This window comes from Oncorhynchus kisutch, linkage group LG4 (assembly GCF_002021735.2).
Source record: "Oncorhynchus kisutch isolate 150728-3 linkage group LG4, Okis_V2, whole genome shotgun sequence".
Classification (NCBI taxonomy): Eukaryota; Metazoa; Chordata; class Actinopteri; order Salmoniformes; family Salmonidae; genus Oncorhynchus; species Oncorhynchus kisutch.
This window is the reverse complement of record NC_034177.2, coordinates 58,038,788-58,110,876: the sequence shown is the minus strand read 5'-3', so window position 1 is coordinate 58,110,876 and position 72,089 is coordinate 58,038,788. Positions and strand designations below refer to the sequence as shown.

The window sequence follows — 72,089 nt, the reverse complement described above, 5'->3', positions numbered from 1 at the left end:
TGTTCCCAGAACTTGCATGTAGTTCCCAGAACTATGTAAGTTATACCTGAATACCTAATATGAATACTACCTGAATACCTAAAGACAACGTTGCCGACAGGGTCTCTCTACCCCCGCCACAGTTGTAGCAGCTCCAGTCTCTCCCTACAGAGGTGCCTTGTGCTCCTCGCCCTCTGCCTCTTACCTCTACCTCTACCTCCTCCTCGACCTCGTCCTTGACCTCCACGGTATCCTCTTCCTCCTCCTCCTCCTCCTCCAGCAGAAAACAACAACTGTGCAGCTTGTTGTTTAGCACCAGTCTTGGATGTCTTCGACTTGATCTGTCTTTCTGCATGGGTGTTGTGAGGTTTGACATCAGCGAGGTTCTTTGTCTCCCACCCAATGCATGTAGTGGTCTTCCTTGGCATGGCACAGCAGGCTGACATACGGTTCTTGTTCAGGGGTCAGACCAGGATACTGGAGGAAGCTCTTCTCCATTCGTTCCTGATAGTCCTCAAAGCTCTCATCGGCCTTCATCATGATGGAATGTATTTTCTGCCTATCTGTGTCCTTTGGATATGTTGTCTTTACATGATCAAACACAGAAGTAAGTTGGTCAGCACGGTTGGCACTGACTGCATCACTGTTCCGGTCTCCCTTACGCTGGTTCCACGTGAACTTCAAACCACCGTATTCCCTCAATTTCACGGGTGGTCTGGTTATCCATGGCAATGATTGCTCTCACCTCTTCTTCAAACTTCACAGCATCTTTCGCGGGGTCATTCCATGCTGTCCAATCTTCTGTCTGACACAGTACCCCTTTACCAAATGTCTTTGCCATCACTTTACTGGGTCCCTTTGTTGACAAATCTGGGTCTTCATATCTACTTGTACTTTTCCCCACGATTACTTTTAATTATACATTATCAATTTGCATTACTCTAGTCATAAAGCAATCATTCTGGGAACTAATTTCCCTTTTCCCGTAAATTAGTCGATCATGCAAAAATCATTCCACTCAATCACTTACTATTCTCTAAATCCTAAAATGGTGTTCCCAGAACTGACATATAGCTCCCAGAACTATGTAAGTATTCCCTGAAAACCTACAGACAACGTTGACGATGGGGTCTCTCTACCCCCACCTAGTACCCTTTTGGGACTCTGGATCCTATTCTAAGCTTCTCAAACCAGTTTTTTTTAAGTTGACCTTACTGAAATTCACTTGTCAGTCTTTCCAGGTTTCGCAGATGATGTGTTTTCTCCAGGGCAGCCCACAGTGAGTATCTGGTCTGAGTGCGTCCTCGTCGTCTTTGGTCAGACGGGAATTTCCCTTGGTGATGAATGCTGCACTTTTATCCCAGATGTGTCATCAAATGTGACTGATCTTGCTCACTACATTCACACTGTTGCAAAGCCTCATTCCGGGAAATCAGAGTGGGTGTTTACTGGTTGGCTGAATGGAGCTTGGGGCTCCTAGATAGCTGGAATCTTTTGCTTAATGTGTTTGATCGTTTTGCTTTCTTGTTGTAAGGCCATTTGTACTTCCATGGCAACTCGAGTCTCAGCAACTATCCTGTTCAATGCTACTCAAGAATGTGATACTGATAACTTGTCTCCCCAGGAACTCCCCTTTCCCTATATAATGGATGATTATATACAAGCATGAGTTAGTATCCATGTTTGATTAAGGACCTGAAGGTTTAAAGATAAGTTGTTAAAAAACAGCATCCTTACAATGTAAAGAGTAATGGAAAAAGAATCAAATATGAAGATGGATTTTTGCCTTTTGTTATGGCTCGTCTGTAAGAATCAGTATTTACTAAACACACTCCTGATGAGAGACTGAATGTGTGTTAAGAATTAAAATACATGTTATCACATATGGTGATAAAAGGAGGGAGTGTAGTGGAAATATTTAGTGTCCTCTCTGTCTCTGCAAATGTGTGGTTAGTGTGCCTTGAATTCTAAATAACTCACAGTGTCACCAGTACATGTAGCGTATTGTTTCTCGTTCTTGTGTTAGGATGTTCTGTGACTTTGCTCTCAGGGAAGGGACTGGTAGAAGAACAGAAAGAATGGATCACAGAGTTTCTAGGCATTGGACCAAAGTAACAATGTATAAAAGGTCATGATCAGCCTATTGCACCCTGAGAGCAGAGATGCCTAGTTTTTGCAAGAATATAAAGAGTCTTGAATGGAGAGCATCCCTTCAGAGCTTATAACAGACTTTTGCTTTGAGTATTACGTTTGTTGTAACCTCTCCAGCTGTGATAGTAAAGATCTGTTCATTTAACTTTGGTAATTTCCATGACACTAGCAATAGGCTGGTGCTAAATATCAAAATAACAAAAAGCATCATTTTGGGGGCAAATCACTCGCTCAATGCTAAACCTCATTTAGATCTATTATTGAATAATGTGGCTATTGAGCAAGTTGAGGAGACTGCTGGTTGTAACCCTAGATAGCAAGCTCTCATGGTCAAAACATATAGACTCAATAGTTGCTAAAAATGGGAAGAGCTCGGTCCATAATAGGGCATGGCACACAAGCTTGGCACGCCTGTATTTGTCACGCCCTGATCTGTTTCACCTGTTCTTGTGATTGTCTCCACCCCTCCAGGTGTCGCTTATTTTCCCCAGTGTATTTATCCCTGTGTTTACTGTGTCTCTGTGCCAGTTTATCTTGTATGTCAGTCAAGTCAACCAGCGTGTTTTTCCCATACTCCTTTTGCTATTCTCTTCTTGATAGTGTTCCTGGTTTTGACCGCTGCCTGACTCTGGACTACTTTCCCGCCTGCCTGATCATCCTGCCTAACCTGACCTTGACCTTCAGCCTGCCCTCTGGTACCTTTTGGACTCTGAAATGGTTTTGACCCTTTTGCCTGTCCGCGACCATTCTATTGCCTTACCCTATTGGATTAATAAATATTGTAAGACTCCAACCATCTGCCTCCTGTGTCTGCATCTGGGTCTCGCCTTGTGTCATGATAGTATTTGGGGAGTTTCTCCCTTTATTCTCCGCAGATCCTCTCAAGCTCTGCATGGTTTGATGGGGAGAGTAGCTGCACAGGTATTTTCAGGTCTCTCCAGAGACGTTCGATCGGGTTCAAGTCCGGGCTCTGGCTGGGCCACTCAAAGACATTCAGAGACTTGTCCCGAAGCCATCCCTGTGTTGTCTTGGGTGTGCTTAGGGTCATTGTCCTGTTGTAAGATGAACCATCGCCCCAGTTTGAGGTCATGAGCGCTCTGGAGCATCTTTCCCTCGATCCTGACTAGACTCCCATTCCCTGTCGCTGAAAAACATCCCCACAGCATGATGCTGACACCACCATGCTTCACCGTAGGGATGGTGCCAGGTTTCCTCCAGACGTAACACTTGGCATTCAGGCAAAATAGTTCAATCTTGGTTTCATCAGACCAGAGAATCTAGTTTCTCATGGGCTGAGAGTCCTTTGGGTGCCTTTTGGCAAATTTCAAGCGGGCTGTCATGTTGCTTTTACTGAGGAGTTGCTTCCGCCTGGCCACTCTACCATAAAGGCCTGATTGGTGGAGTGATTCAGAGATGGTTGTCCTTCTGGAGAGTTCTCCCATCTCTGGAGCTCTGTCAGATTGACCAGAGTGGGTTTTTGGAGTGGGTTTTTGGTCACTTCCCTGACCAAGGCCCTTCTCCCCTGATTGCTCAGTTTTGCCAGGTGGTCAGCTCTAGGAAGAGTCTTGGTGGGTCCAAACTTCTTCCATTTAAGAATGATGGAGGTCACTGTGTTCTTGGGGACCTTCAATGCTGCAGACATTTTTTGGTACCCTTCCCCAGATCTGTGCCTGGGGAACACACACACACACTACATTACCAAAATTATGTGAACTTGGTAATGTGTGTTGCAACTGAAGACAGACAATTTTTATGCGTTACGCGCTTCAGCACTCGATGGTCCCGTTCTGTGAGCCGTTGTTGCTCCTAAACAATTCCATATCAAAATAACAGCACTTACAGTTGAGCGGGTCAGCTCTAGCAGGGAAGAAAGTTGCCGAACCTATGACGGTGCCACATTGAAAATCACTGAACTCTTCAGTAAGGCCATTCTACTGCCAATGTTTGTCTATGGTGATTGCATGGCTGTGTGTTCGATTTTATACACCTGTCAGAAACAGGTGTGGCTGAAATAGCCAAATCCACTAATTTTAAGGAGTGTTCACATACTTTTAAATATATATATTTGTATATATTATACAGTACCAGTCAAAAGTTTGGACACACCTACTCATTGCAGGGGTTTTCTTTATTTTTACAATTCTCTACATTGTAGAATAATAGTAAAGACCACAAAACTATGAAATAACACAAATGGAATCATGTAGTAACCAAAAAAGTGCTAAACAAAATATATTTTATATTTGAGATTCTTCAAGCAGCCACCCTTTGCCTTGATGACAGCTTTGCACACTCTTGGTATTCTCTGAACCAGCTTCATGAGGTTGTCACCTGGAATGATTTCAATTAACAGGTTAATTTGTTAATTAAAAGTTAATTTGTGGAATTTCTTTCCTTCTTAATGCATTTTAGCCAATCACTTGTGTTGTGACAAGGTAGGGGTGGTATACAGAATATAGCCCTATTTGGTAAAAGACCAAGTCCATATTATGGCAAGAACAGCTGAAATAAGCTTTACTTTAAGACATGAAGGTCAGTCAATCCGGAATATTCAACAACTTTGAAACTTCAAAAACCATCAAGCGCTATGATTAAACTGGCTCTCATGAGGACCGCCACAGGAAAGGAAGACCCAGAGTTACCTCTGCTGCAGAGGATGAGTTCATTACAGTTACCAGCCTCAGAAATTGCAGCCCAAATAAATGTTTCAGAGTTCAAGTAACAGACTCATCAAAACATCAACTGTTCAGAGGAGACTGCGTGAATCAGTTCTTCATGGTCAAATTGCTGCAAAGAAACCACAACTAAAGGACACCAATAAGAAGAAGAGACTTTGTTGGACCAAGAAACATGAGCAATGGACATTAGACCGGTAAAATTTGTCCTTTGGTCTGATGAGTCCAAATTTGAGATCTTTGGTTCTAACCACTGTGTCTTTGTGAGATGCAGAGTAGGTGAACGGATTATCTTTGCATGTGTGGTTCCCACCATGAAGCATGGAGGAGGTGGTGTGATGGTGTGGGGGTGCTTTGCTGGTGACACTGTCTGTGATTTATTTAGAATTCAAGGCACACTTAACCAGAATGGCTACCACAGCATTCTGCAGTGATATGCCATCCCATCTGGTTTGCACTTAGTGGGACTATCATTTGTTTTTCAACAGGACAATGACTCAACACACCTCCAGGCAGTGTAAGGGCTATTTGACCAAGGAGATTGATGGAGTGCTGCATCAGATGACCTGGCCTCCACAATCACCTGACCTCAACCCAATTGAGATGGTTTGGGATGAGTTGAACCGCAGAGTGAAGGAAAAGCAGCCAACAAGTGCTCAGCATATGTGGGAACTCCTTCAAGACTGTTGGAAAAGCATTCCAGGTGAAGCTGGTTGAGAGAATGCCAAGAGTGTACAAAGCTGTTGTCAAGGGAAAGGGTGACTACTTTTAAGAATCTACATTATTTAAAGAAGGATTTGTTTAACACTTTTTTTGTTTACTACATGATTCCCTATGTGTTATTTTATAGTTTTGATGTCTTCACTATTAATATATAATGTAGAAAATTGTAACAAAAAATAAAGAAAAACCCTTGAATGAGTATGTGTGTCCAAACTTTTGACTGGTACTGTATATATATTTATTTATATTCTGAAAAAGAAAACAATACTGGCGTAAATCAAAAATACAAAAAAATGTGTTGAACTTGCCTTTCCTCACTATACGAACCTGGCCAAGATTTCAACGTTACATGAGTGGTTTGGAAAACTCAATCACTAAATAATGGTCAAACGTTTTAGATAGAAGCATCGCAATTTACTCCGATTTTAGAGTATAATCATGCAAACTCAAACTACATGCACGGCTATTTGTTTCGTGGAAGATTTTGCTTGTCTTGTTTAAAGAGTGATAGAACAAAATAACCCATAAAGATAGAAGAAGAAGCAGCAGCCTCCACAGATCATGAGTGGTCTTGCTGATATAAGCACACTAACAATATAACCCAGTGACTCAAAGCTTCAATGAAGTCTTCACTTTATAACAGTATAACTCGATGACTCAAAGATCCAATTAAGTCTTCACTTTATAACAGTATAACTCGATGACTCAAAGATCCAATTAAGTCTTCACTTTATTCATATATATGAACTATGCACAGCATGCAGAACATTTCATTGCAAAAGACGAGAGCGATAGAGAAGAGAGAGGAGGACAGATGAATAAAGAGAGAGAAACAAAAAGAAGATACAGGGAGAAATATAGAGACAAATAGATAGAGAACAAGAGAAATAGAGGGAGAGAAAGATAGAGGAATAGAGAGAATAAAAGAGTGTGAGTGCTCGAGCCAGGACTTCTGACATTATCTCCCTCCTCCATGTCACCGGGGTGTCTCCCTCATCATTAATTATTAACTCAGTACTTTGTGGTAATACATAATTCACCATCAATTATTCATGCTAATGTGTGTGTAGTTGACTTAATTGTGTTATTGATTATCAAAAGTAATTTCCTGAAAATCCTCAAGGACTCAAATTGAATCAGCCTAAATCCTGGTCTCTGTGTACTCTCTCTTCCTGCGATTAAGTTTTCTCAATCTGATTGGTTTATGTCTTATTAGCCGATCTGGTGAAAGACAACACAGAAAAGAGGTTTAATATATTTTTTAAAGGCTAAATTAATAAATCAACTATCACTGATGAACCATGAAGGAGCCTCGTGGTTTAAAGGCCCATAGTTTTGTAAATATACATTTTAGTATTAATAAATAGCATGTATCATGTTTAATGGGCTATTGTAACCTGGCGATGCGTCTCGAGCGAGAGAGAGAGAGAGAGAGAGAGAGAGAGAGAGAGAGAGAGAGAGAGAGAGAGAGAGAGAGGAGGTTATGAGTGGTGTTCTCTAGTTTCTCCAGCTTTAAGGGAAACTGATGAATAATGGATAGGAGCAGATGGCCGTGGCGGTAGGCAACAGGAGAGACTACATCTTTAATTGTTTTAGAGAACATGTCACAACAGGACTAAAGTGATCCAGGGTCGGCTAACGCTAGTAATGCCACAGACGTGCTAACAGACTGCTATTAGCAAAAGCCCTGATATCAACACCACTGTTGTGTCATCATATCTGTTAGCCTACCCTGTTAGCGTAGCCAAGGGACCACAGAGCAACATTAGCTTCAACTGTGGCACTTTAACATCGATGTGAAAGCAAATACGTTGATTCATGTACACTGCCACTGTCAGTTAAACGAGACATAAATAAATCAGTAGTTAGCGTTCTCTCTGGCCGCTGGCTTAAAAACCTGAACACGGATGACCATGACTCCAGTGAAAACTATAGAAGTGTCAATATTTCACATTGTGTTTTTACATGTGTTTAAAAAAAAGAGGAACATAACATGTTACATTGTCTGGTGACTTTCTGTAACACAATACCCTAATACACAGGGGAGAGCGTGTAGCCAAGATGAGAGAGAATGGGAAATGCCTCAGATTCACATTATTAGCCAGGGTGGTAGTCTCCATCACACACAGTTTATTCAGAGTCCATGTAGAGTCCATGAGCTACGTACAGTACGTGTGCTTATAAGGGGACCGCAACGGCCCCACGATATTCAGCAATATTCACCCACAATAAATAAATCACAATCATACAATATCTTGATAGCTGAATCCATAGAGTATGATATCTGGGTAGCCACTCCTCTCTCTCCCTGCTCCAGTAGTAATAGGACTAGGTCCATAGTTGTGCTTTAGGAGGAGTAGGTAGAGGGAGAGTAGTTGTAACAGGAGGCACATTCACACCACAGGAGTTTTAAGACCCAGTCCTTCCGTCTGTACATCCACACTGTCTGCACGTCTGTCTCCTCTGGGCGGCGACACAGACACACTCACTTTTTCTCCAGTGGTTCCTTGGGGCAGAGGGGGTGTTTGTCAGACCCGGTACCCTGAGTCGGGGTCTTGGAGCCTGGGCTGGGAGCCTCGTCTCTGGAGCCTCTCCCCACGGCTCCAGAGACTCCCAACACTGATCCAGATACTACTCCCAGGGCAGGGCCCATCCCGGGCCTCGTCAACCCAGCACCAGACACCCCAAGCACCGACATGCCTCCTACTCCAGTCCCATGCCCGTGGCCGGCCCCCAGCAGGTTGGCTGACTGTAGCACGGCCTCGGAGTGCTCCCGGGCCTTCATCCTCAGGGCCGCCACACTGGCCGTACGGTTGCCCTGACAACCATAGGGGGGCAAGAAGGACAGGCCCATGGGGTCAGGAACACAGCATGAGCACAGACCACCTCCTGGTAAGACACACACACACAGGGTCAGGATATTGTTTTATAGTAGAGTATGTCCATCATCACTACCCTCCTTCTCTAACTATCAAGTGTGTTAGTCATGTTAACTGTTAGCTGTGCTAACTTACCCTTCATTGTGGCAACATGTGACAGAGCCTGGGCATAGGTGGCTGAGTTCAGGAGGGTTCCTGGTAGACAGGAGGGGAAGAACGGACCACCAGGACCCACCGCTCGGTTTATACTGGAGGGAGAAAGAGGAGGGAGGTTAGTTTAAAATGACTCCGAGAGGAGATAAGAGATTATGGTTATCCTGCAACTGTAGGAAAGTGAAGAGGAGTAGGGAGGGGAAGAGGAGTGAGAGGGAGGGGAAGAGGAGTGGGTTAGCATTTGTGGTGACTTAATCACATTTGGAAGGTCCGAAGTAAACAACAAGCAAATAGGGGCTGGTCTGAGACTTCAGCACAGACAGCTGTACACTCAGCACCCTGCTTTTCAGCACCACATAACAGTGGACAGCGGCTGTATTGTTACTGGCCACTGGGAGAGAGGGATTTAAGCACAGTGGACTGTTGCTAAATCAGGATCCCAAATGGGAGACATTCAGCATCACATGACAATGGACTGCTTCAACATCACTGGCCAATGGGAAAAGAAGAGGCCTAACTCTGTAGGGGAAGCCTCCCCACAAACTCTATGCTAGACTATACAGCCAACCCTGTCTTCATGCACCTATGTCCTTGTCCCTGTTCTCTTACCTCTGCTGCATCTCCAAAGGTTCCTTTTGTTTCCTGCTCTGATCCACAGGAGACTGGGAGTTCAGACTCCTGGACGGAGGAGTGCCTCCCTCGTTCATCTGCTCCTTCCCTCCGTCAGGGTCTGTACTCCCTCTCTCTGTCTTTCTCCACTTGGCCCTGCGATTCTGGAACCACACCTAAACAGGAGAGGAGAGGAAGTAAAAAACTCACTATTGCGCCATGCAATCTCTCTCCCGTGTACAATCTAAAGTAGTCCAATAAATACCTGCTTTTGTGATGTATATTGACATGTTACAAACCCAGACCAGCATCTTTGTAGTTATGCACACAGGAGCAGAAGTTAAGATTCAGTTGGTCAGAAAACAGACAGATTTTATGAACCATGTCTCATTACCGAAATATGGACAGGGTCTATTGTGTCTTGTCATCAAATCCATCAAAAGGATATGTAATTTTTGGATCATGATAATATAAAGATAAAGATGTCGCTGTGTGTGTGTGTGTGTGTGTGTGTGTGTGTGTGTGTGTGTGTGTGTGTGTGTGTGTGTGTGTGTGTGTGTGTGTGTGTGTGTGTGTGTGTGTGTGTCAGACCGAAGCTCCCTGCCTGAGTGACTTTGCACTGCGACTTCTCCCAAACTTCACCCACCCATAGTCTCCAGCCCGCCACATACTGCCAACTTCTATATCCTAATTGAAAGAAGGTCATTGCCTATAACAACATTTAATTGAGCAATTTTTCATTCTCATATTTTAATGACTTCCCACTGACAGTCAGGGCGCTTTAGAGAGAGAGCTGTGATGAAGTCGTTTATTCCCCTATTTAGTGATTGTTTGACAACATCAGATTCGATTAAGACTGCACTCCCACACGCATTAATCATGATGTGTGTGAATGGAATGGGGTGGAGCAACTGTGCGGGACAGAACAGTCACCATTGTGCAAAAGCCTAGGTACAAGGACGTCAACAACCAAAAAAACGAATCCCATTCAGTCAATGTACGAAAAAAGGACAACAGTTTAGTTTAGTGTCAGGACAACAATACCGCCGCTTGTTGTGATTGTGAGGCAGGCTATCTCACCCCTGCACCTTACAGCTAAAGAGTCGTGATCCCGTCTCTCTGAATGGCTGGTAATTGCTACATTAATCTCCATTTGGCACCTGCTTTAAGGAGGGGGAAACCCATTGACACGATACAATAAAGACGGGCCAACAACACTACAACAGAAAGGACATTTATTTTCTAATAATAATGTAAGTTTAATATCCCTGCATGCTGCAGCCGATTCATGTTCAGATTTAATAATAGGAATGCTGTAATCGGATTAGACCGGAATAATTTGTTTACAATCCCTAATTTACAGCTCGGGATTCCATTATCCCGCGCGCTGTCGGCTTTAAGCAATAGTAAGATGACCCAGGGGAAGCAAAGCCTAACTATTATATTTCCTACAATTAGATCTGCGCTCACAACAAAACCCAAAAGCAAATCTGGAATGCAGGAAATTACATACAGGACACACTGAATTGAATTACAACTGGCCAAGTTTATAACCGCACATAATATGGAGGGCAGGGCAGTTATAAATTGCCCCCAAAATAATAATAACAATGTAAAGGGGTGGGTGTGTGTGAGCGCGTATTTAATGCTGTTTTAACATTTGTATCTACTGCCCTCTTTAAAAGCATCCCTTTTTCTTTTTTCTTCTTCTTCTGAGCTGCGGAAATGGACGCACATGTATGATGTGTTTTTTTTAATGTACCTTTGTTTTGAGACGCGGACAAATTAGTGAAGAACATTATCACTGGTTAATTATGAATGACCGATTAATCAACCTGATCTAATATTCACCATTATGTTGATGTTATTAAAGAGCATCGGGAGAATGACAGAGTGCCTTAATTTACCCTCCTCTCTCTGGTCAAACGTGCTCTCAGAGCCCACTGCCTCATTCCGGTGTGTGCGTGAGCGTGCGTGTTCACCTGGACACGCGCCTCCGTCAGGTTGATCTTCATGGCCAGTTCCTCCCGCGTGAAAACATCCGGGTAGTGAGTCTGCGCGAAAACAGCTTCCAAAGCTTCCAACTGAGAACGAGAGAAATGTGAGATTAAGAGTTTTAAAGTGTTGTGAGTTTATTTATTCACGACACTACACCCAATGGTATATTTATGTGGGTGTGTTGGTTTTCGAACGAAATATACAAAAGATGCCTGTTTTGATAAGTGCCCTAGCCTACTTTCAGAAGCGATAGGCCTATATATTGGCCTGTGAATAGCGTAACTAGGCAACAAAATGCTATTAACTAGAATAAGTGCAAGTAATACGGAAGTGATAGGCTACATTTTATTATTACGGCGGAAATAATGAGAAGCATCATTATAATAATCGTTAATAATAATTAACAATATTATGGAAATATGTGGCCTACATTTGTATAAACTAGCTAGCCTAATGCATGGTTTTGCTCACATAAGATTAAATTCGTTATAACCAATGTACAGAGTGATATTTTTAAGCAGTCCAGAGTTTTATAATTGATTGCTACCTGTTGTAGAGTAAATGTTGTCCTATTTCTACGTTGTTTTCTCCGCAGAAAGCCGTCATCAAAATCACCTGCTGAGGCATGGTTGGCAAACCCGTTGGTGTTCACTGAAACATAAATCATCGAAGACATTTTTCAATAAAAACACTTGTTTAGAGAAATAAATTGAATACATTTGTGTTTGTTTTCAGTCTAAACCTGACATAGAAACACTTTGCAACGAACACATCGAAACGAAGGGATCAAGCAGGAGTTCATTTTTTCGGATGTCAGTAAATAGGATGGCCCATTGAAACGGACTATAATCTGCTTGTATATTCCTCTTATTAGAGCCATGAAACATTGATGTCCCGGTCTGAGAGGCATGACACCCAACATCTGTGGCCGCAGACGGGACAACACACCCGCCTCAGCCCCGGGGCTAACACACACACACACACACACACAAACACACACACACACACACACACACACAAACACACACACACACACACACACATTTTAAACTAGGGTGGGTTCATAAAACGAACAAAAATACGCTATTAAAACATGCTTTTTCAAAAACAAGTATAATCTTAAAAGGCAAGCAAAAACTCGCGCAACCGCTTAAAACATTTATGGAACATGCAGTAATATATTTATATATATATATATATATATATATATAAATACTATACAACTGTTAACTTGATATAGCTGTGATATATATATATATAGTATCACAGCTATATCAAGTTAACAGTTGTATAGTATTTTACACGAAATGATGCTAACACATAAATACACACATACTTTATTTACCACAATTAAAAAAGTGGATACAAATATGTTATTCAGATGTTTACAGTTTTCATGAGTCATAACCCTTAAACCACTCTTCTTACAGCAAATTCCGAGGTAGCGTCAGGCTGCAAATATTTGAACTCAATTGCAAGGAAATAGAAGTTATAGGATGTAGCCTACATTTATTATTTCCAAATCAAAACTGTCAACACATACTAGCCCATCTACGGAGAAGCGGTCCCAAAAGTTGCAGTATTAGGCTATGGTCTACTTACACGTATTAGTCCGACAGCATTCTCCATCCAGCTGAGGGGGACAATGAAAGTAAAACATGATGGTTTTATGGGCTTTGTTTATCTATGGAACTGTGTACGAAAGCCCGATGTCACTGAGAAATCTGAAAAGAAATCAAATAATTTCAGTCGCAAATCAGAGAATAACGAGTCAAGATGTGTCCAAGCGGTCTGCATCAATATTTGACAGTGTAACGGGCCAAAATACAACCATTGTAAGCCTAATCAGTGTAATTATTACAATGTTCATATTAATGACAAAATAGAAGAAGAAAAAAACTCCGCAAAACTCCCTACTCTTCCCCCGAAATTAACGAACAATAAGTAGTTTGCGTAACAAACCAAATTACTAGGCTATAAAACACTGGAATAAAACATGAAATAGCATGCAATGTGCTCACACCAAAGTTATTAGCGGAGATTAATCCTCATCAAAATTGTCCATAAGGATGGGACCGGGCAAAGAAAAGAGACACATCAGAAATAATGCTTAGATGTCTCTTGCAAAAAAATGTAATAAATGATAGTAAATTGTATGAAACATGTAGCCTGTCTATGATATAATATTCCATCTGTCTGTCATACCTGCTGTGTATTTGTCTTGTGCTGGTCCAGGGCGCGAGGAGGAGAGGATGCTGAGGACGCGAAGAGTTTCCTGTATGTCTGAGGGACCGGCAAATCCACTTTAACAGTCACTATCTCTCTCTACAACCTCTCTTACTCACTCCCCTCTTTCCCTCACACCATCCCTATCTGAGTGTATCTACTCTGCCTTTCTCTCTCTCTGGGAGTGTCCAGATGTCTTCGGTGAGTTGAGGCTTTCAGCTCTTGCTGCCTTTAGAATCTCACGCTTAATTGGTTCTAATCGGATTACCGCGGCTTTGTCTTCTCACTGTGAGTGGGACCTCTTTCCCTCCCTCCCTCACTCTCTCTCCGTGTGTGTGAGAGAAACATCAACTCTCCCAGGTATCTGAGAATTCAAATATTTTCCCCTGCAGATTATTCCGCTGTTATGTCAGTGGTTATTCCCTGACCATAAACACACACACACACACACACACACACACACACACACACACACACACACACACACACACACACACACACACACACACACACACTTTATTTGGTTGCTTCTATATTAAAAATCTAAGATGACTTCTGTTGGGTTTGAGATTGACTGCCAGGCCGTTAATTGCTCCTTAGGTGGGTTACCGGGTCCACTTTACAACGGGCTGCGCATATCATAACATTCACAATGGCCAGAATTTTGATTTTCTTCACAGCAAGGGGTCCCACGATTTATATCGCTTCCACGGATAAACGATATACCACGGGACCATTTCAATTAGTTTTAACGCGCATCTGGGACATCACAGCACAGACGCTGGAGTCTCCATGGAGAGACGAAATGAGGCTCCAAACTGCACCTGAAATTTGAAAGAGGAGGGTGGGATTGGATCAACGCACATAAGGTGGAGAAGCCGGTCTAATGGCAGGTAATTGGGTCTGTAATATCGTTACAGTCGGGTAATGGGCAGTTACGGCCCATGCGCTATTAAGTGCATCCCCTGTGTGCAGCATTTATTATATTAAAAGGGGGAATAATAATGATATTTTGGTTATTAAATGCATGTAATTAATTTATGCACTGCTGAAAATAAAGTTGTTATTACGACGAAAGGGAAGGAGAAATTGAAATCAAGTGTATTACTCTTAGAATTGTTTTTTCTAATAGTATAGAGATATTTAATCTATGTGTGTGTCAGTAACGACCCTCTTTATCATGTGAAGTCTGTCAGTGTAAACTGCATCTTTCTCCCAGTCACTCACTTACAGTAGGGCTCAAGCACAACAATAGCGTTATCTGGCAAAGAGTACGCTATTTAGCCCCTCTGAACATCATTTGCGAACTGAGTGCCAAACGATTTTTCATGTAGAATCGCGTGGAAAAAATGTCGGCAGTCAGATGTCAAGGCCTACAGCAAGCAGGTGGTCCCTAAAACACAGCGTGCTAGATGATTGGCGGCTGAAGAATGCTAGAACCACGTTCATTGTGATGTGCGCAAGCCAAGGATACTGCGAGTTTCCCTGCGTTTAAGCCCTTGTTTTACATGCCCAGACTCAGATGAACTCCTGGATACCATTTTAATGTCTCCGGACATTGAACATCTGGACATCTGAAGGAAACTAGTGGTAGTTCTGGCAGCCAATGCTAATTAGCATTAGGGCAAAGACTGGAAGACTATTCCACGTTGTTGTTAACTTGTTCTAGAACCCAGGAGCAAAAAAGTAGACTATCAGAAAATAATTGACTAACTTCATATGAATTTATGGTCATAAATAGAACATATTTAAATCAGAATGATTATTAGCATAACTCTCACTCTCAAAAATAGAAACGCAACAATTTCAAACATTATACTGAGTTAGTTCAAATAGGGAAATCAGTCAGTATCTGGTGTGAACACCATTAGCCTCATGCAGCGCAACACACCTTCGCATAGGGTTGATCAGCTTGTTGATTGTTGATTAATGGCACTTCAATGGGACTCAGGATCTCACCACAGTAGCACTTTGTATTCAAATTGACATAAAAATAAAATGCAACTGTGTTCTTTATCCGCAGCTTATGCCTGCCCATACCATAACCCCACCGCCACCATGGGGAACTCTGTTCAAGGATTACTGCAGACAACATTGGCATCAGCAAACCGCTTGCCCACACAACACCATACTCACGGTCTGTCATCTGCCTGGTACTGTTGAAACCGGGATTAATCCGTGAAGAGCACACTTCTCCACGAGCATGCGCTTGAGCTTCCCTTTCTGGTTACACGTTACCCGTTGTCTGCGGGTGTGAGTCCAGTACTGCCAAATTCTCTAAAATGACATTGAAGCGGCTTATGGTAGAGAAATTAACATTAAATTCTCTGGCAACAGCTCTGGTGGACATTCTTGCAGTCAGCATGCCAATTGCATGCTCCCGCAAAACTTGACATCTGTTGCATTGTGTTGTGTAACAAATGTTGTGATCTGCAGTTTAAAGTGACCTTTTATTGTAATCAGCACAAGGTACCCCTGTGTAATGATCATGCTGTTTAATCAGCGTCTTAAAATGACAAACCTGTCAGAGGGATGAATTTTCTTGGCAAAGGAGAAATGCTCAGTAACAGGGATGTAATCAAATTTGAGCACCAAATTTGAGAGAAATAAGCCATTTGTGCGTATGAAAAACTTCTGGGGTCTTTTATTTCAGTTCATGAAACATGGGACCAACACTTTACATGTTGCATTTACATTTTTTGTTCAGCATAGTAGCGCAAGTCTACATATTGTTTTCGGAATTGGGCCATAGGTTTTTGCCGAGCTTCATTTGGTACACAGGAAAAGCTAAGCTCCAAAAGAAAATCCTAAAGTAAAGTATAATAGTGCATGCTTTTAATTATTTGAGCTCAAAAGAACTAAAGCGGTCAATCTGATTCCATTTTGGACAAATCAATATATTTCTCCCATGTATGCCGACACGGGAAAAAAAAGCTGTGTGTAGTGTTTTTACCGTTGATAGTCAAATGCACTGTTCATAATAACTAATATAGGTTAATAGTGGTTGGGTAAAGTCATTGCTCAGCGGTTGTAAAAGGCAGGTGTGATTTAAGAAAGCCCCTGTGAGCTGCTACTGCTCATGAGTGTCGTAGAAAGGGGGATGAATTGATTTGAAAAGAAAAGCTATTTTGAAAGATAACTTAAGATAAATTATGAATAAATATTTTCAACAGAGTATAAGTATGTGGTTTGAATTATACAATTAGAAAAAAATAGGGATCTCCATAGACTTAGAAACAAATAAATACACTATTCACTAGATTTCATGGATGATTTATTCCTTCATTATGAAATGCAGTCATGTTTTGTGTCTATAAAAGCTGGCATCTACACATTTCTATCTATCTACACAACTGACAGATACAGCAACCTGGACTCGGGTGTAGACAAAACAGAGTAAATGTATATCCGGGACACTGCAATTGGTATGATATGTTATGTTTCCTATTGGTATGTATTCATTTGTGGATGTCCATCATCCATTTCATATGGTATGTTATGAATTACAATTTGTAGGATGTATTAAAGTTGCTAATTAGCTAAAATGCTAAAGTTGTCCGTGATAATATTAGAACACGCAACCTTTGGGCTGCTATTTTTTGTGTTACACGCTCACCCAACTTTAGTTTTGGCCTAAGTTAACCTTCTGTTTTATGTAACCATACCAAACAAAACTAATCACACTAATTTGCTTGTCCCGGATTTACGTTTACTATGTTACGTCTAGCCTATGAGACCATGCTGGGTATAGAGCACAGGCGGCCAGTGGCACCTTAATTGGGGAGGACGGGCTCATACTAATGGCTGGAACTGAATCAAATGTATCAAGCACATCAAAAACATGGTTTCCATGTGGTCGACACCATTCCACTCACTCCATTCCGGCCATTATTATGAGCTGTCCTCCCCTCAGCAGCTTCTTGTGGTATTGAGGTAGATCAGGTTTGATTACGATGTCAGTTATTACAATGTCATAATATTTCACCACAATCTCCCCTTGGTTTTAGAAAATCAAGTTGTTCAACGGCCTTAAAAAACAGGAAAAATCAAGTCGTTACATCTTGGGTCGAAACAAGAGAAGATAGTATAGGAGAGCATTTCAATTGACCTCCCCCCTTGATACTCCCAAGGAAATGTATGAATGAACACATCAACTTTTGTTTCAATATTCATTCTTCCAAGAGCAGCACAAATATTCATTTTTTGAATATTTCAAAATCCGACAACATAGCAATGTATAATACCACAAATATCCATTGTATTACTAATATACACTGAGTGTACAAAACATTGGGGACACCTGCTCTTTCCATGACAGACTGATCAAGTGAAAGCAATGATCCCTTATTGATGTCACCTGTTAAATCCACTTCAAATCAATGTAGATGAATGGGAGGAGACAGGTAAAAAACAATTGTGACATGGATTGTGTGTGTGCCATTCAGAGGGTGGATGGGCAAGACAAAATATTGAAGTGCTTTTGAATGCGGTATGTTAGTAGGTGCCGGGAGCACCAGCAACGCTGCTGGGTTGTTTATGCTCAACAGTTTCCTGTGTGTATCAAGAATGGTCCACCAGCCAAAGGACATCCAGCCAATGGCAGGCCAGTGGTCTAAAATGGGTCACAGATGAAAGAGGACAGAAGAAGGTTGACACGAATTGTGCAGAGCAACAGACGGGCGGGAAACAATTAGTCAACTGACCGTCCAGTACAACATTGGATCCCAAAGACCAATAAAATAATGCACAACTCGTCGTACATTAACACAAATTGGGTAGAACAGCCAACGACCTTATAGAGTTGCGGCTGCAGTGGGCTCAGGAACAAAAACACTGGATACTGGAGAAGTGGAAAACATTGCATTGTCTGATGAATCCGATTCCTGCCATTTAATGCTGATGGGAGGACTAGGGTATGGAGAAAACAACGAGTACATGCATCCATTATGCCACGTGTCAACATTGCACACAATGGGCCCATTGGTAAAAGTGGAGCAACATTTCAGGACATCTGAATCAGGTGTATCCATTTTCAAATAGATTTTTTTCAGCACGATAATGCTCCATGCCACAAGGATAGGCTTGCATCCCTGTGGAATGCTTTCGACACCTTGTAGAGTCCATGTCCCGACAAATTGAGGCTGTTCTGAGGGAAAAAGGATGTGCAACTCAATATTAGGAAGGTGTTCCAAATGTTTTGTACACTCAATGTATATTGTATTTTTCCCTAGAGTCAATCTCTGACTACTATCCTTCAAACAGCACTAAGCATGACATCACTTTCCTATGGTAATGAAGAAACCTAAATAAAAGCACGCATTTCTTAACATTGCAAGGTGGATGGATACTCATTCAAAAGATATGACATTTTAATCAATGTCGATTTTTATTGTGCTTCAAATGCAAGAAAGAATTTATGGAATATTTGTTAAATATTTAAAACATTATTTTAAGGCTACTTGAACGCTGGTGAGTCCTGGTATGTTGACAATATTGGTCTTACAGTGAAAAAAACATTATTTGTGCCAATAGAGCTGAGCAACGGGTTTAATACAGAGCGCTGGTGAGTCCTTACTCCACCCACTCCATTCACTGCAATGCAATTCACAGCATATGAGTTACAATATTGGTCTTACAGTGAAAAAAGTAGGGTCTGTGGAATCGGTATGGTATAATTTCATGGGCATTGAATAATACGGAGTGTTGCTGGCCTTTTACTACACCCATTCCATAGGACACAATGCACATCGGAAGTCTTTTTTTACCCCTCTAAGCCAATATGTAATTTATAGGCCAACAGTGTATTGCGTTGGGACTGTTGGAATGGGTGGAGTAAAAGTGCTGGCTGGGTATGTAGACTCAGTCCCCCCAAGAAATAAAACCCTATTTAGATTTTACAGACCATATTGAGTAATCCATACCCCACTTTTACAGTGGCATTATATTTCTTCTCTATAAGCCAATATGTAACTCATATGCTGTGTATTGCATTGCAGTGAATGGAGTGGGTGGAGTAAGGACTCACCAGCACTCTGTATTAAACTCATTGCTCAGCTCAATAGACCAATTTAAGTTGTGTAGATGAGTAATCCAATTACATATACTTGTATTTTACTAAAAGTGTATTTCTTTACGTATAGCTTTCAACATGCCAGTGTTGGTGTAAACTTTCTAAAGAAATGCTGGTATAAATATACTACATGGCCAAAAGTATGCTGGTCAAACATCTCATTCCAAAATCATGGTCATTAATATGGAGTTGATCCCACCTTTGCTGCTACAACAGCCTCCACTGGAAAGGCTTTCTGCTAGATGTTGGAACATTGCTGCGGGGACTTGCTTCCATTCAGACACAAGAGCATTAGTGAGGTCGTGCACTGATGTTGGGCGATTAGGCCTGGCTCGTGGTCGTCGTTCCAATTCATCCAAAAGGTGTTCGATGGGGTTGAGGTCAGGGTTCTGTGTAGGCCATTCAAGTTCTTCCACACTGATCTCGACAAACCATTTCTGTATGGACTTCGCTTTGTGCACAGGGGTAGCCAAGAAGAACGTGTTCAAACATTCATTCATTCCTTGTGCTGTTGAACTACTAAATGCAAAGTCAATTGTATCGGTATATGTACTTATCTATCGAGTGCAGTTGGGACAGTGGTTGTTTGTGAGTGAATTAATAATGTCTTCCATGTTGTTAGTGTATGCAACATGATGGACTGACTGGTTTAAATGTGTATGATGTGAGAATGTATGTGATTATTTTAATGAAGGTGATGCCAAAGAAAAATGTCCATCCTGGATGGACGATAAAGTTTTATTCTATTCTATTGTCATGCTGAAACAGGAACGGGCTTTCCCCAAACTGTTGCCACAAAGTAAAAAGCACAGAATCTTCTATGTCATTGCATGCTGTAGGATTACGATTTCCCTTCACTGGAACTAAGGGGCCTAGCCTGAACCATGAAAAACAGCCCCAAACCATTATTCCTCCTTCAGCAAACTTTACAGTTGGCACTATATGCATGCGGGCAGGTAGCGTTCTCAGCAAAGTCGCCTCTTCACTGTTGACGTTGAGACTGGTGTTTTGCGGGTACTATTTAATGAAGCTTCCAGTTGAGGACTTGTGAGGCATCGGTTGCTCAAACTAGACACTAATGTACTTGTCCTCTTGCACAGTTGTGCACCGGAGCCTCCCACACTTTCTATTCTGGTTAGGGCCAGTTTGCGCTGTTCTGTGAAGGGAGTAGTACACAGTGTTGTACGAGATCTTCAGTTTCTCGGCAATTTCTCCCATGGAATAGCCTTCATTTCTCAGAACAAGAAGAGACTGACGAGTTTCAGAAGAAAGCTCTTTGTTTCTGGCCTGTAATCGAACCCACAAATGCTGATGTTCCAGATACTCAACTAGTCTAAAGGAGGCCAGTTTTATTGCTTCTTTAAATCAGAACAACAGTTTTCAACTGGGCTAACATAATTGCAAAAAGGTTTTCTAATGATCAATTAGCCTTTTAAAATGTCAAACTTGGATTAGCTAACACAACGGGCCATTGGAACACAGGATTGATGGTTTCTGATAATGGGCCTATGTAGATATTCCATAAAATAAATCAGCCGTTTCCAGCAACAATAGTAATTACACTGTATTTCTATATTATTTTAATGTACAAAAAAATGTTGCTTTTCTTTCAAAAACAAGGACATTTCTAATTGACCCCAAATTTTTTAACGGTAGTGTACGTGTTTGTGAGATATATTAGCGTGTAGCCCAAACTGTTCAGACGCTACAGACAGAAGTTGGCAGATCATCTGTACCGACTTCAAACGAGTCCCAAGACGCTTGTGGGGGTCGTAGAGCACAACATTGTGTTCGTGAGAGTTTCATCTTTCCATATCGGGGTAACAGTTTGTAGGCCGTTCAGACGCTACAGACATTTTCATGAGAAGACTGATATTTTGGAATGTCTCATGGTCTGACAAACACAGCTCTAGCTCTGCCACATTTCACTGCAGATGCGGAAGTGTGACATCGGCGGATTAAGATGTGAAAATCGTCTCTATGGGGTTAAAAATAAAAGTACGTCAAATGATCAAGACATTTTCTTAAAAGGTGGTTGCAATGCTGTGAAAAACCGGTGTACTGCATATTCCCCAAGATTAACATGTCTTTGTAGGGGGACTCTTATTTTGAATTAAAAACATCTACATAATTTCCTGCTGCCACCATAACAGTATTCAATTTCTAGCTACAATGTCAGTTACATGTAAAATGTCTGAATTCAAGTAGATCCCAGGTATAAACAAATAAATATGACATTTTCATTAATAGCACCCCCCCAACCCAACTACTACAGTAACTCAGGTCCCCTTCTCCCTCTCTTTTCTATCTCCTCGCCATCAGTCAAAATGTTTTTTTTTGAGCCTCAAGTTCCTCTCCATCAATCCAGACTTCTCCTCCTCTGCCTCACCCTCACTACAAGTAGTCAGGTGTGAGTCTACTCTCCCCTTCTCCTTACTCCCATTATCTGTAGTCAGGTTTAAGTCTCCACGTCCCCTCCTGCCCCTTTGCCCTGTGGAAGTTACAGATGTTTCGGAGTAGTTCTCTGAAGACAGGGGTCTGGGTGTGGGTCAGTCTGGGGGTGAAGTGGTCCAGGACCTCCTTGGTGCTAGCCTGTCCATCCACAGCTCCCTGGAATGCCACAAAGTTTCTCAGCTCCACCAGGAGTTCATCGTGTTCCGTAGGGGGGGCAGGAGGGCCTGAGGGGATACGGGCACCCCCCTCTTCCTCTTCTCCTTCATCCCCTTCTCTCTGGGGCAGGCTGAGGTGGTTCCTAGCTTTCATGCGGGCCAGTATAGTGGAGGAAGAGAGGGGGGCCGTAGTAGAGGAAGAGCCTCCCACCTCTACCCCTTCTCCACTGAAGTGACCCCCCGGGATGGGTTTCCTAGCGATGGTTTTCTTGATGATGGCAGCGTCCTACACAGATAAAGCAGACACACCGGGTTACAACAGAGAACAGAATAATGAAGAACATGGAGAACAGAGAATATCTGACTATACATTTCAGCAGGGTCATGTTCATTAGGCACCTAACAGAGGTAAACAGACCGAAACATGGAGGGACTACCTGGATGTGTCCAATAAGAAACACAAATTTCCATTTCCATCTGCAGGTTCCATCAAGTTGAATTTAAGACTTTTTAAAGACCTGTTCAATGCCAATTGAAATGCAATTTAATACCAATTGAGGTCTACGTGTGCTACAAACCTGCTAATATTCCCATATTTCTTCACACCGTCACTAATAGAAAAAAATGTGTAGGCTAACCATCTTCTGATGGCATTCACAGTGCTTTAATAAAGATGTGCAATAGACTACTGAGATGGTATTCAAATAACTTTTTTCATCTAGGCAGGAATGCATGACTCAAGATATTTTGATGTGCACTGCAACCTAATCCTGTGATTGTAATGCATTTTAGGTTGACAATTAGTCCATTGTCATATTTTACAGTTAAAATAGGTCTCTATTTTTTGTTCAATAGAGATTCATTTTCCTACATCTTTACGTGCACTAATATCACAGATTAATATATTTGGTATTAATTCACCTGGGTAAGTGGAAAATAAAAAACACATTAGCTAGATCACTACCTCGAAGTATAATTTTCACTGGAAGTAACCATGTTTTAATCTAACAGTAAAGTAATGATTAATTCCCTCCCACAAACGTCGCTGTCATAGCCTAATACCCAGTGAGGCCAATGCGCTCGCAGAGGCCGATGAGCTCGCAATGGACAATGCTAATTTTGCGTGCTCCATATCGCAGATCCATATCTCGGTTGTAAAATAGACAGCTGAGATCAGCAATATACCTGCACAAAGCTGAGAACATCCTCTCTTCAACTCGCTTCCTCTCTTCAACTGTGACGAGTATTACCAGGGCCTTAAACAAACTTTTGTCTATACCAGCCACTGTGGTTGGTAGATTTAAAAAAAATCTAGCAGCAACTTTGATTTGTTTTTGGCATAATTACACAAAGATACAAAGAAATTAGCATGCTTAGTAATGTTTCTAAAACAAGACATTTATTATTAGTAAGAAATAATGTGGTATATTGCTTGATTTAATATAATATTCTGTGACCTGAGGATTTTAACTAAACAAAAAAATCTGACAAAACACTTTAGCTGCCCCTTTAAGGTAACCTTGGTAACAGGGCTGCTGGAGTCATCACATGTTCCCGTGAGAACCTCACTAGTTGAGGCCAACAATGTCTCTTTTTGCTAGCAGCGAGAGCAAACTCAAACATTGAAAAGCAACCTAGCTTGTGAACAAAACAATGTAAATTGCCAAGAAACACGAGGACAAAGTCTCACTTTAGTAGACTTCAGAGTACATTAGACCAACTTTTATGCCTGTGCCCAATAATTCTAAAAACAAATCTTTCAGTGCTCACAGCCCCCCAGACAGGCAGAGTTGCTGTTGCAAGGTGGGATAGCTATAACCTTAGGATTCAGATTTCTTTGTGTATTAGTAGATATGAAACAAAATGGCAGGAATACTTTGAAAACAGCTACTGCAGCATTTATTTTGCTATAAAATCACAATACACTCTTTTTAAAAAATTCAACACTCACACTGTAGAGCCCGGAGAGTTACCACACGCCAACGTGGCTGGTGAATTAGACATTCTTACCCACCAATGCCAAAATGTACCTGCATGTCAGGTGGCGGGTGTTAATTTTATGCCCTGAATATTACACAGGATTGCTGTGTTTTTCTTATAGCTAGAATCAGAACACTTTTTTTTCTCCAAAATAAGTGCAGTGGAAAAGGAAGTTAAAAGTGGATCGCTCATTATCACTGTAGCAGGTCCTGGCGAAACAGGAACATGGGCAGACACTTTCATTAGAGCAATTATTAAGACAAGGCCTTTAATTTAGCTAAATTCATTTTTTTTTTTTTAAATACATTTTAAGGACCAGCAGACACCCTGTGAAAAACATTTTATTTTGTGTGCCCTAATACAAATATGTTGTCTACCTCAGTGGTGTTGAGGTGTGTAGTTACCTTGCATTTGTCCTGAGCTGGGACAACTGTAGCAGGAGGAGCAGACAGCAAAGGATTCTTCTTCTGACCAAACCTCTTCCTGTAGACACACAACCACCCACACACATATTCAAACTACAATACCCATAATCCTCCACTCAATGTGGAAGTCTACAGTGATAGCCTGTGTGTGCGTGTACCTGGCTGGAGCTGGGGCAGGTTGGTTGTAGGGCAGTCTACAGTGTTGTCTGGAGACCTTCAGGGCTTTCAAAGCGTCTTTAGCTACTCTGTTAGCTTCAGCTTCCACCAGGACAAAGTCTGGGTTAGACGCCTCCATGATGGAGTCATGCTGCATCACACTGTGGATACCTAGAGAGGAGAGACCGAGAGAAGAATGTTAAAGATGCACTGTGTAGCTTTACTTTACCCTGTGATTGTAGGACAAAATCATTAACACAAATTGTGGTTTAAACACCACAAACAAAAAAACACACACACAAAAACACTGTTTGGTTCATGCTAGTTCATCTTCTACGGTTTAAACGAAGAGCTTCACCTTCAGTCCAACAAAACCTCACCTGGCAAATAATGCCTCATGTGCAGAGGTACCCGATTTCTTGAAACGCGTAAAGGAAAGTACGATAACACTTTATAATAACTTTCCTGAATAAGCATTAAAGCGACATAACTACCAACAAAAATATATTTCATTACTTGTAAACATGTATTAACATAAAAACATACCTGACTTCTTGAAGAGTTTGGCCAGTACATAGTCGTCGCTCTGTCTCTGGTCCTGTTTCTCCGGCTGCTCCTCGCGCTCCTCTTGTCCTTTGTAGCTCCTCTTCTTCACCAGGTAAGAGATGCGATGACCCTCGACCTTGGCCTGTTTCTGATTCCCGTGTTTGTTTTTAGGTCCTTCTACTGTCGAGTCACAGTGCTTCCTCTTCTCCCGGTGTTTGTAGGGACTGGGGCCGGGTCCTTGAGGCTCTCTGTGTTTGTGTGGACTGTGTTTGTCTCGTTGTTTCTGTGTGCTGGGACTGACGGAGTTAGTGTGTGAATGTTTGTGTGGGTTTGGGCTGGTCACGGGTGAGTCTCTGTGTTTGTGGGTCAGAATGGAGTTTTGGTCTCTGTCTAGGTCTGTGAGTATATGAGCATTGCTTCCCTCCTCCCTAGAATGCTGTGTGTCACATTCTGTCTGGGACTGTCCAATAGGAATATCTGCCTCGCCCTGGTTGGCTTCCTGGCTGTCCGTCAGCCTGTTGTTCTTATTGAGAGAGATGTTACTGCGAAGGGGGGTGGTCCTGTCTCCAGGCCGGGGCGATGGGGAAGGGATGGCTCCACCTCCAGTGGAGCTAACATTGTGATTGGTTACAGAGTGTCTATGGTTAGACCTTGGTCTGACTGGCTTCTTAGGAGCTTGGACATCAGAACCGGTGCCTACACAATGAGTGGAAATAAAAATGAGTGGAAATAAAAAAAGAGTGGAAATAAAAACAGGTGGAACCGTGTGTGTGTGTGTGTGTGTGTACCTGCAAATATAGCGCTGGTCTCAGTGCCCTGCGTCCCGTCAGGGTTAGATAAGGTAAACAGCTCGTAGATGTCGTTGGACTTGAAGAAGCGTCGCTGTTTGGGGTCCTTCAGAATGCGGTTGGTCAGGAAGTGTTTGAAGATTTGCCTGAAGGGAAAAACACCAGAGGTGAATATTAACACAGTCTCTCCTGGTGGTGTTGGGAGGAGAATCTCAATAGTTCCGTTTATCACAGGTGAAGAGCTACTTGAAACGTGGACACAGTAAAAGGTCCAGAAGTAATTGTAGCCCTGTGGTCGGTCAGCTGTTTGTTCACCCGCAAACACAATTGCTAATAACCTATCTGCAATCGCCGACTATATGTGACAAAGTGAAAATCTGAAGCCCCGACCCTAACCCGATAATATAGAAAATGCGCTGTAGGCTACAGTCCGATGGCGGGATGATTTTGAGACAGGTTACTGCTTATAATTTCCAACTTTTTGGTAGGCTATTTGGGAGTAAAAATTTTGCCAACATTTGGTGTATAATTTTACTGCAAGAAATGCTAAATTCTGCAGGAGTTAATATGCGAGAGGTTATAGATTTCAGTGTCCATTTAACCAGTCTGAATAGTACGCTACAGTTCCCTTTGACGTGCCATAGGCCTATTTGACAACCTGTCTTGTGACTGTGGAATTTGTATAGTGCTCTCACAACGACACACATAACATAGCTGGCAGTGCTATCAATATATATTTTTTAACCACTTCACCAAATCTTTCCCAAACATGACTTTTCTGGCCCTCGCTTCTCTTTAACTTCAACTCTCCATTTAACATAAATTGTTACATTTACGTTTTTCCACTGGATGCATTAAACTCAGACATGGTTCTTTCTGCCTAACTAACAAGTGTTCTGTGCCACTAGGGGCTCTAAAACTACTGTTATACGACCAACAAGTACGCTTACAAGTCACTCCCTTGGCCTCTATTTGCAAGAAGTGCCCGTGACACACTCAGTGGAGAAGTGGTCCAATGAAGCAGAGGCTACATTTTACGGGACAAGAAATGTGTTTCGCCAACATCGGCAAGTTTCACCACCCCGTCACCGGCTTCATCAGAAAGTGCACCGATGACGTTGTCCCTACAGTAAAGGTCAGATGTTCTCCCAACCAAAGGCCCTGGGTTAACACTGAGACACATGTTCAACTAAAGGACAGAGTCACACTACACATAGGGCTATTGCAGCCAACGTAGCTAACCGTGAGGCTAAGAAAGTAGCCACGGTCACATGACGAAGTCCCGCTACAACCTCCGTAGAACCCGCAAACATGCAAAAAAGACGATACAGGAATGTACTGGCCTTGCACTGGCCTTAATGCTCAATGCATTGGGCAAGGACGAAAATGCATTATGGATTATAAAGGACAAACCAGCCAACCGTGAGCTACCCAACGATGCCACTCTACCAGATGATCTTCAAACCTTTTATGTACTCTTTATTGACAATACCGCAAGCCTTGCATAATGGCTCCCGCTGTTCCGGATTACTCGCTCTCCGAGGCTGATGTGAGTAAGACCTTTAAACGTGTCAACACTCATAAGGCCACTGAGCAAGACAGAATACCAGGGCGCATCCTCAGGGCAGGAGCAGACCAGCTGGCAGGTGTCGTAACGGACATTTTCAACCTCCCCCTGTTCCAGTCTGTAAATCTCCACATGCCTCAAAATGGCCATCCATCGTTCCTGTTCCCAAGAAATCGAAAGTAACCTGCCACAGTGCCCTGTAGCACTCACATCTGTAATCATGAAATGCTTAGAAAAGGCGGGCCATGACACATCCACACCCTCACCCCAGACACCCTTGGAGCCACTCCAGTTTGCATACCGCCTCAACAGATCCACAGACGGCGCCATCTCAATTGCACTCCACACTGCCCTTCCCACTTAGACATGAAGTGGAAAATCCTATGTGAGAACGTTGTTTATCGACTATTGCTTAGCGTTCAACACCATAGCCCCCTCCAAGATTGTCACCAAGCATGGGACCCTGGGACTGAACACCTCCCTCTGCAACTGGATCCCGTCTTGACCGGCTGCATCACTGCCTGGTGTGGCAACTGCTCCACCCTTGTCCGCAAGGCCCTACAGAGTGTGGTGCGGACGGCCCAGCACATCACGGTGGGCGAGCTCCCAGCCATTCAGGACATACACACCAAGCAGTATCTGAAGAAGGCCCCAAAAAATTGCCAAAGACTCCAGCCAGCCTTGCCATAGACTGTTCTCTCTGCTTCTGTCCAACAGGCAGTACCAGAGTATCAGGTCTCAGACCAACAGGCTCCAAGAGAGAGCTAGAGCCTCTACCCCCACCGTGGACTGTATGCACTGACAGTGCACACGCTCACAGGTCTCAACCCGCACACGCATACACTGACACTCACCACCACGCACACACCCACCACTTACGCTGCTGCTGTATTTTTTACTATTGTGATTTATCCATCCTGCTACCAGTCACTTTCTCCTAATCCCTGCCTGCATGTACACATCTACCTCAATTAATGCAGTATACCTGCACCTAAAATGTATTTCTCATGTTTTTTTTTATAGTTCTCCTATTTTGAAATTGAATACTGCACTGTTGAGAAGGGTTTGCAAGTTAAGCATGCCACTGTACTTGTGCATGTGACAAATAAAACTTGAAACTAGAGAGCTTGCAACGTCAGCGTCGCGGTTTCTTTGGGAAGTCCATATACGAAATTCTATGCATGCAAAACTGTAAATCGCTTTGGATGAAAGCATCTGCTAAAATGGCATATTATATCATAATGGGGCCTGAGAAAGTAAATGTTACCCTTCTTGATGCCTTTGGCAAAATGCAGCGAGCTCAGATATATGCAAAGTCTGTATTTTAACCCCTCAGGAAGTGAGGGCTATACCTCGGTGAATGGCTAGTGATATGAATAAGGTGTCCCTCCTTCCCTTCCTACCTGTGGTAGATCTTCTCCTCAATGGTCCCGGCGGTCAGTAGTCTATAGACAGTCACCTCCTTTTTCTGACCGATCCTCCAAGCTCGCTCTCGAGCCTAGAGGACAACAACACAGGGACATGGGGGTGAGAGTGTGATAAGAGTGTGTGAGATCCTCCACATACGCGCATCGAGCCTAGACAATAGCAGGAGATTCATGGTTAGGCAACGACTGACTGGTCACAGATATGTCTGTGTACCATGGAGTCTGTCGACCCTATGGTCAGCGGTGTGTGTACCTGTGTGTCAGTGCTAGGGTTCCAGTCGGGGTCATAGATGATGACTCGGTTGGCTCCGGTCAGGTTGACTCCCAGCCCCCCCACTCTGGTGGTCAACAAGAACACAAAGATAGACTTGTCCTGGAGAGGTAGAGAGGAAAAATTTGGATAGAATGGTGGTCAAAGCATATACAGAACAATTTCTTATACTACTTTTTAAATCACTCATCAGGATACGTCTGATCATGGGACCATATGCGAAGATACCCAAAGACACTGGGCAGCAGGCTAGACAATATGCCGTTTCCACACTAGTAATCTAGCCCCCAGCGTTATGATTTTTTACTGAAAGGTCTTTTCACACTACTGAGCCGAATCGAGAGGATCCAAACCTAAGCTATACTGAACAGGCCTGGCTACGCGTCAACCATAGTTGCTGGAAGCATGCTGAAAAAGACAATGTGAAAAGGAAATATCTGAGCCAGCACAGTTTGGTTCAGGTCTGCAAGAAAGTGGCTAGAATTGTAGACCCTTACTTCGTTGTATCGAGCGATGAGAGGCTGTCTGGAGGCGATGGTGGTGGTACCATCCATTTTCACATAGGTGTAGCCATTCTCCCTCACAAACACCTCCAATATCCCCAACATCTAGAAAGAGAGGAAGAAAGAGTTGTGGATTAGGCCTAACAGGATTGTCAGATTAATATTCTATGGAACTTGAGACCCACCCAGTCATTGTCTCTGTCGTCCGTCCCCCCCACCAACACACACATACATACCTGTCTGGACTGTGTGAACAGCAGGACTCTGTGTTGCTGTTTAAACCAAAGTCGGAGCAGTGATTCCACCACCATCAGTTTGCCGGAACGTTTCCAGAAGCCAAAGTGTTCCTCTTCAGTCAGTTGGTCCTCTGGTATACCCTTCAGGATCTTGGGACCCCCAGAGAACAGGTCCGGGTGGTTACACATCTTACGCAGTGCTATCAGGCCCGAGAACACCTGGAAATGAAGTATAAAAACACAATATATAAATGCATTAATAAATAAAACAGTCACTGTGAACTAGGAGGATAGTGTTCCCCAACTTTGTGGTAGAACTGTTTCATTTGTCAGTCGATGTGTCACAAGATAGCTCACAAAACTTAAGTTTGATCATAGCACAAAAACATTTGGTAAACACAGCATTGATAAATTTTTTTGCATCTACCTTGTTAGGATCTACAAAAAGAAGCAAGCTAGAAAATAATATGCTTTCCAGTCAACAACATTACATTTGATTATATTTCCATGATCATATTGATGTTGGTCCCTTTAAACAAACACATTTTCAGACTAATTATTTCCATAAGGGTCCTAATGAATGATCCGACATAACTAATTCCCTGCAGAAGGCAAAGAGTGCGTTGTGCGTTTGCAGTGCACTAGCCAAGTGCTGCATTAGTAATGTGGGTTAATGGATTCAGAGACCACATCAAGGAGAGGACTGACCACTGAGAGTGTGTGTGCGCGCGCACAAGGAAATATAGAGCAGTGATGAAGAACGGTTGGTGTAAAAGCCTTTCCTCGGGTCAGAGATACACTCAAAAACCACTGTAGAGCATTCCTCTGACCAGGCATCAGTTATCATACCACTGACCTTTACATATCCTAATGTGAATGACACACCGAGATAACATACAGGTCCCTATAGAAAGCTTTATGCATGCATCATGTCGAGCAAATCCCATAGAATGGCATATCTCAACATTATAGACCATCTCGGGTAGTACTCCAGTGTTTGTGTTAAATAATGAATAAGGCCCATCTTTTTCCTGGAAGAATAACCGGCTTAACCTGAACTAGGTACTCGTCTTTCAGTGGGATGCCAGAACGTGCATTTCCAATCCAGATCATAACTTGAGATATATTAGCCCCGATCCACCATCCTGACCACTGCACTTTTGTTTTCGCAAGATCAGGATGGTCGTACGAAACAATATATATACATGGGCCTTAAAATGAAAATAAAAACCAGCCTGTGGTTACAGCACAATAATTTGTATAGACAGACAATTGACTTGACTATTCAAAGCCAAAAGGTCAATCAATCAAAAAATGTTGATAGATACAATTCTCTGATCAATAACAAAAGAGCCTCAGTGCAGAAAGAGGAGGAGGAGAGCCAGCTAAGAGGTAGATGAGAGGAAATGGAGAGGAGGGAGAGAGACTCACCTGCATATCCCCATTCAGTATTTGGTAGACCTCTTTGGAGTCCAGATAGCCCTGATACACCTCACGCTGCGCCTCTGTTAGCCTGCAAAACAAAACCTGGAGAAACACAAGCCTTCACTTTAAAACCCCTTGATGAAACAAGTCTATGAAACAAGCGGAAATCAAAGACAAGAGGTTTCAGCCTAGAGGCTCTGTCCCGAGGGAGACAATTAATGAACTGAACAGAATAGTGTGTGTGTGTGTGTGTGGGGGGGGGGTGAAATCTGACCAGCAGCATTTGAATTTAATGGACATTTGAGAAATTTACCAGACCCACATGCATTGGGTGCGTTACCTGATTAGGGCGTCCACTCACGGTGCTCAGAATGACAGAAATCACATTTAGATGATGGGTATTCATCTTTTTTTTACCCGCTTTATCTCCCCAATTTCGTGATATCCCAATTGCGATCTTGTATCATCTCTGCAACTCCCCAACGGGATCTGGAGGCGAAGGTCGAGTCATGCGTCCTCCGAAACATGACCCGCCAAGCTAAGCTTCTTAACACCCGCCCGCTTAACCCGGAAGCCAGCTGCACCAACGTGTCGGAGGAAACGCCGTTCAACTGACGACCGAAGTCAGCTTGCAGGCACCCACCGCCCAAACCCTCCCATAACAAAGATGACGCTGGGCCAATTCTGTGCCGCCCTATGGGACTCCCGCTCACGGCCAGTTGCGAGATCGAATCCCAGGCTGTAGTGGCGCAGCAATACTGTGATGCAGTGCCTTAGACCACTGCACCACTCAGGAAGCCCATGGTTAGTCATCTTAACAGAACATGCAACGGTGTGCACTTCTTACGGAATTACGATGCGCACTTTGAAGATGTTGGAATAACTGCCACAATGTACTTTTCCTCAGCTTTTCCTCATGAGGACTGCAGATGTGGCCAGGACAATAAATTGCAATGTTTGTACTGTGAGACGCCTAAGACAGCGCTACAGGGAGACAGGACGGACAGTTGATCGTCCTCGCAGTGGCAGACCACGTGTAACAACACCTGCACAGGATCGGTACATCTGAAAATCACACCTGCGGGACAGGTACAGGATGGCAACAACAACTGCCCAAGTTACACCAGGAACGCACAATCCCTCCATCAGTAGTCAGACTGTCCGCAATAGGCTGAGAGAGGCTGGACTGAGGGCTTTTAAGCCTGTTGTAAGGCAGATCCTCACCAGACATCACCGGCAACAATGTCGCCCATGGGCACAAACCCACCGTCGCTGGACTAGAAAGGACTGTCAAAAAGTGCTCTTCGCTAACGAGTCGCTGTTTTGTCTCACCAGGGGTGATGGTCGGATTCGCGATTATTGTCGAAGGAATGAGCGTTACACCGAGGCCTGTACTCTGGAGCGGGATCAATTTGGAGGTGGAGGGTCCGTCATGGTCTGGGGCAGTGTGTGTCAGCATCATTGGACTGAGCTTGTCATTGCAGGCGATCTCAACGCTGTGCGTTACAGGGAAGACATCCTCCTCCCTTCCTGCAGGCTCATCCTGACATGACCCTGCAGCATAACAATGCCACCAGCCATACTGCTCGTTCTGTGCATAATTTCCTGCAAGACAGGAATGTCAGTGTTCTGCCATGGCCAGCGAAGAGCCCGGATCTTGATTCCATTGAGCACGTCTGGGTCCTGTTCGATCGGAGGGTGAGGGCTAGGGCCATCCCCCCCAGAAATGTCCGGGAACTTGCAGGTGCCTTGGTGGAAGAGTGGGGTAACATTTCACAGCAAGAACTGGCAAATCTGGTGCAGTCCATGAGGAGATGCACTGCAGTACTTAATGCAGCTGGTGGCCACACCAGATACTGACTGTTACTTTAGATTTTGACCACCCTTTCTTTGTTCAGTGACACATTATTCAATTTCTGCTAGTCACATCTCTGTGGAACTTGTTCAGTTGTCTCAGTTGTTGAATTTTGTTATTTTCATACAAATATTTACACATGTTAAGTTTGCTGAAAACACATGCAGTTGACAGTGAGAGGAGGTTTCTTTGTTTTGCTGAGTTTAGAACATGAGAGAAAAAGCCTACTGGTTTCAATAGCATATGGAAGCCTTTAAAAATAATTGCCTCCAAGTTTCAATGGTCAGATTTTTTACTTTGAACAAAGGTAAGACATGCCTCATAATATGAAGTAAAACGTTCAGGTTTCAAACCATTTTCAAAATGCATACTGCCTCCAGGTTATTGCAAAGTGGTGTGTGACACGCTGAAGCCTGCCTACTATTGCTTATATGCACTTGAAAGGTGAATGGGAAGCGTGCTACAATTACGAGTTGAGAAATACAAATAGTATAAAACACACAATCGCATTTAGATTTGTAACGGAATGATTGGGCTTATAAAAGCACAAACTTCAGTCCAGCAGCATTGAATGAGATTTTGAGAAGCTGTCCGACAGATTCTCCGCTCATAGGCTCTGTATCTGTACTTTTCTCCAAGACAAATTGGCCAGCGGCAGTTTTATTTATTGGTTAAAACATTTTTTTATTATAATAATATATATACATTTTTTAAATCAGCCAAAATCTGACCAATGGAAACACTGGTGTAGGTTTGTGAGAGCCAACCAGATATTAGCTAGCCACCCTAATGAAGACCTGCTCCTCTAGTCAACAGAGAAACAAGTGATTACACTAATGAACAGTGTGCGCACAGGTGCTGCAGCACAGCCAGCACTATTCACGGGGAGCCAGTCAGGATAGAGAAAAGGGCTGAGGGAGGGCGGGTGGTATTGTAATTCATTGGGAGAAGCCCTGACTAAAATAGACACACATATACAATTGAAGTCAGAAGGTAACATACACCTTAGCCAAATACATTTAAAAACTCGATTTTTCACAATTCCTGACATTAAATCCTAGTAAAATGTCCCTGTCTTAGGTCAGTTAGGATCACCACTTTATTTTAAGAATGGGAAATGTCAGAATAATAGTAGAGAGAATTATTTCAGCTTGTATTTCTTTCATCACATTCCCAATGGGTCAGAAGTTTACATACACTCAATTAGTATTTGGCAGCATTGCCTTTAAATTGTTTAACTTGGGTCAAACATTTAGGGTAGCCTTCCACAAGCTTCCCACAATAAGTTGGGTGAATTTTGGCCCATTCCTCCTGACAGAGCTGGTGTAACGGAGTCAGGTTTGTAGGCCTCCTTGCTCACACACGCCTAATCAGTTCTGCACACAAATATTCTATAGGATTGAGGTCAGGGCTTTGTGATGGCCACTCCAATACCTTGACTTTGTTGTCCTTAAGCCATTTTGCCACAACTTTGGAAGTATGCTTGGGGTCATTGTCCATTTGGAAGACCCATTTGCAACCAAGCTTTAACCTCCTGACTGATGTCTTGAGATGTTGCTTCAATATATCCACACAATTTTCCTACCTCATTTCCAACCTATCTATTTCGTGAAGTGCACCAGTACCTCCTGCAGCAATGCAACCCCACGCTTCACGATTGGGATGGTGTTCTTCGGCTTGCAAGCCTCCCCATTTTTCCTCCAAACATAATGATGGTCATTATGGCCAAACAGTTAATTTTAGTTTCATCAGACCAGAGGACATTTCTCCAAAAAGTACGATCTTTGTCCCCATGTGCAGTTGCAAACCGTAGTCTTAGTTTTTTTACGGCAGTTTTGGAGCAGTGGCTTCTTCCTTGCTGAGCGGCCATTCAGGTTAGGTCAATATAGGACTCGTTTTACTGTGGATATAGACACTTTTGTACCCGTTTCCTCCAGCATCTTAACAAGGTCTTTTGCGGTTGTTCTGGGATTGATTTGCACTTTTCGCACCAAAGTACATTCATCTCTAGGAGACAGAACGCGTCTCCTTCCTGAGCGGTATGACAGCTGAGTGGTCCCATGGTGTTTATGCATGCGTACTATTGTTTGTACAGATGCACGTGGTACCTTCAGGCGTTTGGAAATTGCTCCCAAGGATGAACCAGACTTGCGGAGGTCTACAATTTATTTTCCCTGAGGTCTTGGCTGATTTCTTTTGATTTGCCCATGATGTCAAGCAAAGACGCACTGGGTTTGAAGATAGGCCTTGAAATACATCCACAGGTACACCTCCAATTGACTCAAATTATGTCAATTAGCCTATCAGAAGCTTCTAAAGCCATGACATAATTTTCTGGAATTGTCCAAGCTGTATAAAAGGCACAGTCAACTTAGTGTAAGTAAACTTCTGACCACCTGGAATTGTGATATGGTGAATTATAAGTGAAATAATCTGTAAACAATTGTTGGAAAAATGACTTGTGTCATGCACAAAGTAGATGTCCTAACCAACTTGCCAAAACTATAGGTTTGTTAACAAGAAAATGTGGAGTGGTTGAAAAACTAATTTTAATGACTCCAACCTAAGTGTATGTAAGCTTCCGACTTCAACTGTATAAAACCTCTGGTAAACCCCAAGATGTACCCATTAAAACTAGCAACGGTCATCAAAATTGAGAAGGTAAAAAACACATTCTGATAAATGTAACAGCTACATAATGAAGTAAGACAACTCAATTGGTAATCAAATATGGACTATTATTGCACGTAGACAATTGTATAATGAGAAAAATTTTATTAAATCTCAACATTTTGTTGGGAATTCAGGTATTCAATTGAATGTCAAATATAAAAATGTTATTTGTAACCACACATGCCAACGTTATTAATCCATATATTGCGCTTTGTTGTCATTATAATCTAAAGAAACATCAACAATTTTCTAAATCGGCAAAGGGGAACACTTACTGGAAAGAGACCGTTTTCTATTCTCTCATCACGTACTGTAGTTAGTTGCCCATCAACTTTGAAAAACACGTGGGTCAAAACCCATGTTGTTCTACTTCTACAATATCTGATAGTACCGCCATCCTTTTTCCCCCCCCCGATAGTGGAAAGTCCAGCAGAAAAGGTGGTTTAGCACAGGTATGAATATGGTCAGTTTCTATTTTGAAAGCAATCGGTCAAGTGACCGTCAGTTGTCCAATTTATTATCCACTTCTCAAACACAGCCAAATAATGGTTAAGAATGGTGTATTCTCAGGTGGGCGTGGCTTGAGCCTTGCTATTAAAATGGCGCACAGAAACACGGACAGTAACCGCGAAAACGGAGCTGACTACGGGTTCAGTTACGGCGGGCGGACAGCGCCGATCTAGACGCCCGGTACAACTCATTAATGGGCACATTCTACATACCTGTGGTTTGTTGAGGTTTGCTTGGCATTGTGCAGGAACAGGTTTGCAGTGTGATACTGCCTTGTTCTTTATGCTAGTATTCTTATTTCCCAGTTCCTCAAGAACGTAGAACAGTAAACTGTAAAAGGAATTGCAAAAAGACTACAGCCTCTTCTGGTATCCGCTACATGAGGGACAGAAAGGCGTAGAGAAGGAGAGGGGGGGAGGAGGGGAACAGAAAGAGACGCGCACCTGTTCATTCTTGTCAGGTAAAGAGAGGTTGGCCTTCACGTCAGCCTTCATCCGTCTGAGCAGGTAAGGGTTAATGGTATCCCTCAGAACACACGCACACTTATACGCTGTCTGGACCTAGAAAAACACAAAAAGGCAACGATTCAAGACACGCGCACAATTTTACACAGTCTGGACCTATAACAACCAAGACGCACAACAAACAGTTACAACAAATGACAGCAAAGACACCAACACAATGGTTCAACAGCCCCTTGGGTAAACATACATGACACACACACGCGCCTTCTGAAGGGTCAGATGAACAAACACTTGACCACGACACCTATAATGGAACATTTGTCCTGGGGCATGTTTGTCGTTTAGCCCCCCCACCTCCCTCTATCCACTCCTCCCCTCTCAGCAGATTGGGCCATTAAACATTGATCAGAGTGCATATGGTGGTCTCTAGAGGGGGAACTCTCTCCCTTTCATCAGCTGCCTATAGTGTGTGATCCAGTAAACGGCTTCAGCCCAGGGTCACGATTTAACCCTTTAAACCGTTTGTTGACCATTCATTCATCAGTCATCCATCTCACTGGGGGGGGGGGGGGGGGGGGGGGGGGGGGGTGAGATCAGAGGGACAGCCAGCAGGGGGCAAAAAGTGTTATAGCTGCAGGGCACTATATAACACGGAGCTAGAGAGGAGAGGGAGGAAGAAAGGGAGAGAGAGAGAGGACTATGGAAAGAAAGAGCGAGGGAGAGCGAGTTGAGGGTGGGGAGACGGAAGATGGACACAGATGGGGGGTGAGAGAGAAAGAGAGGAGCGAGAAAGGGAAAGGGGTAGAGCTATAGAGAGAAAGAGTGCTTTGCCCGCTCATCATTTAATAACTTCAATAATTAGTAAAGGTTTTTTATTATCGACAGCGGAAACACGGATGGCCATCTAAAAGCAGCTAAATAATTAAATCCAGTCAATGTGTGTGTGTTACCTCTAGAGCCAGTTAAATAATTAAATCCAGTCGGTGAGTTATTAATGACTGGACACTAATGACTGAGGATCATCGTTTAGCAGCTCACCGCCTCTTTCTCTGTCCATCCCTTCTCACGCACCCCCCCCCCTTTTGTCCACCCTCTACCTTCCTCTCTTTCCCTCTATCCATCCATCCCCTACCCCTCTTCCATCCCCTCCATGTGAATCAAATCCTGAGGTCAAATCCTGAGAAATTACCTTTTGTAACAATAGTAAGATCAACTCCCTTCTTCCGAAAATTACGAGACGCGTCTTTGATGCCAAATTGTGTGTCCGTGTGTTACCTGTACAGGTGAAGCGTTGCTGTAGCCCCCCATGGTGATCGGTACAGAGAACTGTTCCATAAAAATAGGCAGCGTGCCCAGTTTGCCAGGGAAGACAAAGTCAAATAGACTCCACAGCTCCTTCAGATTGTTCTGCATAGGACTGCCAGATAGAATGAACCTATGAGGAGTACGGAACTAGAGATGGAGAAAGGGAGTGAAAGAGCGAGAGATGAGGAGAGAGGTAGAGAGAGAGAGAGAGAGAGGGGTGTGTGTGAGAGAGAAAAAGAGGGTGAGATGAGGAGAGAGGTAGAGAGAGAAAAAGAGAAAAAGAGGGTGAGAGAGGAGAGAGAGAGAGGTATGTGTGAGAGAGGAGAGAGGTAGAGAGAGAGAGGTGTGTGAGAGAAAAAGAGGGTGAGAGGAGAGAGGTAGAGAGAGAGGGGTGTGTGTGAGAGAAAAAGAGGGTGAGAGAGGAGAGAGGTAGAGAGAGAGAGGGGAGTGTGTGAGAGAGAAAAAGAGGGTGAGAGAGGAGAGAGGTAGAGAGAGAGAGAGAGAGGGGTGTGTGTGAGAGAGAAAAAGAGGGTGAGAGAGGAGAGAGGTAGAGAGAGGGGTGTGTGTGAGAGAGAGAGAAAGAGGGTGAGAGAGGAGAGAGGTAGAGAGAGAGAGAGGGGTGTGTGTGTGAGAGAGAAAAAGAGGGTGAGAGAGGTAGAGAGAAAGAGAGGGGTGTGTGTGAGAGAGAGAAAAAGAGGGTGAGAGAGGAGAGAGCAAGCGGGTAAAAGGGATGAAAAAAATCTTGATTAGCAGCTTGGATGGAACAAAATACTATACCACATACTTATACTGTAGCTATCCAGGACCAGGGTTGCTGACCAACGGTTTATTGAGCTGTGTGAGGGTACCTGTTTGCAGGCGGTGGTAACTCCAGCGTGAGGGTTGCGGATCTTGTGTCCCTCGTCCAGTATAACGTAGTGCCAGCCGTCGTATCTCTGCAGGGTCTCCTGCATGATCCTCACGGCTGAATACGACGTTATCAAGACACCATGACATGCTGCCATCTCTGATATCAACTTCTCCTAGAGCGAGAAAAATCAGCCCCCGCATCACTCTCAAGCGCCCAAATGACTCTCCGCCACACGGAGTGCCCACGCACTTTCAACATTTAGATAATAAACAATTTCACCTTTCCATTGAGTTAATGATGGTGGATTGGTTGATTTCCAGTTAAGTACAGAAAAGTATCATCCAACCCATCAGGTATCTCCCTGGACCCTCATATGCCATGTCTTGAAATATGCAGACAGATTAAAAGTACATTTACAATGTAATACTTCTGACATTCACTAACTTTCAGACTTTATAGCATTCCCAGAAGGCATGGATTATTGAGTCATTGTTAGTTGTACTGTAGAATGAGAATATTGTCACGTGTAAATTTGAGTTTATTAAGCATACATTTTCATTAACTGTAATTGTGTTATGTTCCAACATTCCCATTTTGTGCCAATGTCAGTTCTTTTTAAGTCTTGGTTCCAGTAGTATTTTTTTCCTAGGAGATTGTCAGTAGTATAGGCTCTCTCTAAGGTTTGGTATATCTTACCCATCACATGAATATCCTATTCTGACTCAAATAGGGATCCCACAAGACTGGAAAGGGGGATACCTAGTCAGTTGTCCAACAATGTATTCAACTGAAATGTGTCTTCCGCATTTAACCCAACCCCTCTCAAATCGGAGAGGTGCGGGGGTGGTGCTTTAAATCGACATCCACGTTTTTGCCTTCAATGTTGAAAAGATATAACATTTCAATTTCTTAAATTAAACTTTTGAAAATATCTACATTGGTCAGTCCAAAATTGCTTTTTAATTCTGTCATGGAAATACATTTATTTCCTATTATCAAGTCATTAAAAGGTTTCTATGCCTTTAGTTTTCCATGTAGACCAATTTATCTGTGAATTCTGAAAAGCTATACAAGGATTGTTCCATGGGGGTGTTTTTAGGGAGTGATGTTGGTGCTTGTAGAACACGTTTCAGTTTCTTCCATATTGTTATAGTGTTCTTAACTATGAAGTTGTTAATGTGCTTAGCTTTATCCTTTGAAAATAAACACGTAAAACGATTCTGGGGATGAGCATCCTCTACATGTACCCAGTGTTCCTCTTTAGTGCACTTAAACTCAGCAAAAATGTCCTTAGCCCTCACCCTCCAATCCAACAGGTCCCAGATGTGCTCGATGGGATCCGGGCTCTTCGTTGGCCATGGCAGAACACTGACATTCCTGTCTTGCAGGAAATCACGCCTAGAACGAGCAGTATGGCTGGTGGCATTGTCATGCTGGAGGGTCATGTCAGGATGAACCTGCAGGAAGGGTACCACATGAGGGAGGAGGATGTCTTCCCTGTAACGCACAGTGTTGAGATTGCCTGCAATGACAACAAGCTCAGTCCGATGATGCTGTGACACACCGACCCAGATCATGACGGACCCTCCACCTCCAAATCGATCCAGCTCCAGAGTACAGGCCATCACCCCTGGTGAGACAAAACCGCGACTCGTCAGTGAAGAGCATTTTTTGCCAGTCCAGTCTGGTCCAGCGACGTTGTTGCCTGATGTCTGGTGAGGACCTGCATTACAACAGGCCTACAGGCCCTCAGTCCAGCCTCTCTCAGCCTATTGTGGACAGTCTGAGCACTGATGGAGGGATTGTGCGTTCCTGGTGTAACTCGGGCAGTTGTTGTTGCTATCCTGTACCTGTCCCGCAGGTGTGATGTTTGGGTGTACCGACCCTGTGCAGGTGTTGTTACACGTGGTCTGCCACTGCGAGGACGATCAGCTGTCCTCCTTGTCTCACTGTAGCGCTGTCTTAGGCGTCTCAGTACAGACATGGCAATTTATTGCCCTGGCCACATCTGCAGTACTCATGCCTCCTTGCAGCATGCCTAAGGCACGTTCACGCAGATGTGCAAGGACCCTGGGCATCTTTCTTTTGGTGTTTTTCAGTCAGTAGAAAGGCCTTTTTAGTGTCCTAAGTTTTCATAACTGTGACCTTAATTGTCTGGTGTGTTAATACAATTCCAAGTCTGGAAGGTTAAAACCACCCTCAGACTTACGTGCTGGCCCAACCAGACGCGCCTGTCTGCATGCGCACGTTGACTTTGTTCAGCCACACCAGAAGCGATTAGGACACGCAGATTGTTTTGATATTTCAATTGTAATTTGTGTATAGGTCAAATTTGCATTAAAAACCTTTATGACAATCTAGCTTGCTGTTGATAGCTAATTTGTGCTGGGATATAAACGTTGGGTTATTTTATCTGAAATACACAAGGTACTCTACTCCGACAATGAATTCAGATAAAACGGTAAACCGAATTTGTTTCTTATCATCATTGCTCCTCCATCCTACAGGCTTCTTTTTCTTCGTTGGACTTGATATGGCGGTTGGCAACCAACTTTACAGCATTACTACAACCGACTGGAGTGTGGACATCAGTTCATCTTTCAATCACCCACGTGGGCTCCTAAAAACCAATGAGGAGATTTGAGAGGCTGGACTTGAGTGTCACAAATAGAACCACCTATTTTCGCTCGCTGTCTCGCGGGAGCAGTGTGGGTGCAATGATTGAATAACATGTATGTGTCCATTTATTTTGCGACGCGAGCAGTGTGGTCAGCATGTTAGGAAGATATAAAACGTTACTTAATTCTGTGACTTTTATTTGCCCTTTAAAAAGAATGTATTTTTATAAAAATAAAAATGTATGTATTGTGTAGAACAGATATGCTTGTCTTTCAGGAAGAAGAGGGAATTGTGTCAGCTCTACTCATTACATTTCTATCATTGAGAACATGTCACCTTCACTGAACTCCAGTCTTCACACAACGCCAGCTGATGGTGACGCATTACTTCTCAGTACCATAGAGACTGGTTAATTAAAGGTGCATGTGGAGTTTGTAGCTCTTCACTATTAAAGGGGCAGGCATGAGGAGCCAACTCTGCATAAACCGTTCTTTGGTTGCCCCCCCAAAAGGAAACACCTTTTTAAAAAAATACTAAAAAAATAAATAAAAAACTTGCACCCCCAGAGGGGTTGGGTTAAATGTGGAAGACACATTTCAGTTGAATGCATTCAGTTGTACAACTGACTACAGTAGGTATCCCCCCCCAGCCCAGCCTGCATCACCCATTAATCACTGTGTCACACCCACACAACTTGCTGGGTGCGATCTACAGTGTAAAGTAATTAATATCTACCAGTGTACCACTAATTAATTTACATCTCCCTCAGAGCGGAATCCTCCACAAAATGCTGACAGGAGAAAAGATACAGCACAAGAAAAACACCTGAATACACACCCCCTACCTTGGTTTGGGTGAAGGATCCCGTGTCGTGTAGGACAGCCACTCTGAATGGGGGCCACCAGGTGTGAAACTCACTGACCCACTGGTGCATGACTGTAGCTGGACACACTATCACTGTAGGACCTAGTCCTTGGTACCTGGAACACACACACACACACACACACACACACACACACACACACACACACACACACACACACAATCAGGTAAAGTTCAGGGTTTGTGTTTCAGTCAGGCTGCTGGCATGTTATGGTTCATTCACACCGTGTTTATACCGACATAAATAGCCAAATTAGGGCTGTGACAGACTTGGAAAATGAGGTTACGGTAGTTGGCCATAACCGTTCAGGTTCGTACACTTGTTACATGGACATGCAGCTTAATAAAACCCATTTGAAACAAGCAATTAACACTTCCCTATTATCATGGCATTTTATTCTTATTATTCAGGTTATTACAAATACGGAAATGCCAGGATGGAGGATCTGTTGCATATTGACAACATTAAACGGAGTCAAACGAGAGATATACAGTTGAAGTCGGAAGTTTACATACACCTTAGCTACTAAATACATTTAAACTCAGATTCACAATTCCTGACATTTATCCAAGTAATAATTCCCTGTTTTAGGTCAGTTAGGATCACGACTTTATTTTAAGAATGGGAAATGTCAGAATAAAAAGTAGAGAGAATGATTCATTTCAGCTTGTATTTCTTTCATCACATTCCCAGTGGTTCAGAAGTTTACATACACTGAATTAGTATTTGGTAGCATTGCCTTTAAATTGATTAACTTGGGTCAAACGTTTCAGGTAGCCTTCCACAAGCTTCCCACAATAAGTTGAGTGAATTTTGGCCCATTCCTCCTGACAGACCTGGTGTAACTGAGTCAGGTGTGTAGGCCTCCTTGCTCACACATGCTTTTTCAGTTCTGCCCACAAATTTTCTATAGGTTTGAGATCAGGGCTTTGTGATGGCCACTCCAATACCTCGACTTTGTTGTCCTTAAGCCATTGCATTGTGCCACAACTTTGGTCTTCCATTTGGAAGACCCATTTGCGACCAAGCTTTAACTTTCCTACTGATGTCTTGAGATGTTGCTTCAATATATCCACATCATTTTCCTCCCTCATGATGCCATCTATTTTGTGAAGTGCACCAGTCCCTCCTGCTCCAAAGCACTCCCACAACACGATGCTGCCATCCCATTCCTTCACGGTTGGGATGGTGTTCTTCAGCTTGCAAGCTTCTCCATTTTTTCTCCAAACTTAACGATGGTCATTATGGCCAAAACGTTCCATTTTTGTTTTATCAGACCAGAGGACATTTCTCCAAAAAGTATGATCTTTGTCCCCATGTGCAGTTGTAAACCGTAGTCTGGCTTTTTTTAATGGTGTTTATACTTGCTTGCTATTGTTTGTACAGATGAACGTGGTACCTTCAGGCGTTTGGAAATTGCTCCCAAGGATGAACCAGGCTTGTGGAGGTCTTGGCTGATTTTTGATTTTCCCATGACGTCAAGCAAAGAGGCACTGAGTTTGAAGGTAGGCCTTGAAATACATCTACACGTTCACCTCCAATTGACTCAAATTATGTCCATTAGTCTATCAGAAGCTTCTAAAGCCATGAAATTTTCTGGAATTTTCCAAGCTGTTTAAAGGCACAGTCAACTTAGTGTATGTAAACTTCTGACCCACTGGAAATAATGAAATAATCTGTCTGTAAACAATTGCTGGAAAAATGTCTTGTGTCATGCACAAAGTAGATGTCCCAACCGCCAAAACTATAGCTTGTTAACAAGAAATTTGTGGAGTGGTTGAAAAACAAGTTTTAATGACTCCAACCTAAGTGTATGTAAACTTCCGAAGTCAACTGTATACTACTGGTCAAAAGTTTTGAAAAACCTACTCATTGAAGGGTTTTTCTTTATTTGATTATTTTCTACATTGTATAATATTAGTGAAGACACCAAAACTATCAAATAACATATTCAATAATATAGTAACCCCCCCCCCCCCCAAAAAAAGTGGTAAACAAATCAAAATGCATTTTATATTTGAGATTCTTCAAATAGCCATCCTTTGCCTTGACAGCTTTGCACACTCTTGGCATTCTCTCAACCAGCTTCAGCTGGAATGCTTTTCACATATTCTCACATATGCTGAGCACTTGTTGGCTGCTTTTACGTCACTCTGCGGTCCAACTCATCTCAATTTGGTTGATGTTGGGGATTGTGGAGGCCAGGTCATCTGATGCAGCACTCCATCACTCTCCTTCTTGGTCAAATAGCCCTTACACAGCCTGGAGGTGTGTTGGGTCATTGTCCTGTTGAAAAACAAATGATAGTGGGACTAAGCCCAAACCAGATGGGATGGCGTATCACTGCAGAATGCTGTGGTAAACACGCTGGTTAAGTGTGACTTGATTTCTAAATATTTCACAGACAGTGTCACCAGCAAAGCACCCCTCACACCATAACACCACCTCCTCCATGCTTCATGGTGGGAAAAACTCAAATGCAGATCATCCGTTCACTCACACCGCGTCTCAAAAAGACATGGCGGTTGGAACCAAAAATCTCCAATTTGCACTCCAGACCAAAGGCCAAATTTCTATCGGTCTAATGCCCATTGCTTGTGTTTCTTGGCCCAAGCAAATCTCTTCTTCTTGGTGTCCTTTAGTAGTGGTTTCTTCGCACCATGAAGGACTGATTCACAGTCTCCTCTGAACAGTTGATGTTGAGCTGTGTCTGTTACTTGAACTCTGACTGGTAACTCAAATTTATCCTCTGCAGCAGAGGTAACTCTGGGTCTTCCATTCCTGTGGCGGTCGTCATGAGAGCCAGTTTCATCACAGAGCTACACATGGTTTTTGCGTCTTGGTGGACTGTATTTTCTCTTTGCTTATTTGAGCTGTTCTTGCCATAATATGGACTTGGCATTTTACCAAATAGGGCTATCTTCTGTATACCTCCCGTACCTTGTCACAACACAACTGACTGGCTCAAACACATTTTATTTTATTTAATCTTTATTTAACTTGGCAAGTCAGTTAAGAACAAATTCTTATTGACAATGACGGCCTAGGAACAGTGGGTTAAATGCCTTGTTCAGGGGCAGAACGACACATTTTTACCTCGTCAGCTCGGGGATTCGATCTAGTAACCTTTCGGTTACTGTCCCAATGCTCTAACCACTATGCTACCTGCCACCCACATTGTGGAAAGAAATTACACAAATTAACTTTTAAAAAGGCACACCTGTTAATTGAAATGCATTCCAGGTGACTACCTCATGAAGATGGTTAAGAGAATGCCAAGAGTGTGCAAAGCTGTCATAAGTAAAAAAAGAAAAACTGCAAAAAACTTGAATGAGTAGGTGTTCCAAAACTTTTGACCCGGTAGTGTGTGTCTACTGGTACTTTATGCCTATCAGCTGATTTTCCTGTAATAAAAATAAAAAAGCCACACAGATCCTATTTTGACGCACAAAACCATTCAAATGAAATCCGATGGGTTATCTACTTTTCCCAAAATATTCACATAATGTCACAAACCCTGCTGTTGCCGCCATTCGATGGCAGTTGCATAGAAATATGTCCTTCAAAGAGAGGACGCAGTAATGAAACAAAGTAGCCTAAGCTACTGAAAAAGCCAAGATTAAATCATGACAGGAGCATTTGATTCTTAAAGAAACCCCCCCCCCCCCCTCCATAAAAGCACCTGTCAATCAATGCCACATGCGTTGATGCCACAAGCTATAGTATGAAGATGTAATTGACAACGATTAAAATAGAAAGAAATACATGCAACATGCTCATTGCCTATTTATCAGTGATGCCGATTATCGAGGGGGAGAGTGTTGGAAAGATTTTTCAAATACTGTGAGGAATATACACTAAGTAAAAATATAAAACCCAACATTCAACTATTTAAACTTTTTTTTTTACTGAATTAGTTCATAGGCAAATCAGTCAATTGAAATAAAAATAATTAGGCCCTAATCTATGGATTTCACATGATTGGGAATATAGATATGCATATGTTGGTCATAGATACCAACATATGCATATGTTGGTCATAGGGACGTTGATCAGAAAACCAGTCAGTATCTGCAGCGCGACACATCTCCTTTGCATAGAGTTGATCAGGCTGTTGATTGTGGTCTGTGGAATGTTGTCACACTCTTATTTAATGGCTGTGCGAAGTTGCTGGATATTGGTGGGACCTGGAACACGCTGTCGTACACATCAATCCAGAGCATCCCAAACATGCTCAACTGGTGACATGCCTGGCACATTTTCAGCTTCCAGTAATTGTGTACAGATCCTTGCAACATGGGGCCGTGCATGAACATGCTGAAACACGAGGTGATGGCAGCAGATGAATGGTCTGCCATCTGCTCTGTACAGTTGAAAGCGGGATTCATTTGTGAAGAGCAAACTTCTCCAGCATGCCAGTGGCCATCGAAAGTGAGAATTTGCCAATTGAATTCAGTTACAAAGTCGAACTGCAATCAGGTCAAAATGACGAGCACGCAGATGAGCTTCTCTGAGATGGTTTTTGACAGTTTGGGCAAAAATTATTCAGCTGTGCAAACACACAGTTTCATCAGGGTGGCTGGTCTCAGATGATCGAGCAGGTGAAGAAGCCGGATGTGGAGGTACTGGGCTGGCATGGTTATACTTGGTCTGCGGTTGTGAGGTCGGTTGGACGTACTGCCAAATATGAGGATTGGCACATTGTCCATTTGACATAACATTACCGCATTATAGGCCTCAGAGCCAGAACCTTGTCGACCTTTTTCGTGGTATCCAATTGCTAGTAGCTACTATCTTGTCTCATCGCTACAACTCCCGTACGGGCTCGGGAGAGACGAAGGTTGAAAGTCATGCGTCCTCCGATACACAACCCAACCAAGCCGCACTGCTTCTTAACACAGCGCGCATCCAACCCGGAAGCCAGCCGCACCAATGTGTCGGAGGAAACACTGTGCACCTGGCAACCTTGGTTAGCGCGCACTGCGCCCGGCCCGCTACAGGAGTCGCTGGTGCGCGATGAGACAAGGATATCCCTACCAGCCAAACCCTCCCTAACCCGGAAGACGCTATGCCAATTGTGCGTCGCCCCACGGACTTCCTGGTCGCGGCCGGTTACGGCAGAGCCTGGGCGCGAACCCAGAGTCTCTGGTGGCACAGCTGGCGCTGCAGTACAGTGCCCTTAACCACTGTGCCACCCGGGAGGCCCACGACAATAGAGTTAATATGATTTTTTTTTTTACCTGAAAAATGAATGTAGGCCTATTTCGACGGTTATGGATAAAGAACGTTATAACAAAATAACCGTCAAAACCGTTGAAACAGTTTTACACGGTTATTAAATTATCGTCACAGCCCTAACTGCCATGAACCTCTGCTTGGTGGAAACCATTGATAGAGGCATAATTGAGTTTGCAAACAATCAATTTGTGGACGTTGACAGCAGACAGAGTATTGACCATCAGAGAGGTTCAATCCCTCTGGAGTGTGTGTGTGGAACCAGTGGGCCCCGCCTTCAACATGCTTTAATGTGGTTCACGTTTAATTGGCCCCCTCTGCCCCTGTGACCACGTCCACTAAGAATCACACACACACACACACACAAACACACACAAACACGTGTCATGTCCACGTTTCCTTTGGTGTCTGCAGTAGAGAATGAGAGGAGTCTAATAATTGAAACATGTTTAATAATTCAGACTAAAACTCTCCAGCACAAATCACCCTAATGAAATATTCATTACTACACAGACTCCCAGTCTGAACACACCATAACGGCTAGAGTTTGTGTGTGTTCGTGCGAGCGTCAGACCTGGGTCCAAATCATAGACTTAGTTAGACGACAAATCTTTGTAACTGTCCCATTATGGCATCTGTGGGCATGAGCAGCACAATTGAGGCCATCTCCATTATAAAGTAGTTCATTTTCTTCTACTACTACTACTACTACTACTACTACTACTACTACTACTACTACTACTACTACTGAATTGGTAAACAAACTGAAAGGGTGCATACTGCCATCTGGAGTCTGTTGTTTGAACAGGTATAAAGCCAAGGTTGGCGATTTAAACCACCTGCGGTAATGTAATGTCTGCTCACAAGTATAATTCTTTGGCTGATCCCTGCTGATGAGCTGGATGGAATTGTGTGATCCTTCATTAACCCATAGGAAGTTCCACCCAGAAGACTACTTTAAAAAGTCCTCAATGGCAATGTCCATGCAAAAATGTGTTATTTCCAAGGAGTGATCTCCATCTATCTCTAGGATCCAAATACTTGATCTGTGCCTGATTGAGCTTGCCTGTTGCAATGGAACTAATATAAAAGCTCAAATAATGCAGACCCCACCCACCTGGCCCTCTCGGCAGGCTAGAGCAAATGCTTAAAGTATTTGAAAGACTTGTGTGTGTGCATGCCCGTGTACCTGTAGTTGGACCCTCGTGTGCGTAGTTTGCTGTAGCTGAGGCCAGCCAGGAATGCGATGACTTGGATGGTTTTACCCAGACCCATCTCATCCCCCAGGATTCCCCCTGCCTGCTGGCAGTGTAGCTCCCACAGCCACCTCACACCTGTCTGCTGGTACCTGGAACACACGCACACACAGAAAGAGACAAAAGACACACATACGTGCGCACACAGCTGTTAATATACACACTCACACAAACATCCCCGTCTGTCAAAAATCTACCCCCGCCCAAACACAAAGAGCATAGTGTGTGTGGTGGTAAATTAATCGTTAGGTCATTGTCAGTAACGATTCCAGATAAAGAGAACGGAAGTGTAGAAACTGATCAGCTGTGAGCCACTTTCTACTTGAGTACTTTTTTACTCAACTCAGACTCAAGTTACTCAAGTGAATACAGTCCAAAACAATCTGCCTGCTTTGAGTTCAATACGCTTCACTTATACTTACAATGATGTTCTGTGGTGATGATAAAAACCAATCTAAAACTGAATGTGTATTTTTTTAATAAACTGGTCCACACACACACACACACAACTTATTATAAACATACTTTATGTATATGATCATTTGCACTATCAGAGTTCATATTCAACAGGTATCAACATAAACATTAGTCATAAACATTACAAAATACAGTGACAATTGGGAAAAGCTGTTACTTTGTTTGTTACTTACTTGAAGAGTTTATTCCAGAGGAATCCAGGAACTTTGAATCCTTCATCAAACTCAGCATCACTCTGGTCACTCTCCTCCTCTCCTCTCTCTCTCTTCTCCTCCCTCTCTCTCAGCCGCAGCCGCCTCCACCGCCTGTAAAAAGAGAAAACAGTCATCACTACTGTCATCCTCTCCCTTTCCTCTTCCTCCTCCTACAGGGGAGCAGGTGCTACTGTCACATAAGTCACTATAGCCCCGCCACCCCCTTCTACACACTCTTGTATTGACTCAGCAAAATCTCCCTCAGCAATCGCCCCAAGGGCCAACAGTCCCATCTGGATCTCTCCCCCTACAACACTTAGGCCCACAACACAAAGTGTCTCAGAGTAGGACTGCCAATCGAGGATCAGGTCCCACCTCTAATTTCATTACACTGATCGTAGATCAGCACACCTACTATGAGACGCTTTATGAATATGGGCCCAGACCCTTATGTGCATCTGAGCAGCAGAGATGTCCCATGCTGAAACAAGACCACTAAACATTTGCGGCCCGAACCTTGCTCTTTAAAACCCAAAGGGATGTATGAGTAATTGGTGTAATCACTATCAGTTAGCATAGGGAATTCTTAAGCCATTTTAAGGAGGGCAATCTAAGGCAGTTGAATTATTATATATATATATATATATATATATATATATTTACATGGTCTTTTCTGACATTCTTGAACAGATAGAGAGAAAAGGTGATAGTGAGGAAAGATAGAGGCTGTGTCAAAGTGCAGTAGGCCGGATTCAAACCTATGCCGGCATAGACGTGTGCCGGAGGCTACGGGATTACCACTAGACCAGCCAGGACACGTGTATTTTTAATAGACTAGCTGCATAGAGCGAGAGGGCAGTTAGTGGCAGAGTCGTCACACAGCAAATGAAGATTGATACAGACAATTAGTGGAGTGGGTTCCCTAGGAAAGGTGTGAGAGGGAGAGGACCGGAATCCATCTTCATTTGGTCCTGGTCCTGTCACTAAGGCTGGGAGACTGCTGCTCTTTGCTGGCCTGCTGAGACCAGCCACACTAATTAAGTCAAGGCATCGGCTCAGTTTATTACGCTTTTCTCTCTACACACTTCCCTTCCGCTCTCCCCTTTCCTTCTTTCTCTCCCCCTGTCCCTCTCTTGTCCTTTCTCACTCCCTTCCCGTCCCTCTCGCTCTTCTTAACCGCTCTCTCAGCCTCCTGAGTCATTCCACCTCAAAAAGCAGAAAAAAAGAGGAAGGGAGTGAGAAAGAAAGAGGATTTTGAAACCCACCAATTTATATTGTACTGAAATCGTTCCTGTAGTTAGAAACGGATAAGATAAGCATTCCTGAAACATTATTTTGTTGAAATATAATTTGATCTGAGAAATTAAGCTATTTGATTGCACCCAAATTGTCAATTTAAATTGATAGGATTCATATAGTCAATGAATGTGATTTGGACCATAATTCTTCCTAACAATGAGTAAGACATGGGGAATCTAATAAAAAAATTGTCAAGAGCCACCTACGAACCACCCACAGCCCACGCCAATCCCACTCCATCAACCAGTATACCATCAGCTTTGACACGCTGCTGCTTGGAGTATTGCTTCTTCATATTTTATAACGTATTCTCTGTGAATTTGGTGCTGTTCCCCTGTTTAGAGAAATTAGCCAATGAAGCCGCTTGCATCAGTGTGTTCCACAAGTACTCGGTTTAAACAAAATTGTGGAAGGAGCTGTGTTTTTAGCAGCCTCTGGTACATACTAATGCTTTGATTCCATCTGAAATACACCGCAAAGTTATTGAATACTTTATCGAGTTGATCTCCCAGATTGGAAACATTTGTGGTATTGTGTAAGACATGATTTTACAAATTAAATTACTGAGAATGTATGAATTAAATCTATTGTATAAACTGCCTTAATTTTGCTGGACCCCAGGAAGCTGCCTTGGCAGCAGCTAATGGGGATCCATAATAAATACAAATAGTTAGTCATTTTGAATATCGTCTAGGTCTATATGACCAGGACTATTTCTAATTAAGATAATATTACACCTTTAACCGGTCTTCTCTTGAGATTAAAGTCTTATTTATTGAAGATATGAAATGCCAATGTTTGTTCAAATTATGGATTTTATTAAAACAGAATAATGAAGTAAATAGCCCACATTATCTTGAAAAATAATTTCAAGGTAACATTTTAAATAAAAGGGCTATACATACACATCTTTAAAAAAGTCTAATGCAGCTGTTTTTTTTTTTTATCTCAATATGAAATCATTTCATGGGTAACAATTAAGTACCTTACTGTGATTGTTCTCAATTAAAATGGTTGAAAAAAAATTAGCTTCTTACTGGGCTCCCAAGTGGCGCAGCGTTCTAACGCACTGTATCTCAGTGCTAGAGGCGTCACTACAGATCCTGGTTCGATATCAGGCTGTATCACAACCGGCTGTGATGGGGAGTCCCATAGGGCAGCACACAATTGGCCCAGCGTCGTCCGAGCAAGGGTTTGGCCGGGATAGGCCGTCATTGTAAATAAGAATTTGTTCTTCGCTGACTTGCATGGTTAAATAAAGATTAAATAAAAAATTTAAAAAATCTTAGCATAGAGCAATTTCTCAAGCAAGAATTTCGCTAGGACTGTCGGGGAGTAGTCTGAGTGGGGAGGGGAAACTGAAATCTAGCTGTTATTGGCAGAGAGGTTTAGAATGATTTCTTATTGGTCTATTAACTCATTTACTGGGCAGGCCAAAACTTCATCCCACCAAAACTCTTTTCAAACAGCGCTTACACTAAAAGGGCTATCATAATTTTCACAATACTATTCCACCTTCATAGTGACGAAATGTATATCAAACACAGGCAAATCACATTTGACTGCATATTTAAGGTAAAATTATGTAAAATTATCATTAAGTAGGGCCCTATAAAATTAGTTATATTTTTTGCCTAATTCCAATTAGATTTTTGGGTGTAGAAACCTTTTAATTGAAGTGTGCACCTAACAAGAAACCTTTTTTAGATGTGTTTTTGTAGCGCACATGTGATGGTAGAGATTTCAAACCAAATACCCACTGGATTAACGAAAATAATCATTAAATTGTGCCAGATAAGCAAAGGCTACTTTGTAGTTCACATTTAATTGAGATTTTTTTTTAACCAGAATAATGTTTTCATTAGCATCAACACTAAAAGCTACACAAAGTTGTTGAGACACACACACACATGGGGGCACTCTCGTTGCCTCTTCAGAAAGTTGCAGGAAATACGGATCACTGATGCATTCTGTTCATGTCTTATGATAAACTTGGGATAATTCATTTAATACATTTAGTTGATTCCCTACTAAGGTTAGGGCTGGGTGATATGGCCAAAATATTATGTCACCGTATTTTTTTAATATATTGTTTTACTTTCTCCATTCTGATTGTTTTATAGCGTTCAATTCAACTTCAACCCACAAAAGTCATAATTTTCATCAATTCCTGCATTTGAGATCATTTCCACACTGTCACATAGAGCTGCACGATATGGGCAAGTAATCTGGGCCTTATTTTTAACCAAATGTTGCAATTTGTCTTGCAATTTAGAGCAAAACACTTGGGTTAACTGTTGGAATCACAGGAATAGAATGTCTATTCTAATTATATAGTTAGAATATAATAGTGGGCACTTTTAATGCAGTGTTGTTTGAAATTACAATGAATGAAAATGCCAGGGAGGAATTATTGTGACAGGTTAGGATAGCTGTTTCTTAGGGGACCCTATAATCTTTGGCTACATTGAATGTTCTCTCTTAGCAACTTCATGTAGCTAAAATATTCTTTCTTTGCGTTTACCTCTTTAATTTAGAAGACACTGTTGCACAAACATGCTGATTTAGGTCTACACAATCATTGGTATTATCAGGCAGTATAGCTAAGTACGCTTGCTCTTACTCAGTACATGTATTAGCTAACTAGAGATTAGCATTAGCGGCTAACAAGATTTAGGAACAACTTGCTAAGAAAAGACAAATTAGCTGTTTGCAGATGTAAGAAACAAGCTAACAGTGTAATTATAGAATGCTAGTAGATTTATATTAAGAAGCAAAGTGACAACTGCATCATTGTCATCAACAGTGTTGCATATGCTGCACTGATCACGCAGACTGAACGCAAGTGTCTCGTGTAGTGATGGGTCTTTTGAGAACGAGTCGGCTCTAAGAGCCGGCTTGCATATCAGAAGAGCCGAATCTACGTATAAAAAATATAAAAATAAAGATATGAATAATCAAAAGATTTAAATGAATAGAATTAACTAATTCAAAAAACGAAATAAATAAATAAATAAATAATGAAATAGGCCTAAATGCTCAAGCGCACACACACATTCGTTCTGACTGTCTGCTCAGACTAACTGCCTCACCTGTTGTTCCTGTCAATCAGACACGCAGTGTCAACCAATGAACCAAAGATGCGTGAGGGAGGGCCGAGCCAACTCACTCACAGTCACACACTTAGCAGCTGAGGAGAGGAAGGACAGCTGTGAAAACAGCTGGAAAATGAGTTGGAAGCAAAGTAGCATTTGGGTGCATTTCATTAATGTAGACAATGTTAGAGTAGTGTAGAATTTGTCAAAACAAGATCTCATATAAAGCCGGTTCTACGCACAACCTACACCGGCAGATGCGAACTGTGCACCCAACTGTGAAGCTAGCTGTAGTGGATCTTCGAGAAACTAGCGGGCCTGCTAGTGATAGTGGTGTAGCCAGCACCTCCACACGTGGAGATGTATCCACTCAGTCAAGTAGGCCTACTCCGCGACCCACAGCAACGCAGTCTTCTATGGACCAGTTTATACCAAAGTCTATGTCTGAGGCAAAACAAGGCCAAATTGATATTGCACTGGCTAAAATGATTGACACCGATTAGCAGCCATTTTTGATCGTGGAGGACAGAGGTTTTAGAAATTATAGCAATAGTCCAATGTACACAATTCCAAGCAGGAAACCCTTTCAAAATCACTTATTCCACAACTGTACGAGAGCACACAGGCTTCAGTGGGGGAAAGAGTCCAAAAAGCTACTGCAGTTTGCCTTACTACTGACTGCTGGACATCAAGGGTAATCACTTCTTACATGTCGGTTACATGTCACTTCATTGAAGGTTTTTCGATGTCTAGCTGTCTTCTGGACTGCTTTGAGTTCAGTGACAGACACACCTCAAGGAACTTGGCAGAGGAACTGTTGAGAGTGGCCAGAGAATGGCAAGTAGATGGAAAAGTGGTCTGTTGTGTTAGCGACAATGCAGCTAACATAACCAATCAGCCTGATTGTAAGAGATTCTCTGAAGGTGATGAAGCCTACTGTGGACAAAGTGAAAGCAGCTGTGGAATGCTTCCACAGGAGCACAGTAGGTGCTGAAAAATGCCAGATGGGGATGCCTGAGCTGAGGCCTAAACAAGACTGCACAACAAGGTGGAATTCAACATGGTATATGTTGAAGAGGTTTATGCCATCATCTATACCCTGGCCATTGCCAATGACCCTGTTGATGCTCTGACCCAAAAGGATTGGGAGGTGGTGGAGGAGGTGTGCAGAGTCCTGGAACCCTTTGAGCAAGTCACTGTGGAGATCAGTGGAGAGAGGTACAGTAAGCAGTTATTACTACATCATTATTTAACCCTGTATTATATATGTATATGAGCAGTAGATGATAATGTAGTATCAGTGGACAAAACATGAACCTGAACTAATAAGTTACTGTTCTCTCTTGTCAGCTATGTGACAGCCTAAAAAATTATACTCCTGTGTAAGGGTCTGCAGCAAATCACAACCAGGGCAACAGGAAGAAGAGGGATCAGATGGAGCAGAAGCACCAGCAGTAGTGCCACAAATGTCTGCTGTTTGGATGCTGTTTGACGAGAGAGCAACTGGGGATGCAGCACGAAGGAATCCCTTAGCAGATGCCATAATGGAGGTACGATACTATTTGGAGGAGCCTCTGTCTACCCAAGACTTACTAAAATCATGACAGGGTGACTCTGCATAGTGGCCACATCCGTTCCCTCAGAGGGTCTTCTCGAAAACGGGACAAATAATTACTGAGAGAAGAAACTGAAATCAGCCCCTCGAAAGTGAGGCAGCTTGTATTTCTGAATGCAAATCTCTCAAAAGCATAATATGGTCAGCATTGCTGTGTGCTGCTGGTTATAACATGGCAATAAAGAAGAGAGAGAAAAGAGGGACCAGTTTAAAGTGGGATGCTGCAGTTTTGCACCTTATTTATTTTTCTTTGATATGGGTGCAATATTCTATTATTATGCTGTTCAGATTCTATTCGTTTTGAATGGTTAGATTTATATGCACTTTGTTTATATACACAGTAAAAAAATTATACTTTAAATGCAAATGTTTAATAGCATTATTTTTAACAACGAACCAATGCATGTTTAAATAAATTGTGGTTAAGGTAGAGTTTGATTTCATTTAATAATATAATTAGAATTGTTTTAAAATCATCGCAAACTGTGACTTGAAAAAAATATTTTTTAAGCCGTTTGGCAGCCAAAAGAGCAGGCACTTTTTGGTGAGCTGAGCCAAACGAGCCAGCTCACTGAACAGAGCCGGAATGCCCATCACTAGTCTCGTGGTTGAGGAACATCAAATGCGCTCCTTGAGTGACAGGGTGCGTGGCTAGGTCTGAGTGGAAAGCGGCATAGAGATGACCCAAGTAGCGAAAAATGGACGTTACACACTGCCTATCACATTTAACAAACCAAACATTCAAATACCGGTATAGGAGGTAAAGTAAAAAACACAAACCTGTCCGTGCATGAATACCGGTATACCGCCCAGCCCTAACTAAGGTAAAAAAAAAAGACGTTTTTGTTTTATTCCTTTTTAATGCCTGGATTCCGTGAGGGCCCTAATTATCATGGACCAGAATGAGTCTCTCCACTACTTATTGCTGCAGTGATGATTCACTGTCGTCATCGAATATTTTCATAATTTATCTGCAGATAATTGCAAAAAAGGTAGGCCTAACAGTAGCCGATGCAAATTAGTGAGCGGCTCTCTCACCGGCTCTCTCTAAAAAGCCTAGTTAATATTAAGTGGAAAAAGTAGCCGGTTGAAAACGAGTAAGTAACCGGTTGATTAGCCGCAGCCGGCACGAATGGAAAACAGTGCTTCCATTATTTACCAGAAATTAGTGTGAAAGTACAAAGTTTCTCCCACTAGATGCTGCTGTTCCTGATACTTTTACCCATTTTGCTGGTCTCCTGTGTTTATTAAATGGATATAACATTTTCTTAGCAACTTTAAGTAAAAAAATATATATATATTTTGCTGATGGTGAAAATACATTGTGCCGTCAACCCAGTCCTCTATGAAAGCAATTCAGTTTGTCCTTCTCTTAGGCTAAATTTGTGTCCAGGAAAACGTCCCCTCTGTGTGTGGTTTATTCCCTTAAAAAAAGGTATGGATTAGTTAGACCAACAGCAGTTCTAATGGTTTCAATGTTATGTTATTTAATGGTCTTCAAAGAGTTAAAGTCCCAAACACTGTATACACTGTATAGTTTTCTGCAAGGGTAATTGTATTTGGCTGGGTGTAAAGGTAAATGTCACTAAATCACACTACATATAGAGATGTTTTCTAATAATTGTATTGAAAAACATAAAACTGCCATGCAATGGTTTATAATTGTATTCTTTTATTAGGACTCTCACAACATTTTAGAGACACTAGCCCATTTCTCCATCAAAGTTTTGGGCGTGTAGAAAAAGCCTTCATACGAACTGCCATTTGGACTATTTAAGGAGAGTTGGGTTGAAGCATTAGGTTGCTCAGAAAAGGACAAACTGAATTGCTTTCATAGAGGACTGGCTTGACCACACAATTTATTTTCATCATGAGCAAAAGCTACTGGTTTTCTACCCAAAGTTGCAAAGAAAATGTTGCGATCCATTTAATAAACACAAGAGATCAGAAAAATTGATAAAAGGGTGTGCTGGCAGCAGCAGGAAAAGCGGCATCTAGTGGGAAAAACCTGGTACTTAAACACTAAATTATGGTAAATAATGCAAATGACTTCAATGGCTAATTTCTCTAAATGGGGGGGGGGGGGGGGAAATAAGAACCAGATTCACAGGAAATACATCACAAGGGATGAAGAAGCAATACTGCAGACCACATCTTTAAACCACACTGAACAAAAATACAAACACGTAAAGTGTTGGTCCCATGTTTCATGAGCTGAAATAACAGATCCCAACAATGTTCAATACGCACAGAAAGCTTATTTCTCAAAAATGTTGAGCACAAATTTGTTTACATCCTTGTTGATGAGCATTTCTCCTTTGCCGAGATAATCCATCCACCTGACTGCGGTGGCATATCAAGAAGCTGATTAAACAGCATGGTCATTACACATGTGCACCTTGTGCTAGTGACAATAAAAGGCCACCCTAAAATGCGCAGTTATGTCACACAACACCACAGATGACTAAAGTTGAGGGCACGTGCAATTGGCATGCTGACTACAGGAATGTCCACCAGAGCTGTTGCCAGAGAATGTAATATTCATTCCTCTCCCAACGTTGTTTTACAGAATTTGGCAGTACGTCCAACTGGCCACACAACCACAGACCAAGTGTATGGAATCGTGTCGGAAAGCGGTTTGCGGATGTCAATGTTGTGAACAGAGTGCCCCATGGTGGCGGTGGGGTTATGGTATGGGCAGGCATAAGCTACAAACAACAAACACAAATCCTTTTTATCGATGGCAATTTGAATGCACAGAGATACAAGGATCTGTACACAATTCCTGAAGGTGAAAATGTCCCAGTTCTTCCATGGCCTGCATACTCACCAGACATGTCACTCATTGAGCATGTTTGGGATGCTCTGGATCGACGTGTACAACAGTGTGTTCCAGTTCCTGTCAATATCCACAAACGTCGCACAGCCATTGAAGAGAAGTGGGTCACCATTCCACAGGCCACAATCAACAGCCTGATGAACTATATGTGAAGGAGATGTGTCGCGCTGGATGAGGCAAATGGTGGTCCAGTCAGTATCTGGTGTGTTTTCTGATCCTCATCCTTACTTTTTATTTATTTAAAAAAGGTATCTGTGACCAACAGATGATAGATTAGGGCCTAATGCATTTATTTCAATTGACTGATTTCCTTATATGAACTGTAACTCAGTAAAATCTTTGAAATTGTTGCATGTTGCGTTTATATCTTTGTTCAGTATACTTGTTAAACATAGAAAACTGATACTGTATACTGGTTATTGGGGTGGGATTGGTGTGGGGGGGTGGGGGTCCGTGGATAGCTTTTGACCATTTTATTGGATTCCTAATGTCTTACCAGGTTTTGATACTGAGACCAGTTTGACTTGGCAATGCGACAAACATTGATAATCTGGTTAGTTTTTGGTTCACAATTTACTTTTTTAATCATCATGATTTATTTAAACAGTAATGTGCAATTTACCAAAAATAAACCAACAACAGCACGGGACTGCCTATGGCAGTGTGTGTCAGGACTCAATGTTGAACACAGTTTGTGCCTAGAAAGTACTTATCACATGCTCGCTGCACTCATATAGCCTATAGATATTCTGTCGGGCAGTTGGTTGTTGCGTGGAGCGAAGACCGAGAGCGGTAGGGGTAGGAAAGACGTTCCAAGTTCTGATATCTACCAGTAAATGCCAAGGCGAGAATGTGTATGCAAATCAGGAATTTAAAAAGTTCAGTCTCGTTAGAATATTTGCAATGCGCAACTCAGTCATCATGGAATAGCCTATCTTGAAAATCCGACATTGCCTCTAGGCTCTTTGGTCCTTGAAGTAATTTAAGTTATGGTATCCAATTTAGAAGTTCTACTGCTCCAATATAATTATTCTGCAATTTCATTTCTATCAGATTTTATGAGAGATATTGGCACTTCCGTTTGTTTCCCGCCGTCTCAAATGAAGGGTGTTTGCCCTAGTCTGTTGCGGTAAAAACCATATGCGGTTATTATAAGCAAGACAACATCGAATGTTGCCTTCAACTTGGTTTTCCATACAATGCGTTCCATTACAAAGGGAATCGGGTTTTTAATAGCTTTTCGTTTTAACACATGATACAGTATTCCCTCAACATCTCAAATGGCGAGACTGACTAGCTACCAAATGGACAGACTTCATTAGTGTGTGTGTCGGGAGCATGCAGTCGATTTAGTCAGACAATGCCAGCATTATTTCAACATATTTTAGAACGTAAAAATAGTGCGAATGTCAATGCGGCGGGTAGGCCTACTAAAATTATTATGCATGTTTTGTTTTTTTAAATATACATTTTGGGCCTATTATAGGCCATTACAACAATTCAATAGGAGATTACAATGAAGTGCTTGAAAAAGTCCTTTAAAGTCCTTGAATTTGACTTGCCAATGTCTGTATGAACCATGCATAGGCTACTTGATCAGCCCGCAACTGAAAGATACAATTATCGTGATATTGTTAGAGGGGTAAAGATAAAAGAGTTTTGTTCGGGGGCCAGGCAAGTATTAACCCTGCCGAAAGGAACATGGTAGAATAGATAGAGTATCGCTCCCAGACGCACACACATCAGCAGAAGAACTAGAAAAGTATCCTATGCCCTACTGGCAGAATCATGATCATTTGAATCAATCGAGTGGCCATTTGTTTTGAAAACTCCATCACAAGTGCGCTACAGAAACACCACTAGCCAAACACAACTGTCTGGCTGGTGCACACCTTAACCGAAGGGTAACTAGACCATTTAAAAAGATATATATATATATTTTTTTATACAATGGTCCCCTGGTGTGGTTTAAGCATTATTGTGGATTTAGAACATTCAATTGTGTTTTGAGAGCAAAAACCAGCATTTTTTCCCACAATTCTGCCCTCTAGAGGATTTCGCAGAAATGAACACATGGCACTTAAAAATCTGAAATAAATACATTTTGCACTTTATTTTAACACTATTTTCGATGCCGTTACAGTAAATCTATCCAAATCGATGTAAGAACACAAGGGCATGCTAATTTAAAAAGACGGCTAGTCATTATTAGCCCAGTTCTGTATGGAATGCAGGCACATTATGGGACACAGGCCAAGTCATTATCAAATCATGTGCTGGTGCCACCAACTGAAAAAGTTGGTAACACCAGTGCCATCAGTTGGAAAAAGTTAGCGCAGAACCCTGCTTACTCATTGTTATGAAGAATTATGGTCCAAATCGAATGTTCAGTACCATTTATTGAAGATTATATGAATCTTTTAAGTTAAAATGGACAATTTGGGTGCAATACATTTACTTCATAGAGATCAAATTACATTTCAACAAAATAATATTTTCAGGAATGCTAATCTTATTTGTTTATAACTACAGAAACCATCAGTACCCAGAGCAGTAATGTTGAATTATCATTCCAGCTGTGTAGCTTGTAGTGCAGAGAAAGGACACATTAAGAGGTAAGGACTAACCTACTAGTGATTAGGCTACACCTTTAACATCAGTTTTTCCACTACTACCTATGTTACTTAGATGGGACAAACTGCCCTGCCCTGCTCATCTATGTTTGAATGCGTTTTCATAGGAATGTTCTAAAGTTGATGTTGGCAGCCTGGATGCTGATGAGGTAAATTTACAGGTAGAAGGTGTGTGTTTATCATATACTCTGTGAAGGCATGTTTTTTTTTTTTTACCGTATCCTCTGTTTGTAGAACTCCACATCTCCATCGTCTTTCTTCATCTTCTCTTTTCCCTTTTTCCCTGAACCCTTGTCTTCCTCTGAGCTGTCGGGGTAATACTCCTCGTCATGCTCTCTCCTTTTCCCCGTCTTCCCCCCTTTTTCTTCACTCTTCGTCCTGTAGGGCTTTAACTCATAGTAGTCAACCTCATCCTCCTCTCCCCAGCCCTCATCTCGGTCCTCCCTCTCTTCTCTGTCAGGGTCCATCAGTTCATCACTGGGGAGGTACTCAGACCCCTCGCTGTCCATCTCATCTCCCCCAGCTTGAAGCTTCGTCCTGGGCTTGGGGATCAGCGTGACCCTCTTAGCCGGGGCCTTAGAGTGGGCCTTCAGAGCGGTCCTCTGCAGCTTACGCATTCGCTTCTGGAGCTTCTTATCCACAGAGTAGGAGGGGAGAGCCTAGTAATGGTATGAATGATAAGCACAGTCATAATAATAATCATGAAACGGATTAAGATATAATGCTTTTCACCATAAGTAGCCATAGAGTCACAGATTCAGGAATTAATGGTACCTAAATCTCCACACACACACACACACACACAATCACCCACCGCTTCGTTGGTCTTTTTCCCTTCCTTGCCCACAGCAGTCTTCTTCTTCTGCTTTAGGGGTGCAGGTCTCTTCCTGTCCACCGCCATCTTAGCTTGGTCCGCCAAGTACTGAACAATAACAATAACAAATCAATCAACCTATCAACCAATCAACCAATCAATTTTTAAAAAATGATCCACCTACAGCGTCGAAGCCCGAGTTTTCAGACAGCATGAACTTGCGTGGTTCATTCTTATCCTCCTTCTGAGGGACCCTCGTTCCAAACGGTGTCATGTGACCCGTCCGGATTAGCTCCTCCCACTCCGTCTCCTGTTCCGGCATCAGCATACTGCCCAGAGTAGATGGGCCGGGCTCTGTTAAAACAAAATAGGTTAAATGTTTTAATGATTACATACTGTTTTACCCACATTATATGTATATACTGCATTGTAATCATGGCTCGTCCTATTATAACTACTGCTGTACACACATTTTCTATTCATATACTGTCCATACACACCATTATATATATACACTGAACAAAAATATAAATGGTCCCATGTCTCATGAGCTGAAATTTAAAAAATCCCAGAAATGTTCCATACGCACAAAAAGCTTATTTCTCTCAAATGTTGTGCACAAATTTGTTTATATCCCTGTTAGTGAGCATTTCTCCATTGCCAAGATAATCCATCCACCTAAAAGGTGTGGCATATCAACAAGCTGATTAAACAGCATGATCATTACACAGGGAGGGAAATTAACAATTTAATACATTTTAGAATAAAGCTGTAACGAAACAAAATGTGAAAAAAGTAAAAGGGGTTTGAATACTTTCTGAATGCACTGTGTATTTTGGTCTTTCTCCCATTCTTCTCTGCAGATCCTCTTAAGCTCTGTCAGGGTGGATGGGGAGCGTCACTGCACAGGGATTTTCAGGTCTCTCCAGAGATGTTCGATCGGGTTCAAGTCCGGACTCTGGCTGGACCACTCAAGGACTATCAGCCATCCTGCTTTGTCTTGGTTGTGTGTTTAGAGTCATTGTCATGTTGGAAGGTGAACCGTTGCCCCAGTCTGAGGTCCTGAACTCTCTGGAGCAGGTTTTCATCAAGGATCTCCTTGTACTTTGCTCTGCTAAACTGTCCCCCGATCCTGACTAGTCTCCCAGTCCCATGTTTCTCATGGCTGAGAGTCCTTTAGGTGTCTTTTGAAAAACTCCAAGCGGGCTGTAATATGCCTTTTACTGAGAACTGGCTTTCGTCTGGCCACTCAACCATAAAGGCCTGAATGGTGGAGTGCTGCAGAGATGGTTGTCCTTCTGGAAGGTTCTCCCATCTCTACAGAGGAACTCTGGAGCTCTGTCAGAGTGACCAACGGGTTCTTGGTCACCTCCCTGACCAAGGCCCTTCTCCCCCAATTGCTCAGTTTGGCCGGGCGGCCAGCACTAGGAAGAGTCTTGGTGGTTCCAAACTTCTTCCATTTAAGAATGATGGCGGCCACTGTGTTCTTGGGGACCTTCAAATAATGCTGCTGACATTTTTTGGTACCCTTCCCCAGATCTGTGCCTCGACATAATCCTGTCTCGGAGCTCAACGGACAATTCCTTCGACTTTATAGCTTCATTTTATACATTTTAGAACAAGGCTATAACATAATAAAATGTGAGAAAAGTGAAGCGGTCTGAAAACTTTCCAAATGCACCATATATAGAGTAGCAGTCAAACGTTTGGACATACCTACTCATTCAAAGGTTTTTCTTTCATTTGTATTTTTTTTCTCTAAATTGTGGGAAACAATGAAATAACACATGGAATCATGTAGTAACCAAAACGTGGTAAACAAATCAAAATTTATTTTACATGAGATTCTTTAAAGTAGCCACCCTTTGCCTTGATGACAGCTTTGCACATTCTTGGCATTATGGCAAGAACAGCTCAAATAAGCAAAGAGAAACGACAGTCCATCATTACTTTAAGAAATGAAGGTCAGTAAATCCAGAAAAACAACTTAGAAAATTTCTTCAAATGCAGTCGCAAAAACCATCATCAAGCGCTATGATAAAACTGGCTCTCATGAGGACCGCCACAGGAAAGGAAGACCCAGAGTTACCTCTGCTGCAGAGGATAAGTTCAATAGTTAACAGCCTCAGAAATTGCAGCCCAAAAAAATGCTTCACAGAGTTCAAGTAACAAACATCTCAACATCAACTGTTCAGAGGAGATTGCGTGAATCAGGCCATCATTTATTTATTCATTTAATTTAACTAGGCAAGTCAGCTTAGAACAAATTCGTAATTACAATGGCGGCCTACCCCGGCGAAAGCCGAACGATGCTGGACCAATTGTGCACCGCCCTATGGGACTCCCAATCACGGCCGGATGTGACGCAGCCTAGATTCAAACCAGGTCCTGCAGTGACGCGTCTTGCACTGAAGCAGTGTCTTAGAACACTGCGCCACTCGACTCATTGTCAAATTGCTGCAAAGAAACCACTACTAAAGGACACCAATAAGAAGAAGACACTTGCTTGGGCCAAGAAACACAAGCAATGGACATTAGACCAGCGGAAATTTGTCATTTCATCTGTAGTCCAAATTTGCGATTTTTGGTTCCAACCGACGTGTCTTTGTGAGACGCAGAGTTGGTGAATGGATGACCTCCACATGTGGTTCCAACCGTAAAGCATGGAGGAGGAGGTGTGATGGTGTGGGGGTGCTTTGCTGGTGACACTGTCTGATTTATTTAGAATTCAAGGTACACTTAACCAGCATGGATACCACAGCATTCTGCAGTGATACGCCATCCCATCTGTTTTGCACTTAGTGGGACTATCATTTGTTTTTCAACAGGACAATGACCCAACACACCTCCAGGCTTTGTAAGGGCTATTTGACCAAGAAGGAGAGTGATGAGTGCTGCATCAGATGACCTGGCCTCCACAATCACCCGCCCTCAACCCAATTGAGATGGTTTGGGATGAGTTGGACCGCAGAGTGACGGAAAAGCAGCCAACAAGTGCTCAGCATGTGGGAACTCATTCAAGACTGTTGGAAAAGAATTCCATCTGAAGCTTGTTGAGAGAATGGTTGAGAGAATGCCAAAAGTGTGCAAATACCAAGAGTGTGTCATCAAGGCAAAGGGTGGCTAATTTGAAGAATCTCAAATATAAAATATGTTTTGATTTGTTGAACACTTTTTGGTTACATGATTCCATATGTGTTATTTCATAGTTTTGATGTCTATACCCTTGAATGAGTAGGTGTCCAAACTTGTGGTAATAATATATATACACATACAGTTGAAGTTGGAAGTTTACATACACTTAGGATGGAGTCATTAAAACTCGTTTTTCAACCACTCCACACTTTCTTGTTAACAAACTATAGTTTTGGCAAGTCTGTTAATGAGTCAGAAGTTTACATACACTAAATTGACTGTGCCTTTAAACAGATTGGAAAAATCCAGAAAATTGTGTCATAGGTTTAGACGCTTCTCATAGACCTTGAAATACATCCTACCCTTCCAACTCTGTGCCTCGTTGCTCGACATCATGGGAAAATCGAAGGAAATCAGCCAAGACCTCAGAAGAAAAAAAATGTAGCTCCACAAGTCTGGTTCATCCTTAGGAGCAATTTCCAAATGCCTGAAGGTACCACCTTCATCTGTACAAACAATAGGAAGCAAGTATAAACACCATGGGACCACGCAGCAGTCATACCGCTCAGGAAGGAGACTGTCTCCTAGTGGTGAACGTACTTTGGTGCGAAAAGTGCAAATCAATCCCAGAACACCATAAAGGACCTTGTGAAGATGCTGGAGGAAACAAGTACAAAAGTATCTATATCCACAGTAAAACGAGTCCTATATCGACATAACCTGAAAGGCCTCTCAGCAAGGAAGAAGCCACTGCTCCAAAACCGCAATAAAAAAGCCAGACTACAGTTTGCAACTGCACATGGGGACAAAGATTGTACTTTTTGGAGGAATGTCCTCTGGTCTGATGAAACAAAACTAGAACTGTTTGGCCATAATGACCATTGTTATGTTTGGGGGAAAAAGGGGGAGGCACGGGGGTGGCAGCATCGTGTTGTGGGGGTGCTTTGCTGCAGGAAAGACTGGTGCAATTCACAAAATAGATGGCATCATGTGGGAGGAAAATGATGTGGATATATTGAAGCAACATCTCAAGACATCATTCAGGAAGTTACAGCTTGGTCGCAAATGGGTCTTCCAAATGGACAATGACCTCAAGCATACTTCCAAAGTTGTGGCAAAATGGCTTAAGGACAACAAAGTCAAGGTATTGGAGTGGGCATCACAAAGCCCTAACCTCAATCCTATAGAAAATGTGTGGGCAGAGCTGAAAAAGCGAGTGAGAGAAAGGAGGCCTTACAAACCCGACTCAGTTACACCAGCTCTGTCAGGAGGAATGGGCCAAAATTCACCCAACTTATTGTGGGAAGCTTGTGGAAGTCTACCCGAAACGTTTGACCAAAGATAAACAATTTAAAGGCAATGCTACCAAATACTAATTGAGTGCATGTAAACTCCTGACCCACTGGGAATGTGATGAAAGAAATAAGAGCTGAAATAAATCATTCTCTCTACTATTATTCTAACATTTCACCTTCTTAAAATAATTTAGAGACCATAGAGTACCGCAAATGTGCAAAGAATGGGACAGGGCAATCAAGAGAAGTCACTCACCTTCGTCCACATCGTCCTCCAGCAGTAGCTCAGCCTCTATCTTCAGTGTGTCTTCTCCCCCCAGGATGGCCTGTAGTCTCCTCTGCTTTGCTCTGATCTTCTTCAATTGCTTCTCCTGCAGAGAGACATCTTCATATTGAATATCATCATCATCATCATAACCAGCCCCATCATCACTTATAAAGGACAGGAGGAGCATCAAATCAGGAGACAGAATGTGCTGTCCACAAGAGGATCTGCAACAAGCGGACACTAGTAAACTTAACAAGAGCTAATCCATTGAAGAACAGTGGATCACGGCTTGCATAGCACAGCCGCATTCCTTACAGCAGTTTTCCTCACCTTGTTCTCTTTCTGCCGTCTGACAGACTCCATCTTCCTGTTAATGTCTTTACTGGAAGTAGCATAGGGAGTCAGCTGCTCTATGATCTTATTAATATGCTTCAGAGCTGCCATACATGACCTGGAACACACACACACACATACATTAGTACAGAACTGACACATGTGCAGCCTGACCGATACCTGCTCCAACTACAATTATACCCCAGCAGCTCTTCTGTACTCTATTGCTCTACCAACCCAGTTCTAACCCTTAGACTTAGCTAGATTAACCGTCACCCAGCCCTATCCAAAGGCCATACCTGACATCGTCTAGTACAGACTGGTACTCCTTCTCTGCCTCGGCCTTGGCTGCAGCCTGGCTGGCTTCGTGTATGGCCTGGTCCACCTGCTGCAAGACCCCCTGCTCCAACACATCCTGGTCGTACACGGCGACACCCAGACCCTGTAGCTCTGCAGCCCCGGAGCTGGCACTCACAGCCTGGATAAGCTGACGGTCAATGTGTAGCAGGGCTCCAGACTTCTTAATGGCTAAGAACAGAGTACAGACACACACAGTCACTGTCACTAAGAACAACAGAGGAGTAATGATATAATGGCACCGTAGGTCTCCACACGTTCTCCTAACCAATTGTTATTTATAACTTTTTTGTACATGTTTCTGCCACCGTCTCTAATAACCGAAAATAGCTTCTAGATGTCAGGACAACGATTACTCACCTCGTGCTAGTGAGTCGGACGTGAAGGATTTACTTCAGACTCCCGACAAGGCCCAAATCCCCGTAATTCGCATGAGAAAGAGACAGATATCGGGGACGTAGGACGGGGTGCCTTATAAGGATCCGACAGACGAGTGTGTAATCTGTCTCTACCATCAGTCCTATTAGCCAACTTACTTGGATAACAACATAGACGAGCTACGATCACGAATATCCTACTAACGGGCCATTAAAAACTCTAATATCTTATGTTTCACAGACAAAGGGAAGCACAGCGGCGAGCTGCCCAGTGTCACGAGCCTACCAGACGAGCTAAATTACTTCTATGCTCGCTTCGAGAAAAGCAACACTGAAGCATGCATTAGAGCATCAGCTGTTCCGGAAGACTGTTTGATCATGCTCTCCGTAGCCGACGTGAGTAAGACCTTTAAACAGGTCAACATTCACAAGGCCAGACGGATTACCAGGACGTGTACTCCGAGCATGTGCTGACCAACTGGCAAGTGTCTTCACTGACCTTTTCAAACTGACCCTGACGGAGACTGTAATACCAACATGTTTCAAGCAGACCACCATAGTCCATGTGCCCAAGAAGACTAACGTAACTTCAATTTGCATACCACCCCAACAGATCCACAGATGATGCAATCTCCATTGCACTGCACACTGCACTTTTCCACCTGGAAAAAAGGAACACCTATGCGAGAATGCTATTCATTGACTGCAGCTCAACATTCAACACCATAGTGCCCTCAAAACTCATTAAGCTAATGACCCTGGGACTAAACACCTCCCTCTGCGACTGGATCCTGGACTTCCTGATGGGCAGCCCCAGGTGGTAAGGGTAGGTTACAACACATCTGCCACACTGATCCTCAGCACAGTGGCCCCTCAGGGGTGCATGCTCAGTCCCCTCATGTACTCCCTGTTCACTCATGACTGCATGGCCAGGTACGACTCCAACACCATCATTGAGTTTGCCGATGACACCACAGTGGTAGGCCTGATCACAGACAACGATGAGACAACATATAGGAAGGAGGTCAGAGACATGGTCGTGTGGTGCCAGGATAACAAGACCAAGCACGCCCCCATTCTAGTCGATGGGGCTATAGTGGAGCAGGTTGAGAGCTTCAAGTTCATTGGTGTCCACATCACCAACAAACTCATGGTCCAAACACACCAAGACAATCGTGAGGAGGGCACGATAATGCCTATTCCCCCTCAGGAGACTGAAAAGATTTGACATGGGTCCACAGATCCTCAAAAAGTTATATAGCTGCACCATCAAGAGCATCCTGGTTGCATCACTGCTTGGTATAGCAACTGCTCTGCCTCCGACCACAAGGCACTAGAGGGTAGTGCGTACGGCCCAGTACATCACTGGGGAAAAGCTTCCTGCCATCCAGGACCTCTATACCGGACAGGTGTCAGAGGAAGGCCCTAAAATTGTCAAAGACTCCAGCCACCCTAGTCATAGACTGTTCTCTCTGCTACCACACGGCAAGCGGTACTGGAGCGCCAAGTCTAGGTCCAAAAGGCTTCTTAACAGCTTATCCCTTCAAGCCATAAGACTCTGAACAGCTGATCAAATGGCTACCCAGACTATTTGTACCCCCCTTTTACACCGCTACTACTCTGTTATTATCTATGCAGTCACTTTAACTCTACCTACATGTACATATTACCTCAATTACCTCGACTAGCCTGTGCCTCCGCACATTGTCTCTGTATCGGTACCCCCTGTATATAGCCTTGCTACTGGTATTTTACTGCTGTTCTTTATTTGTTATTTTTCACTTATCTTTTTTTTTTTTTTTTACTTAACACTTATGTTTCTTAAAACGGCATTGTTGGTTATGGGCTTGTAAGTAAGCGCTTCACTGGAACATTTGTGAACCCAGACTATCCCTCTTCTTACCACTGCTGCCCTCCCCAGATCCAGTGCTATCTGGGCAGGCCATTGCAGGCTGCTCAGTGTCCCCCTGGCTGGTCCCAGTGATGGAGATTGAGCATCCAGCGGTTCCTCTGTTGGCCCCATCCTCCTCCATTCCTCCCGGGGTGAGAGCAGCACTAGCCGGGTTGGAGAGGATAAGAGGAACCTGGTTCTCAGTATCTTCTACAGGCATCCTGTTGCATCTTGAGACAGAAAGATAAAACTATCTGATTCAACTGCAGTGCAAATACAGATACACACGGGGAAAGAGATGTCAACAGATTGCAAAATTACACATAGCTTTGATCTGTAGCTATGGCTATCCAGTTCAGAGACTATTTCAGCTCTAAACTACACACTTACCAGCAGCTAGATAACTAAATAGAATATGTCATGACTTGATTTGAAAATGATCAATTTAGCTCTCTCTAGCTGCTGTAGTTATTCTACTAGATTAGGTCCAATAGCTAACGTTAACTAGATTACAAACTCATAATTTGAACGTTAGCAGAGTTGGCTAACTAACGTTAGTTAGCTATGTAACGTTTGCTAGCTAGTATCAATAACGTTAGCAGTTCACTCGTTTTATTTAGAAACTACAAGTTGCAACATTACTAACTAGTTACATTCCCGAGCTAGTAGCTAGCTAATTAGCTAGATAGTTGTGTAATGGAACGTTGTCGAGAGCAAATGCATTGTTGACAGAAAAGAGTCTAGTCTCGATCAATGAAACGAGGCTGATATAACGTCTCAAAGTTCGCCCATTTCACCACTTACATTACAATTACATCGAAATACAAAAAGTAATGTTAATGTCTTTAGCCTAGCTATGATACTTACAAATCGCCAAGTTACATAACATACCTGGCTACTCCTATTGTGATGCTTTCCACTAGATAGCACAGCCACAAAGTGAAGATGGGCTATATCGTATACTTTTTTTTATACAAACGTATGAAAACAAAAATTTGCTTTTTAGTGTTAATTTAGGGTTAGGCATAAGGTTAACCGTGTAGATAGGTTTAAAATTATATTTTAAGAAGATTTTTTTTTTCTTCTTCGATGAAGTTTAACGGCGGTTGGCATCCAATAAATGTGGCATTACCACCACCTACACTTATTTTCTATGGTATATTGACGATTACACATCCCACCACCTACTATGCGGCGTGGAAGCGTTTCTTCTTCTTCGATGGGTGTTTAACGACGGTTGGCATCCAATTGTAATTGTGCACTACCGCCACCCGCTGGACGCTGTATTGTATAAGAAACAAAAAAACAACATTTAGGGAAAAGGGTAAAGGACATCATACAAAATAAAGCACATCAACTAAGAAAACCCATCACAGCAGTGAAATCATGAAGACCCAAAAAACGTTCAGCAGCATTCACAGTGACTCCAATTTTCTTAGACTTCTTCTCCACTTATGCTGTACAGTTTATGACCATTGCAATAAATAATACAAAGTCCACCTTTTTAACAGGTAGCATTTCACTGTCCCTCGGTTGATGAGAAACCTTCACTGGTCGTGGTGACTCTACTACTATTGTTTCTTCCCTGCCACTCAGACCTTCCAATTTTCTCACCGCCTCCAAATTGGACACACGCTGGACACTCCTTACCCTTGCCAGCTCATTCTCCTTCACCCTAAATGGGCACTCCAAGAATTCAGGCGCATGCTCACCTCCACAGTTGCAGCATTTCCCTTCAACTGGCATACAATATTCTTCCCTTCTGCACACACTTGACACATGACCAACTCTTTTACATTTATGACACTGAAGGGGCTTGTGCACAAAAGCTCTTACAGGGTAACTCATGAATCCCAACTTGATTTGAGAAAGGAGAGACTCTTCATCAAAGAACAGTAGGATGGATGAAGTGAACTTCTTTTCTCCATCCACCATACAGGTCAATCGACGTGCACCAACCACTCCATCGATGTCTTCAGTTACATCCTCTACCTTTGTTTGTTGCGCCACACCAGAAATAACCCCCTTGATAGGCACCCTGCTACGAAAATCCATGCAGGCAACATTCCACTCCCATGTCTTTTTCAGTCTTTAAAACACCCTTGTTCCGCTCCAAAACATTCACACAAAAAATAAGACCCGTTCTTGTTAGTCTCACCAAATCCACACTTTCCTCCAACACGTTCCAGATTTTCCTGGAGACGTTAAACAGATTTTCCAAGTAGCATTGATCCAGAACCCTGACTCCGACCAAAAACGAGTCTAGTGGTTTCCTATTTTCCAACATAGCTTTCTTAACTTCTCTTGTTTTCATTTTTCATCGCCAATGTAACCCACTCATTCTCACTTTATTTACTATTAGCTTCACTTGACTTGATCAGTTGCAAACAAAACCTCAGTTTCCGCCATCTTCCATCCCGT

The 72,089-nt window shown here is 42.7% G+C and overlaps 2 protein-coding genes across 4 annotated transcripts; both read right to left on the bottom strand.

Annotated features, from left to right (window-relative positions):
* Positions 1–6,718: 6,718 nt before the first annotated feature.
* drgx (dorsal root ganglia homeobox) lies at positions 6,719–12,827 on the bottom strand. Its single transcript, XM_031822108.1, has 6 exons — positions 12,785–12,827; positions 11,715–11,818; positions 11,152–11,253; positions 9,170–9,345; positions 8,543–8,655; positions 6,719–8,417 (listed from the first exon to the last, which is right to left on the bottom strand). The coding sequence occupies exons 1-6, from the start codon at positions 12,825–12,827 to the stop codon at positions 8,014–8,016; spliced, it is 942 nt and encodes a 313-aa protein (XP_031677968.1). The 3' UTR covers positions 6,719–8,013.
* An 8,193-nt stretch (positions 12,828–21,020) lies between these two features.
* Positions 21,021–70,959, bottom strand: ercc6 (excision repair cross-complementation group 6). Of its 3 annotated transcripts, none has more exons than XM_020481387.2 (24): positions 70,857–70,959; positions 69,681–69,898; positions 67,343–67,571; positions 67,041–67,161; positions 66,699–66,813; positions 62,197–62,366; positions 62,013–62,120; positions 61,415–61,857; positions 49,697–49,828; positions 48,980–49,138; positions 42,517–42,652; positions 39,052–39,225; positions 38,174–38,350; positions 36,878–36,994; positions 31,403–31,498; positions 29,972–30,190; positions 29,730–29,840; positions 29,215–29,334; positions 28,938–29,032; positions 25,968–26,113; positions 25,180–25,875; positions 24,636–24,804; positions 24,457–24,535; positions 21,021–22,358 (listed from the first exon to the last, which is right to left on the bottom strand). In XM_020481387.2, exons 2-24 carry the CDS (start codon positions 69,886–69,888, stop codon positions 21,906–21,908), a joined length of 4,473 nt encoding a protein of 1,490 aa, XP_020336976.1. In that variant the 5' UTR covers positions 69,889–69,898; positions 70,857–70,959; the 3' UTR covers positions 21,021–21,905. The 3 variants fall into 3 exon arrangements, with proteins under 3 accessions (XP_020336976.1, XP_020336975.1, XP_020336974.1); XM_020481386.2 differs by lacking the exon at positions 70,857–70,959 and adding an exon at positions 70,536–70,758; XM_020481385.2 differs by lacking the exon at positions 70,857–70,959 and adding an exon at positions 70,560–70,757.
* Positions 70,960–72,089: the final 1,130 nt, after the last annotated feature.

Excerpts from the sequence above, each read along its gene's own strand:
- drgx (XM_031822108.1), bottom strand. The coding sequence starts at position 12,827 with ATGTTTTACTTTCATTGTCCCCCTCAGCTGGATGGAGAATGCT. Across the intron at positions 11,819-12,784 it reads TCAGCTGGATGGAGAATGCT|TGAACACCAACGGGTTTGCC; the intron begins GTCGGACTAATA and ends TTTATGTTTCAG. Across the intron at positions 11,254-11,714 it reads CAACATTTACTCTACAACAG|TTGGAAGCTTTGGAAGCTGT; the intron begins GTAGCAATCAAT and ends TCTCGTTCTCAG.
- ercc6 (XM_020481387.2), bottom strand. The coding sequence starts at position 69,888 with ATGCCTGTAGAAGATACTGAGAACCAGGTTCCTCTTATCCTCTCCAAC. Across the intron at positions 42,653-48,979 it reads ACACGAGGGTCCAACTACAG|GTACCAAGGACTAGGTCCTA; the intron begins GTACACGGGCAT and ends TGTGTGTTCCAG. Across the intron at positions 29,841-29,971 it reads TGTTCACACAGTCCAGACAG|ATGTTGGGGATATTGGAGGT; the intron begins GTATGTATGTGT and ends CTCTCTTTCTAG.